Consider the following 72,089-nt stretch of genomic DNA (forward strand, 5'->3'; position numbering starts at 1 on the left):
TACACCTGTACAAACGAAACTAATAATTTCCAGACATAGTGTATATAGCAATCGTATGATGCCTACATCTCAAAACACAGAAAGGGATGATGCTATACAGATTGTATACTTGTTTGAGCACATACTATTTTCTGTTCATGTTCAATGAATGTCACATTTTGCAACACCTGAGTCTGCGAAAATGTGTCAGTTAAGTTAAGTCAGCCTTTATTTATCCCCTTAGGGAAATTCCTCAGAGTTTTGTTTTAGTCATTGTCTTATCTTCTGTTTAACTGATGATGTGATGTCTGGCTCCTACTGTAGATATGCAAATTAGCCGTGAATCATCTAGTCTCCTTGCGATGATGAAGATATCAGATATCAGATATGGCTGTTGATATGCATCCCAACCTTACATTTGCATTCCGTAGGCTATTTATTGCAGCATTAACTCCCTTATCTAAAATTACCTACAGCATTTCTGTTAAACGGGGTCACACGTTCTGTCAGAGAGGACTGCAGTTTCATTCACATCCCCTCGGGTTTTAGAGGGTGGATTATCAGTAACCTTATCTCCGTTGTCTCTTTGAAACAACTCCCACTGGTATTCCCACCAGCCGTTTTGTGTGTGTGTGTGTGTGTGTGTGTGTGTGTGTGTGTGTGCTCGCGCGTGCATGCGTGTGTGTGTGTGTGTATATATGCCCTATAATCGTGCTCAGTGAAAGTGGGGCACAAAAATGGCCGGATATGTGCTGCACAATATATAGCATGTGGAACTCGTCACTTTAACAAGACCCAGTCCCTCATTATGTGGGGCCTTGTAGGTTTGTAGCACTCTACAACTCATCCAGCCCTGCGACCTGTGATAACCTAAACAATATTAATTTCCATGTCATTCATAAAACTCTCAATACATCTTCCCCTATTTAAGTGTATGAACTTTCTACCATATACAGTATCAGGCAAATTTTCAAAGACAATAGCCAGGTTTCCTCTTTAACGCTGTAAAAAATGTTACTATCATCCGACAATATAAACCACATGGTTACTGTAACTGGTGTCAATTGTATGAACTTGATCTTTGACACTGTGAGAAATATTACTACCATTACCATCCAATACTATACACTAGACATCGTTACTGTAAATGGTGTTTTTCACATGGCTCATTACTGGGATGGAGCTTAAATGTTAAAAAGATGGGAGTTAATGGTGTGAAGTGGCTCTCTGAGTTTTTAAGTCTAGCACTTCCCAGAATTCCAGGGAGTGTTTCCACTTAGGCAGTTGAGATGGACACTCAAGTCCAGCAGGCTGTTTTCCAGACATGAACTGGGACCGGGAGAGATTTCTGTCCCCCCCCACCCCTCTTTTTTTTTCCTCTCTTGCTTCATCTGTCAGAGCTACCATAGGAACCAGGCAGTCAGTATAGCAGCACCTACAAACAGCTTGCTCTTGTACAGCTGAGTGAAGCCAGCTGATCAGGAACAACAACATAATATCAGTAGACTCAGTAATGAGGATCGGATGAAATGCGTGCGTTTACGCAATCGTAGACGTACACACTGCATGTATACACAGACGCTAACATGCACGCACGCGCGCACACATACACACACACACACACACACACACACACATTTCATCAAATAGAAAGATAGGATGACCCAATTCTTTCATGAATGAAGTGTCGTGACCCCTGCCCCCTCTCCTCTCTCCAGCCAAGCCTTTCCCTTCCAGACTGCCTCATCAAGTCTTCACACAAAGGGGTCACTTCAGTCCAGGCTTCACCTCTTGGAAACCAAACAATACTCCTTTTTACAAAGCTCCATGGCTAAATATTGTCTATGAAGTTGTCGTTAAAAAGACAGATATTTTGCACGTAGACCGATGAAGTGTATATACCAGTGGCTTACGCAAACATTCAAATCTTCTATCAACCTGATTTGGTCATGCAATGCTTTCTTTATATGATGAAATCACATAAGCGGTTCTTTGTTTTGCTGTGTTAAAGTGTGGCACACATTAGTGCATTGGGGAGTGGTCTCTATTGAAAGAGAAAGGGCTGTTTCTCCCAGAGATGTCAGAGTCTCTGAGGAGTTTCCCTTTTGATTACATTACTTTTACTCTCATAATTGCAGATATACAGTTTATGATTATTATTTTTTGCTCCTCTTCTGTGATTCATGATTAAATCGCATTACTTCATTAAACTAAAGGTTGTATAATACCGACTGACAGTCCAGGCCAGTGTCAAACTTTTCAGGAAAGGAAACTAGACTATTATAATTTAATAGTCAATACTTTTCCGAGGCACTTGTTAAATCTTGGCCCATAAATGCAATGGGGGGGGGGGGGATCCACAAGCATCACCAAAGGTATTCCATTCTGATCAGCAACTTAAGGAGGGTAGGATTGGCACAGTGCGATGTGGAAGGTAGTTCAATAATGTCTGTACGTAGCCTAATAAGCCTTTTCCTTTGCTGTCTGTAAACTTCCTTGATTGATCATGCCTGCTCCACATCGCTGCATAAGCATAACCATAACTCACTTTATGAGTCTATATTCCTCTTTGCTCACACACATTTTCCAGTCTCCTAACTGCCCCCTGACCCAAAATGACTTGTGGTGTTTTGTCTATTTTAATGGTCTCCATAAAAAAAACCGAGGCAGTAGCCTATAATATATTATGGTTAGCGTAAGACTGTTGTCTTACACTCACTTTGGAGTAATGCATCGTATGACCACAGTACTAGTAGGCATCGGGATACTTTTGACAGCGGCGCTACTCGTGGTGCCGTGGCGGCGACGAAAGGCACATCTGGACAACGTAAGCGTTGGGATATCATGTTTGAAAATACTGCCAGAACGCCCATCAACATCCCCAGGAACTCTCGCTGGGTGTACCCCATATTGAGAAACATCAACAATGATTGATCACTAATTATATCACAGAGCGAGAACACAACGACTCTGCGCTGATTTAGAGCATGACAAACATAAACATTGTAATAAGCAATGCAAAAAGTTGAGCGAACAATAAAAATGTTTCCAATTAGTCTACAAGCGTGTTTTCGTTTGTTGGCACTTTGCATTTGTACGCACACGGGTTCAGTTTACAGTACGTGTTCCCTGGCACCGCCGGCGGATGGCAACACCACTGACGCAACAACAGTGACATTACAAGAGGTCCCAAACAGACCGTATTCACGCTCAATTGACTGCAGGGTTTGGTGCAGTGAAAAGGAAATAACCGTTCTGTTGATGCTCTTGGTCATCTATCTGTAGAGCCATTGTGAAAACTTACACCCCGCAAATCGCCCCCGATTTCACTTTGAAAACACTTCTCAGTGGAGTTCGCTCTGTCAAACATGACACATAGCCGTGTCTTCTGCTTCTCTCTTCAGAATTGCTCTTTTTGGGCGTGACAATATTTGTGGAGTTGAAGATGGCCATCCATCTTCAACTGCTTATCCGGGCTCCGTTCCCGGAGGTAGCAGGACTAGCAGGGGACACCAAACGTCCCTTTCCCTGGCCACATTAGCCAGCTCTGACTGGAGGATCCCGAGGTGTTCCCAGGCCAGCGTGGAGATAAAATCTCTCCACCTAGCCCTCGGTCTGCCCCCTGGCCTCCTCCCAGCTGGACGTGCCTGGAACACCTCCCTAGGGAGGTGACCAGGTGGCACGCTTAGCAGATGTCTGAACTACCTCAACTGGCTCCTTTCTAGATGAAGGAGCAGCAGCTCTACTCCGAGTCACGGATGACTGAGCTTCTCACCTTATCCCTAAGGGAGATGCCAGCCACCCTCCTGAGAAAACCCATTTCGGCTGCTTGTATCCGTGATCTTGTTCTTTCGGTCATGACCCATCCTTCATGACCATAGGGTATGAACAAAGATCAACGGGTAGATCGAGAACTTTGCCTTCTGGCTCAGCTCTCTTTTTGTCACAACCGTGCGGTAAAGCAAACGCAATACCGCTCCCGCTGTTCCGATTCTCCCGCCCAACTCGCCATCCATTGTCCCCTCACTCGAGAACAAGACCCCGAGATACTTGAACTCCTTCACTTGGGGTATAAGCCAAGTACTCATTCCCAACCTGGAGTAGACACTCCACCGGTTTTCCTGCTGAGAACCATGGCCTCATATTTTAGAGGTGCTGATCCTGATTTATGCCTGGCAATCAAATATTAATCAGTTTATATATTTTAGTGATAGTATTGGGCAGGGCCGTATCTTGCCCAGGACAAAATTATGCAATAGGGCTCCGCCTCCAATCCTCATCCATCCAATCACATTAGACAATTAAAGCCCCCACCCCACCACCCACCCCCAGGGCCCGGGACAACTGACCCTGTTGCCTCCCCCTCCCTGTCTGCTGCCCTGGTATTGTGCGTGTGTGTGTGTGTGTGTGTGTGTGTGTGTGTGTGTGTGTGTGTGTGTGTGTGTGTGTGTGTGTGTGTGTGTGTGTGTGTGTGTGTGTGTGTGTGTGTGTGTGTGTGTGTGTGTGTGTGTGTGTGTGTGTGTGTGTGTGTGCGTGCGTGCGTGCGTGCATGCGAGCGTGCGAGCGTGCGTGTGTGTCTCTGTGATGGTTACCTGTCCTCAAGACTTGATGGGATCTTCCTTCATACACAAAAACTGACTTTTCACCTCCACACACACAGAAATAATACTCATAGTAAGACGTTTATGTTTTCTTGTGTTCAGACATAGGTTTATAGATGTTATTTATTTACCTTGACAGTTTCGATGAGTCACTCTCATCTTCTTCAGAAGCAGTCGCACTGACAGCTGGGTATGACGTGTCAACCAGTTGCTTTTCAGCAACTGGCGGTGTGCCCAGCTGAGCTGCCCAGGTCTGCCAGGCCGGCCACGCCCACTATGACGTGTTACTGTCAAGGTAAATAAAAAACATCTATAAACCTATGTCTGAACACAAGAAAACATAAACATCTAATTATAAATGAAGACATGATGAACATCAATGAACTAATACTCATAGTATAATGACTTTTTCATACCCGGATCAGTGCCATCGTTGTGTTCATTAAGTGGCACAAATAACGTGTTTTTCTGGTGAATTGATGAAAGGTTCTCCAAGTTTCTACAGTATTATTGGTCAGACAATAAGTCCAGTTTGAGTATACAGTATTGTGATGTGATCGTGACATTTGGCTGATATCAGATCAGTGCTATCTGAAGTTTAGATTAATGGAATATCACGATGCCTTTAGAGTCCTCCCTCTGCTCAGCTGAATTAAGCCCTTTGGAGATTATTCATGACATAAAAAAACACACAAAGAGAGCTCCTAGTGTGAGTGATGATGAAAGTAGGCAGAAACCGCTGAAGCCCAGAGTGATGATATGACTTAACTTCTTCTTCTTCTTCTTCTTCTTCTTCTTCTTCTTCTTCTTCTTCTTCTTCTTCTTCTTCTTCTTCTTCATCTTCTTCTTCTTCTTCTTCTTCTTCTTCTTCTTCTTCTTGCTCTCACTCTTGGGTTCAAAATAATGAAAACATATGCGTGATTTTACAGGGCACAGTTGTCATATAAAAACAAAAATGTCAGTGGAGCATAACGCCTTACTGAAAAGTAGCTGAAGCCTCTCTCACCCAAAGGGAAGGGAAAAGGCGTGGCTGTCAGTGAAGCATCTTCAAAACTGCAATTTCTGTGAACAGAAATATAAAGAAAGATATTTTGTCCTAGCCTACAGTGTGGCTGAAATCATTCTACTGACTAAACACTTATTATTATTGTTATTAGTTTGGCTAAATTTTGGCGAGGGATTTTTTTTTTTTCAAAGGGGTCCTCTTTTTCACAGCCTAATGTTGGCAGGTGTGTGTGTGTGTGTGTGCGTGTGTGTGTGTGTGTGTGTGTGTGTTGTGTGTGTGTGTGAGTGTGTCCATTTTGAACCAGCCTTATATTATTATTTAGCCTTTCTGCTGCTATTGCATGGTTAAATCGGCAATTTTTATTTTATGGGGGTGGGGGGGGGGGGTATACGCAGTGGAAGTGGACCCTTGGAAATTTGGTTTGGTACGTAGTGGTACTTGGTCGGAAAATTTTGGGAACCCCTGATCTAGAGCTTGATTGAACACACCTGACACACCACATCTTCAAAACTGCTATTTCTGTGAACATAAATAATAAAGAATGATTTTTTCCCCTTGGCGTAGAGTGTGGCTAAAATTAATCTACTGACTAAGTAAACACTTATTATTATTATTATTATTATTAGGCAAGGCATTATTCAACCCCACTTATTCCTAATGACAAGATTGTGTTATATTTCTCAAGTGATCAGGTACAATATTATGCTAGAAATCCACTGCCTTACCACCATCCATACAAAAGGGGTTTCCCAACATCACTCACACTTTGACAGTTTTATTTCATTGTAGTGTTTATGCAGAAAAATTACCCACAGAATGAATCACGCCCTGCCTGACCTTTCAACACACACGGCACGCCTGTCTGCTGATCGCAGCAAGAGGATAAGTTATTGGCCAAATTGTTGTTGTTTTTTTGTTTTTTTTTGTTTTTTTTGCTATGAGCAGCAGCTTGCTCTGTTGAGCGGTCGGTTGGTTATCCAAGCATGTATGCATGCACGTACACCACGTATTAATACGTGCATGCATACACGCACAGCTATTGCCAATTAGCCTTTGTTCAATAACTTGATACTCCCGCCACCACCAGGGAGGCTGACCTCTCTTCACTTCACAAACAAACCTGACGCTCTCCATTAACCCGACAGGTTGGAAGTTGGAAGTCAAAGGTCAAATCAATACGGGGGTCGTGCCACACATGGTTATATATTTGTCTTGAGCATCAAGCAAGATGCGCACAGGCCACTAGCTCCTCAGTCTCAGCTGTGTACTGCGTGTTCACACACTGAGGAGAGTGGGCCCAGACTGAGCAAGCTAATGGAGCAGCGCGATGCAGCTGTTGATGAAGAAAAATGGTGTAAATGGAGAATAAGTCTGCTCCATTCATCCTAAGAGACAGTTTAAAGTGTAGCAGCAAGACAAATATTATTCTTATGAGTATTGAAGCCTATCGGCTTCAGTGGAAGACGTTTGGATAGTCCTCCTCTGGGGACTGATACATTAGCTTTCAAATTAAGAGAGGTGATTTAACTGCATTGCTCAGTCCAAATCTTTCTACGTGATAAACGACACTGCAAAGTTCATGATTGAGCACCGCAGAGTAACCTTGTGCAGGAATTATCGCAAGATAAGGATGTTAAGGAAGCCTGCCAGTTCCCAGCGGAGCGCCAATGAAATCTAAGCAGCTAATGCTTGTGACAAACCAAGTAAGAAAATAGCAGCGAGAGCAATATAAATCTTGGCCAAGGCTTGTTGTGTTCATAACTAGTGAGGGCTTTAAATAACTATGACATTATGGATACAGTTCAAGCTGTCACTCAGACACGTCACACAAACAACAAATGTGTTGCAATCATTTGGAAGTTATCTCACTGTGGGTTGATAAGCTTTTGTTTTGAGTTGATGTTTGTGATACAAACCATCTTCCACCAGCCCAATGCCATAGTTGCTTCAAGAGATGCAGCTCAATTCTGCACAGTTTCATTAGAATCAGAATCAGGTTTATTGCCATGTAAGCTTTCACATTACAAGGGATCTGCCTTGGTATGTAGGGGCATAATTACCTGGGTCCAGACCTTCAACTCCGCCCGCTCCCCGAGTTGAGTTCTGGCTGCTTCTTTAGAAGTTGGAAGTGGAGTGTAATGAATTAATAATTCAGTCTGATATCAGGCTACGTGCATACAATAAACATGGAGAAAAATAGTAAAATATAAGTAAAAAGAAAGTCAAGAAGTCAAGAACCTAAAATATAAAAAGCAGATAGAAATATTTACAGAAATAGACATTTGAAAAAATCCTTATATAACGAGTTTTAAGGCTGGAGCCAAGCCAACCTGTGTGTGACCTACTGAATCGAGAGTGACCATAAAACATTTCACTTAAACATTTCACTCAAAAACAAAAAATAAAGACGGGGTGTAAAGTGTAAAGTGCACCTGTGCGGGTGACCTGACGGAGCCAGATTTTTATAGGTGATTGCCCTAATTACCTAATGATGTGATGTCATCAGTGATTATGTCATCGGTGATGTCATTCTTCCTGGCTGTCTACTATTCACCTTATTCTTTGCCCATACAAGGACGCTTCTGCATGACGTCATTTCGTAATCGTCTTTCCGGTTTTAAACACGGAAGTAGAGTACGCCTACCGCAGTCATTTAGACTTGCCAAAAAGCCGTTTTCAAGCAAAAAAAACCCCAAACTGTTTTAAAGTTTTAATATTTGTCGGGTGAGCACGTAACATATATGTGACCAGTTTATCAGAATAACGCCTATTGGAAATCCTTAACGAGCAGCGAGGACCGGGAGCGCTGACTGTGCTGACACGTGACACCGGTTGGACTAGCTATCTGTCAAACCCTACTACTGGCAATGAGAAAACACTGTCAACGTTAAATGCTGACCGGGTACAGCCATCGGCTCCTCGCAGCAGTAACGTTATGAACATGTAACTGAAGTTGGCCGCAGTGTTTATTTTGAAAATGGCCGCCAACTAGCGCTGAACCGGAAGAACAAATACGTTGCGTCGAACGCGGAAGAGAGAAAAAGTGGGCGTGGTGAATAAGGAAAATAAGAATGAGAAGTGTCCGAGTGATGATGTCATCAGTGATGTCATCAGTGATGATGTCATCAGTGATGATGTCATCAGTGATGTCAACTCGAGCAATTGTGATGTCATTAGTGAGTGATGTCATCAGTGATGCAAAGTTGGGCAATTGTTCTTGCACATGCCAATAGAGCAGGCGAGGCCACACAGCAGCTGAGTTGCGGGCGAGGCTGCGCAGCGGCAGTGCAGCGTATGCGAGCCCGCATAGCGGCCGAGCTGTAGGGCCGGGCTAGCCTATGAATCGAGAGATTGCTAGTATGAAAAATAAAAAATACATACAATACATCTGTTTTTAAAAGCTGCACAGTTTGTGCAGGGATATGCAAAATATTGACCAGAGAATGTACAACGGGTAACAGTATGAGTATAGAGAATGTGTTCACTGGACAGAGATCAAAAGATATGTGTTAATATGGCATTGAGTCAGATATAGAGTGTACATGAATGTAACGTGTGTAGTGTCTATGGGGAGGATAAGGGTCTGTGTCAGTGGGGATCCCGGCCCGGGCCTTGTTGATGAGACCAGCTGCAGACGGGAAGGAGCTGGTCTTGTGGGCTAAAATGTTTTTGTGTTTCATCCTAATTACTCTGTTGAATCTCTCAACCACCATTAATTTCCTTCTGTCCATGGGTGTAACTGGTATGTGATGTGATGACGAAGAAGCGGTTCACGAAGAATTTCTGATTTAGGAGGGAAATCCCCAGCGAAATAGTTGATAACATGGTCTCAGTCAGCGGCGGTTGCCTAACACCGCATGCGACGTAGGTCCACATGGGGACGTCAGAGACAAGTACAAGCAATTTCCTGTCAATGGGATTGAATACAGAACCCCTTATCTTTCATGTCCTCTCGATTTGAGAAAGCCAACACCATTTAGATTTTTTCTATCAAGTGTCCCCCCCCCCCCCACACACATTTTCTCCCCAATTGTACTTGGTCAATTCCCTCTGCTGTTTCGGGCGTGGCTCCACCCCCTCTGACAGTCTGGCGAGAGTTGTAGACTAGCACAATGCTTCCTCCGATAGATGTGCAGTGGCAAGCCGCTTCTTTTCACCTGACAGCGAGAACTGCCGGGAATTGAACCCGGGTCTCTGCGGTGGAGTGCTTTTGCCTCTACATTATTCCACACACCAAACCTAATTGATATCACCCGGCTGATGTGTGTATGAATGAATCGAAAACTATTCCTCCCAATTTTGGTCAGATCTGAGTCATACGACGATGTTTGACAGATGTTGGCGACTGAGAGAGCAATAAAGACTCCTCTGTCCTCTCCTAGTCTGTCAGACATGATGACTCAGGCCGAAGAGAGGGAGATGTCCGTCTCTGCTTTGGGCTGTGCCGCTACCACAGACAGCTACAACCACACAAGAGACAATCTGTCTTCACCTGAGTTACTCACAACACCTCTCATCCTCCTCTTATCTGTTTGTAGATATGAACCTTTCTGCATTTGTTTCACTTGGTATTGTAGAATCTGTAAAACAAAAATTATCTACAGTTTCTGAATGTGTCTGACTCATACTTCACAACTTGTGTTCACTTACATACTGGTCAGCTAACTTTCTTGCCATTCATATTTTATAAATCAATTAAAGGCGTAAGAAATCAAGCACACATTAGTAATTTTATACGTACACTCCCTCGGGTGGCAATCACAAGCTTTGCTTTTCCACAATTCCCAACTTCTGGAAATAAATTGAAAGGCAGGTAAGAGCAGCATAAATAAAATACACCCATGTCGTCATTTGTCACTTGTGGAAGTGTTGCTTGACAGCGTGAAATAAACAGCGCCCCATGCAGATGTATTATTCCCTCTCTAAACAGCTCACACTCTTTCAACTCTGCACTCGTGATAACTGGCGAAAATAATCACTTCTGGTTTACAGAAAGCTCAGGGAATCGTTTGTGTTCGGTCCAAACACTCGCAGAGGGATGTCGAAATAGTTTCCTTTTCCTTTTGTTTGCTGGAGTCATGAGAATGTTTAGGTTCCCATTCACAAGTTGTTCCATTAGTGCTTCCACTTAGAGAGCGCTGTCATCTTCACCTTCGGCCCGCTGCTGTCAAAAGATCTGCAGGTTCGAGAAGAGAAAACTGCCTCGTCTCACAGTGCGTTTTCAGTGTATTTATACTACAGCCTTCTCATTCAAGCTCATCATTGATATCATCATACTCATCAGTGATAAGTCATCCCGTCTAGGCCTTGACATGTCCCGCTATGGAAGGAGGAAACTACAACTTAAACTGAGACACCAAAAAACATCAACCTTTGATACTTTGAACATCAAGTATAGCCTGTGGTCACACAGTTACAGTGTTGCAAACCTATGATGTGATTTGAGTCGGCAGTAGGCCTAGTAGTTGTCCAACTGGATTATAGGCATTTGTAGACTGTGTATCCCCCCTCCCTCCCTCCCCCTGTGACATGAAGTGTGCATCAAGCCCGTGGGACAGTAATAAGGTCCATATGTGGTTACTTCCTCCCTCTGATGCCCCCGACATGAGGGGGGTGGTATTAACAGGATGGCAGTGTCGGGGAAACCTTTTGATTTGCTCTCGAAATGAGGTAGAAAGGCACAGAGAGAGAAAGGGAGATTCTTCCTATACTCACTTTGACCGCGTGGGATCAGCATGAAGCAATAGACCTGAGATTGTTTGCTTCCCATCGATACAATAACCGCTCATTGTGAAGTAGTTAGGGTGGGCCCAGATGAAGACTTTAAAAACTATCCAAAAAGAACAGAGAAACTCAATATTGGCCGTAAGCACTGTGATGTTACAGGTTCATTCGAGGCTGATGGGAATCAAGAAAATCCCCTCGAACTTGTTCGACAGATTGGAACCTTGCTTCATATCGGATCTCATGACCTCTTCGAGATATTCAATTAGATTTGTCATAGTTGTGAAGCAACTCGTGATTTCTGGCGGGACAGTGCTTTGCTGCACAGACTGCGGTCACGTCCCGCGTGCTGGATGGGTGCAGTCGGCCTCCCACAAGTCAAGTCAGTCAAATCAAAGCAGCATTTATTATGACGAGGAAATGAAAGTTAGGCTACTTCGCATGCTTTTTGCCACAAAGGCTCACACAGGTTGCTTCCTGGGTGCCAAGTGATCTGTCAGTTTAATGGTTTTGTGAGTTTTAGCTTCCGATGGAGATATGCCTCCCCAAACATCCAGACATCAAGTTACTGATGTTAGATATTCTCCTTATACAAAGAAAAATAAGGTCCGCACATTGTAGCTCCCCTTTATTTATTTATTAGCCATCCACAGACAGTGACGTTTCGAGCAACTGCTCTTCTTCAGAGATAAAATACTACAGATAAACGCCATCTTTAAACACACCTGTGAACTGGTCACGTGATATGTCACATGATGCTAATAATACAAGAAATATAGACCGGATCCCTAGAGCACATAAGCAAACAACATCAGGCTGAGTGGCCGTCATACCTTAAAAATGGCTAGGTCTAAACAGGCACCTCTATATTTAAGAAGGGATGACCCTAAAACATTATTATGTTCTCCTTATACATTTTCCATCATACAATTCTTAAACAGGGACAAAAGCAACCACAGTTTATTTAGTTGATTGCTCAATTTACCCACACATGATGCTTTGGTGATTATGTGATGTTGTGATGCAGGACCAAGAGGAGAGAAAAATGACTGCACCAGATGCATTTATTTTTTCTGTTTATTTGCAGGCTGATAAAGCATAGCACCCAAAGTGATAAAAGAAAATACAGTAGAAACACAGAACAAAAAGATGCTACCTATACATAAAAGGGCTTTTTGGAAAGTGTGTGAACTTTAAAAACAAACAGGCAGTGTCTGTGGATTTAGAAACACTTCTCCCATAGCCTCAGCATTGCCCTGTTTACAGTGGTTGGTAAATAAGGTCTGAAAATGATCCTCAGATGAGTCAGCACCAACACATTGTGGATCTTCCATGTGACAAAGTCACAAACAACTAAATGAATGCATTGTTTAGTTACTCGTCGCACTAATAAATAACAGTGTACTTTTCCATTGGGATGTAATTAAAGGCAACATGTAAACAGTTCTTGTAATTTGGGTGACTGGTACACAAACAGACGCAACAGATGATTTATTGTTAATAAAATCACAGCAGGATATTTGACAAGATGAAATAAGTCAGTGATCGGCAACTGCCCCACACAAGAGATTCGCATTTTCAAACCAACAGCAGTCTTCAGTTTCCCATAAATGTATACAAAGGATACTATGAATTATTGACACTGGAGGATCAATGACTACAGACATTTTATTCGTTTATTGCTGTCTGTGAACTGTTCCGGTCAGCCTGAATTCTCCTCTGTATGTAGCAGACAAATAAAACACTTTTGCACAATTCCCGAGTGTGTTATATTCTGTGCTCTTTGATGATGTGTTGTGGGAATCTGTTTGGTCTTGTGTCCCACAATATTGGATTCCCACAATATATATTTCATAGAAGAAGATAAACGACCAAAAACACAATAAAAGACTCCTGCACAGGGAGACATTTGACAAGGAACAAAAGTGATCCATTCCCATGTAGTTCATAATTCAGTTGGGAAGTCAACTGGGAAGTTAATATTAAACTGTTTCCCTCACTGGAGTCTGGAGACAGACTTTTCTATGTCCTTTTGATAGGATCAGTGTCTGTTAAGACAATGTGATGTCCATGTTAACGGGCATGTTATGTTGTGTGTGTGTGTGTGGGGGGGGGCTGGATATTAAAAAAATAAACACCAAAATGATTGATCTCCTTTGTCAAACATAACCCTTCAAAGAAATCCGTTCAACTTTCAAAAACTAAAACGATCATGTGAAAGCAAAGATCCACAAAATGTATACATGGTCTGATCAATATTTGTGAGCATAAACAATGGTGCCCCAAAGTCAAAAACCAGATATCCAAGACTGATATCTGTCATGGCAACAACAGAAGAAGGGTGAAGCTGCAATGATTGGAGATAAAACATTGTGGACTCTCACTCTCTCTTTTTTTAAATCAGTTCTGCACCACACGCGTGCGCACACACACACACACACACACACACACACACACACACACACACACTCACCCCTCTCTCTCTGGTCCAGACCTTGCTGTTTGGCACCAGCTGTTTGGAGCTTTATTCTTCTGCAGGGATAATAAAAAGGATGAGAGGTCGATTCCAAGTTGGCTCAAAGCCAGCTGAGATGTGTTAACATTTGTAATGGCAATTTAATTGCCCATAATCTTCCAGCAATTCTCTTTTCATTAAACAGTGTTTACACATGCTGACAGAGAGCACTTCAGGACACAAACCGGTTCCTAGATGCAACACAGTGTTTGACATTTTGGAATATTCACATTTATTCTGTTGTGTATTTATCCTACTTTCTTGGATCAGCGACATTGTAGTCCTTTCTCTCAGTATAAACAATTTGTGCCTTTCACTGTGGAACCCTGGAAAGTAAGTGAAACCTAAAAATGAACGAGAACCCTGCAGAATGAATTTTGTGGCTAAAAACAATGAATTACTGCCATGATCGTCCGTCAGCCCTCGTCCAGCACACATGAATGAGGAACACAGTCTGATGTGATAGAACCACCTCAAACTGTGTGCGTGCGTGTCTGTGTGCGTGCGTGTCTGTGTGTGTGTGTGTGTGTGTGTGTGATAGAATCTCTCTCTCTCTCACACACACACACACACACACACTGAAATTATTATATGCACTGCTCCAAGTTTGAGCACAAAGCTCATTACAATTATGAACTCCCTCCTCCATCTGTATAATTGCCACAAAGTAATGAGCCCCTGTCCAGCCTGTATTCTACTGCCATCTAGTGGTTCAATTTGGAAAAACACAACGGTGGTGGGGGGGGGGGGTTTATGCAGTGGTTCTCAAACCTTTTCACGTCAAGCCAAGGACCCCTAAACTGACACGAATTAGACCGGGGGCCCCCACTTGATAAGATTTTGTCCCAGAGAGCAACTTGACATTTACATAATAAAGCAATAAAAAAATACGGTAATCAAGTCTCATGCAACACGTTTCACTAAAACAAGCTAGCTAGATTGGTAAGGTTTCATCTGTCATATTTTTTCCTTTCCTATCTCGCTACAGTAGATTACTGTATCAAGTGGGGAGAGTCATTCATTCATTGTAACTTGCATCTTTGTATCTTGTTTTGTATCATTTTCTAGCTGGACATAATATCAATTTGGACGTGTTGTATCGGTTTTCTTCTGCCACTGGCTGGCTACTTTCTTTCAGGCTGTCCCGGAGAATAGGAAGAGAGCCATCAGTGCATTTATAGCCTACAATGTTTTGATTGGCTGTTGCATGAAACAGTTTCACAAAGTTGGGAGTTTTGTAACTATGTTGCAGCTGACTGAGTTTCAGGCAAGTTTCAAGTGCTTTTCAGAGGGCTAGACCATGCAAATCATTTCCAACTTGTTTCACCTCCATTTCAACCAACTAAAGTTGCGTGTAAAGCCAGCCTTGCTGATTGGGCTTAAGAAGACCTTCAGACAATTCCGTCTCTTTCTCCAGATGCACCTTTTAAGGTGTTCTGTTCTTTTTCTTGAATGTAGTTTGTGTTGTCTAGTTATTTTCCCTTACTTGGAATTCTAGTGAAAATAAATGATTACCCTTTTTGCTGGAGACCCTCTGGAACCCCCGCAAAGAAACCCTGGGGGTCCACTAGAACCACTGGCCTATTACATTTCTATCCAGCTTATAGGAAAGTTAGTAGGTTAATGTTTTTTGCATAATGTTTTGATCCAATTTTATTTATTTATTTGCTAGTGTATAGATTTATTTTTATGGGGAAGTTCCATCCAAGTCAGATACATATCTGCAGTCGTTGTTTTGGGTAATTATACCAACATATCATATACTTCATTTGACAGTGATGTATTGATTTTTAAAAATGCTGAAAAGAATGTGACTGCCTAAGAGTAAAGACACACAATGAAAGGTTAAGGCCATGTCTGCTGGTGCTGTAGGCCCAATAACAGCCCAAATTCCTGATGAGTAGGCATTTCTCTCCAGCCACCACAAGAGGGCGGTGTGTCACTGTCGGCTACAGGGACAGGGTAGGCCAGGTGAATGTTTTTCAAGGTCAAGATTACACCTCAGAATGGTTGTTTGAGCAGGTGACTGGGTTCTCAGGGTATACAGTAAGATAGAGAATATAGTCTGATTCCAGAAAAATGCCACTTTTATGACAGAGAACTTGAAGGAAAGGTTATGCAAACAGTTTGGACAGTTACTATGTAATGATGACCCAAGAACAAAGTGCAGCTGTTCTGATAACGCATGAGTTTACTTGAATATTCTGTTTCGTAGGTAATTGGTCCAAATCTTGTTTAAATTAGTTACTCTGAGACTCGCTGACAAATCACCGTGTCATTTATTTGTCCTCTCAATTCCAATCACATCAGGCAGAAATCACTAAAAAGACGCTAACAATCATATCGAATTAACATCCTAACTGCATGTCTAAAGCAATTAATCCGCTAAATCTAACTTTGCTGTTCAGGAGCATGAAAATGACCTCCCTCCCCATCAGGGAACACTGGCCTGTACTTGCCAGCAGAGAAAAACAGAGTCCTGAGAGAGAAGGGTTGGTCTGTCTTCAGCAGGGGCTGCAGTGGTTGCACCATTCGCTCACATGCTGGCAGATGCACACACACACACACACACACACACACACATACTGTACGAGTATGTATGTACACACAAACGGGAATCATCTCTGAACCTATCCATGAGGGAAGCATCTGAGCAGTGCAGAAGCTGAGTTAGCCGCACAGGCACACACACACACACACACACACCCCACACACACAGAACGCCTGAGCCCCCATTGGTCGGCGTCTCTCCACCCCACCGCGGGAGTCTCTGAGGGGTCTGCTGCAGTACTCTGCTCCAGGGGCCTGGAAACGCTGGAGTGAGCCATTTTTTTCCCTTACTTCTATTTTTGGGCTGGATATCTTTAAGCACAAGAGGACCACAGCCTCCCTCATTTTCCACTGTTTTCCAGCATACTGGTTCCCAGTGTGTACAGTGTGCTATACAGCCTCAGTCCCTTCTCCTCTGCAGATAAAAACAGCAGTGCGGCCTCCAGCTCAGAGAGGCAATATGATACTAGTGAGACAACAAGAATCTGTGCAATAAGCTCGTGAGGAAGGACACATAAATCGTGCCTCCGCTGCAGGGCCCAGGGGCAGCAACCCAGTACGCAGCCAGCCATGTAGGCTCTCAGGCCGCAGCGAAAAGAATTTGGAAGGACCCTTTCCTGCAGCCCATCCCCCATAGCAGAAGACATGATTTAACTAGCCTCCTCCCAAGTGAGCAAGGAATCCATGACCAGGGTGTTTTTTGTTTTTTCCCCAAGTCAAACACAAAGACCAGAGGGACATTTCTGCCAGCCTTCAGCCTTCTCCTGTGTGATTTATAACATACTGTAATAACACTATAGGCTATATTGTTTTAGTGTACACTTACCCAGTGACTGTTGTGTTAAATGTAGGCTATAATAACATTGTGATGACAGGGAAATATGAAATGAATAATACCTATCCTAGGCCTTAGCCTACTTAAAAGGACTATCCACTTTCGACCCGTGTCACATCAAATAATACAAAGGCTATTTAGAGCTCCCTCTACTCATCACTGAGGTGTTATACCTGAGGGAGATTATATCCCGCAAGATTAATCTTGGCTGGCATGAAATAAGTATAGGTTTATTTTGTGATTAATAAACAACATATCTATTCCTACTGGTCTACTGCCTAGTATGTCCTGAGCAGAAATATATATTATATACCCAATATATTGGAATGTTAATGGATCTCTTAATTAATAATTAATGCTTTAAAAATGTGGCTCATGTATATAGGGGGCATGTTCAAAATTGTAGCACATCATAAGTGGCTACATTGTTACATAATCTCCAGATGATCATATCAATCTCATCAGCAGAGCACCTCAGCTTCAGTCCTGGAGTAAAACATAAGAGTATCTGCCCACATTCATAGAATAGAGGGAGGTCCCTAATTCCACAATAGCCTATGGGGCTTCAGATTCATGTAGGAACCTGTCAGAGGAAAGAAGCATGTTTATGAATGAACAAGCTGCTACTCTGCCGGAGTTCACTCTGTAGTCTGTTTAGGAAACGAATGAATGGGGAGTCTTATGTGATATGGGAGCATCCATGATTGTATTTGAATCATTCTGTGCACAAGTGGCTGTTTGTGTAACCTTTTAGATAAAAGCCATAATATTGGCAACATAGATCAGGGTTGAAAGGAGATCATTTTGCCGTTTAGGATCTGTATGTATCGGCTATTAAAAAGTTTTCACACTGCCAAATGTGAGGTCAAACAGTGGAATGACACTATTATTATTAAGAGGAGGTGATCATATTAGGATTTTACGCAGTGGTTTGTGTCTCCTCGCGGCCTCGGAGATGGGTATCCGGCTTATTGATAGTGGTGAATGCCAGCGGGCATTAGAACAGCAAGCGGCCATCTGCCAGCCTAGCGAACTAGCAACCCCACCAGCTGCAGTCGCAAAACGCCCTACAAAGCAGGACATGCATGCAGCTTCTGACGTCTGCGGCCACACTGCGCTACAAAGCCTAGAAAACCCAGGAGCGGAAACAATGAGAATCAAGCTTATAGAAACCGCATAGGTTCACGACCAGCAAGTTTTGGAGAAGAAGGGGGCCGTAAGTGCACGTCGGTTCATTTCGAATGACCGGTTTCTGCGAATATTTTTCCACGTTGAAAAAATATACATAAAAAGACTCATGCAGGGACACTTTAATACCCCGACATGGCGACGGCAAGAAAAAGGGGAGAGCTTTTTACTATTTTGGAAACTAGCGCGGACACAGAAACTACCACGGTGTGTGACAACAGTCAAGAGGCTCCGCTTAATCTTTCGGCCGATGTGAAGTGGTTTGAGATTCCTTTCAGAAAGCCAGAGGACTCGGACGACGAGGAGGAGGAAGACTGTGTGCGGGAGGAGCACGACGGCTGTGGCGGCGAGGGGGAGAATGGACTCCCCAGCAGCACAGCAGCCGCCGCGGAGCCTGCAGACGCGGCCAGCTTCATCGCGGGAGGAGGCTGCAACATTATTTTGGTCACTGGTAATGGGATCAAGCACGACGAGGAGGAGTACGCAGAGGACTGCTATTATTCTGCCTCCAATAACTGCTCCGACACCACCTCAAACGACTCGGATATTGATTTCTCCGATTTGGAGGAGGAGGAGCGCACGAGTTTTTTCAGCTTTGAAGACGACCTGGACGACGACTGCACTTCTGCCGACTTCTGGGGCGAGCCTGACCAGGTAATCTCAATCGAGCCATTCTCCGCTGTCAGCGGCCCTCAGCATTCGCTGGGGGACGATGCTGACACCCGTGACTATTTCCGGATACTCTTCCCAGATTCTCTTTTTGAACACATGGTAGAACAAACAAACAATTACGCCCTCTATCGGCAAAGGAGGAGTGGGAAATCAGACCCCCACTGGCACCCTACTGATCTCAGAGAGATGAAAGCTTATGTGGGACTGAACATTCTTATGGGCATCAACCAGCTTCCAGACGCTGGCATGTACTGGGCCAGTGACATTTTCATCGGCAACGCGGGCTTTAAAAAAACAATGACAGCCAGGCGCTTTGAGAAGCTCACCCAGTACCACCAGCTGTGTGACCGTGACTCTGAGCCCGTGAGAGGAGAGCGTGGCTACGACGGCCTCTTCAAAATCCGCCCGCTTCTCGACGTGGTGGAGAACACCATGTGGGACGCGTACGTGCCCAACCGCTGTCTGACCGTCGACAAGTGTGCCATCGCCGCCAAGGGTCGTTTCTCCCCCACGCAGTACATGCCCTCCAAACCCCTGAAGAAGGGCCTGACGGTGTGGATGCTGTGCGACTCGCGCTCGGGCTACTGCCACCGGGCCAGGATCCACGTGGGCAAGCCGGGCGAGGACGAGGCGGCTTCCTCCCTGGGCTACAGGGTGGTGACCTCTCTGGTGCGAGGCCTGGAGGCTCAGTACCACCACCTCTTCATGGACAGCTTCTTCACCTCAGTGCCCCTCCTGCAGAGGCTGCTGAGAGACGGGCTGTACGCCTGCGGCCCCACGCAGCCCAGCCGCAGAGGTTACCCGGAGGTCCTCCGCCCGCGCAACGTGGGCAAGCTGTCCCCGGGCGAGTTCTACCAGTGCCAGAGAGGCAACCTGGTGGCCACCGTGACACGGGACGCCAAGGTGGTCAGCTGCCTGTCCACCAATTCGGCGCCGGGGATCGTGGGCATCAGCCCGGGCCGCCAGGAGCACGACACAGAAGCGGAGGGGGACAGCGACAGCGCGGACAGCTCGGGGGGCAGCGCCGCCGGCTTGTCGTTCGGTGTGCCGCGGCCGCTGCCCCTGCTGCTGTACCAGGAGAACATGAGGGGCGTGGACCTGTGCGACCAGCTGAGGGAGTGCTACCAGGTGGGCCGGCCGTGCAAGAAGTGGTGGCGCTACTTCCTGTGGTTCTACGTCAACCTGTGCATCGTCAACGCCTACGTCATCCTGAGGGAGAGCCGAGGGGGCTCGCCGCCGGCCGGCTTCAGCGGCAAGCAGTTCACCCAGCGGCACTTCCGGGTGCGCCTGGCGCAGCAGCTGATCGGGGACTACCAGGGGGCGAGGGGCATGGAGCGGGCGGCACGCAAGAGACACGCAGATTCACCCATAGAGTACGGACACCGCCTGGAGCGCATGTCGGAGCGCTCCCGCCGCTGCAGGAACTGCACCAACAAGGGACTACGACACGAAAGCGTGTTTGGCTGCAAGATATGCAATGTCCACCTATGCAGGGGAGGGTGCTTCTCTGAGTTTCATAAATAAAACTGGACTGGTTTTTGTTTTTATACCTTTGTGTAATCAAACAATTTGTGTCAAAGGATGTTTTTTAACAGTTAAAAGATTTGTAAATCCAAAGGTTGCCACTACAAGTGCACAATATAGTCACACACTTTATGTAGAGCTAGTTTTAGGATAGAATAAATATTATTGCACGATTACTAGAGAAAATGAACTGAGAAACTGTAGATCATTTGAATTAGTATAGAATGTTTTTTGGCAAATTGCCTTCCTTCCATAACACTGACAGAATTGCCTTGTGTCACACTTTTTTATACGTTGAAAATATGATAAGGATTTTATATGAAAAAGAAAAAAAACAAAGACTTTTCTGCACTTACAATAGATCAGCAAATGTTGTTTACTATGGGAAGTTTATCTCTCTCCTTTTCCAAAAATAAATACTTCATTATGATGTACTGAACTGGATCACCTCTTTCTTGATGTGGAGTTAAAGCAATGTAGGGGTATGAGAGTATAGGCAATGTTGTTGAAATATTAACGGTAAATGAATTTAACACTGATTTGAAAGTGGTTGGGCTTGGATCCCTCCTGAATCCTCGCGCACATGCAAATGTGTGTGTGTCTCTCTGGGCCTTCAAGGGGACACAGCTTGGAGCAATTAGAGAGTAGAAAAAGCCCCTCAGTACTCTCCAGCCAGCGGACCCAGTCAGTGATGCCATTTCGTTCTCCAACCGCACTACAGACACACAGCCATCTGTGGCCCTATTACACCGGCTCCAAACCCAAAAAGTGCTCGGCTACTCGTCACTGAAATGCTTAGAAGAGGGAGGGAAAGCTGACAAGAAACATACTTATTTTTTCAAAGACATCATGAGCCTAATTCCCGGAATGGTTCGAGTGAGCCTAAAGGGTACGGACATTCATTTGGATGGTGTAAAATAATTCAACAGCAGGATTTTACACATCTAGTTAAAAATCAGAACCGTTTTTACTATTGTAAGAGATGAGAACAATTACAAGAAATCAATACTTTAGACTTGTATCTAACACTGACACTAGTTTCTCACAGAATTAATTATTACAAGTACAATCATAGGCTAGTAAGCTAAAGCCTGTGTGCAAGCAGCCAGTGATGGGCCTGTTTTTGTAGTTCACACTGCCTGTCTCCTGTGTCTTCTTTCTGGGGTTTCTCTCTCTCTCTCTCTCTCTCTCTCTCTCTCTCTCTCTTAAGGCTACTGTATACTGTATCTCTCTCACTCTCTGTCTCTTCTTAGCACTCAACTGTGCCGTCTAGCACACTCTGCTGTGTTCTGGGTTGCTGCGTCTCCCTCTCCAGGCTCTGCTGTGCCATCCTACACACTCTCACTCACACACACACACACACACACACACACACACACACACACACACACACACACACACACACACACACACACACACACACACACACCACATTACACACACACCACATTACACACACACCACATTACACACACCCTCCCCCTTCCACTCCCCCCCTCTCTCTCTCTGCCTCCCTCAGCCGTTCCCCAGCTGGGAGAGGGTTAGTCAACTGGACGCCCCTCCCGCTGATCTGCGGGAGCCCCGTGGGGAGTTACCATGGCAACCGCGGCCGATGAAGACAGGGAGTCGCCAGCAGGCCCGCATGGTTGTCATGGTACTGGCTCTGGCTACGGGGGTGGGAGGTGCCACAGGCCACACCTCCTACCCCTTCTCCAAAATCAGCCAAGGCTGTGGCGTGTGTGTGTGTGTGTGCGTGTGTGTGTGTGTGTGTGTGTGTGTGTGTGTGTGTGTGTGTGTGTGTGTGTGTGTGTGTGTGTGTGTGTGTGTGTGTGTGTGTGTGTGTGTGTGTGTGTGTGTGTAGGCCTACACACTTTACATGGATCCAGGCTGGTTATACCAGGCAGGCAGGCTGTGCTTCAAAGCCACACTGCCGGGCTGGCGACACCTCCATGCAGGTGTAGGAGGCGAGGATTAGGGAAATCTGTCATAGTGTGCAAGCCATAGTCTACTGCAAACTTCTGTTCTGTCATAGTGTGTACTGTACCACAGCATAGTCTACTGCAAACTTCTGTTCTATCATAGTGTGTACTGTACCACAGCAAGCCATAGTCTACTGCAAACTTCTGTTCTGTTATAGTGTGTACTGTACCACAGCAAGCCATAGTCTACTGCAAACTTCTGTTCTGTCATAGTGTGTACTGTACCACAGCAAGCCATAGTCTACTGCAAACTTCTGTTCTGTCATAGTGTACTGTACCACAACAAGCCATAGTCTACTGCAAACTTCTGTTCTGTCATAGTGTGTACTGTACCACAGCAAGCCATAGTCTACTGCAAACTTCTGTTCTGTCATAGTGTACTGTACCACAGCATAGTCTACTGCGAACTTCTGTTCTGTCATAGTGTGTACTGTACCACAGCATAGTCTACTGCGAACTTCTGTTCTGTCATAGTGTGTACTGTACCACAGCAAGCCATAGTCTACTGCAAACTTCTGTTCTGTCATAGTGTGTACTGTACCACAGCATAGTCTACTGCAAACTTCTGTTCTGTCATAGTGTACTGTACCACAGCAAGCCATAGTCTACTACAAACTTCTGTTCTGTCATAGTGTGTACTGTACCACAGCAAGCCATAGTCTACTGCAAACTTCTGTTCTGTTATAGTGTGTACTGTACCACAGCAAGCCATAGTCTACTGCAAACTTCTGTTCTGTTATAGTGTGTACTGTACCACAGCAAGCCATAGTCTACTGCAAACTTCTGTTCTGTTATAGTGTGTACTGTACCACAACATAGTCTACTGCAAACTTCTGTTCTGTCATAGTGTACTGTACCACAGCAAGCCATAGTCTACTGCAAACTTCTGTTCTGTCATAGTGTGTACTGTACCACAGCATAGTCTACTGCGAACTTCTGTTCTGTTATAGTGTGTACTGTACCACAGCAAGCCATAGTCTACTACAAACTTCTGTTCTGTCATAGTGTGTACTGTACCACAGCAAGCCATAGTCTACTGCAAACTTCTGTTCTGTCATAGTGTGTACTGTACCACAGCATAGTCTACTGCAAACTTCTGTTCTGTCATAGTGTACTGTACCACAGCAAGCCATAGTCTACTACAAACTTCTGTTCTGTCATAGTGTGTACTGTACCACAGCAAGCCATATCCTACTGCAAACTTCTGTTCTGTCATAGTGTGTACTGTACCACAGCAAGCCATAGTCTACTGCAAACTTCTGTTCTGTCATAGTGTGTACTGTATCACAGCATAGCGCACTGCAAACTTCTGTTCTGTCATAGTGTGTACCGTACCACAGCATAGCCTACTGCAAATGTCTGTTCTGTTCTATAGTGAGTACCATACCACAGCAAGCCATAGCCCACTGCTTCTGCTTCAACTTCTGTTCTGTTGAAGAATTACGCTTAACATGAACCACACTGCTCATCTGCAGAGGTCTTCATGCAGGTGTAGGAGGCAAGGAGTAGGGAGGGAAATCTGTCATACTGTTTACTGTATCACACCAAACCATACTGCAAATTTCTATTCTATTCTATAATCTAATCATGAAGTACACTGCTGATCTGCAGATGCCTTATTCCTGCATGTGTATGAGGCAAGGATGCAGGAGAGCTGTCATGCTGTGTACTGTATCACACCACCAAAACATACTGTCATGCTGTGTGTACTGTATCACACCACCCAAACATACTGTCATGCTGTGTGTACTGTATCACACCACCAAAACATACTATCATGCTGTGTGTACTGTATCATACCACCAAAACATACTGTCATGCTGTGTGTACTGTATCACACCACCAAAACATACTGTCATGCTGTGTACTGTATCACACCACCAAAACATACTGTCATGCTGTGTGTACTGTATCACACCACCCAAACATACTGTCATGCTGTGTGTACTGTATCACACCACCCAAACATACTATCATGCTGTGTGTACTGTATCATACCACCAAAACATACTGTCATGCTGTGTGTACTGTATCACACCACCCAAACATACTGTCATGCTGTGTGTACTGTATCACACCACCAAAACATACTATCATGCTGTGTGTACTGTATCATACCACCAAAACATACTGTCATGCTGTGTACTGTATCACACCACCAAAACATACTGTCATGCTGTGTACTGTATCACACCACCAAAACATACTGTCATGCTGTGTGTACTGTATCACACCACCAAAACATACTGTCATGCTGTGTGTACTGTATCACACCACCAAAACATACTGTCATGCTGTGTACTGTATCACACCAACAAAACATACTGTCATGCTGTGTACTGTATCACACCACCAAAACATACTGTCATGCTGTGTACTGTATCATACCACCAAAACATACTGTCATGCTGTGTACTGTATCACACCACCAAAACATACTGTCATGCTGTGTACTGTATCACACCACCAAAACATACTGTCATGCTGTGTGTACTGTATCACACCACCCAAACATACTGTCATGCTGTGTGTACTGTATCACACCACCAAAACATACTATCATGCTGTGTGTACTGTATCATACCACCAAAACATACTGTCATGCTGTGTGTACTGTATCACACCACCAAAACATACTGTCATGCTGTGTACTGTATCACACCACCAAAACATACTGTCATGCTGTGTGTACTGTATCACACCACCCAAACATACTGTCATGCTGTGTGTACTGTATCACACCACCCAAACATACTATCATGCTGTGTGTACTGTATCATACCACCAAAACATACTGTCATGCTGTGTGTACTGTATCACACCACCCAAACATACTGTCATGCTGTGTGTACTGTATCACACCACCAAAACATACTATCATGCTGTGTGTACTGTATCATACCACCAAAACATACTGTCATGCTGTGTACTGTATCACACCACCAAAACATACTGTCATGCTGTGTACTGTATCACACCACCAAAACATACTGTCATGCTGTGTGTACTGTATCACACCACCAAAACATACTGTCATGCTGTGTACTGTATCACACCAACAAAACATACTGTCATGCTGTGTGTACTGTATCACACCACCAAAACATACTGTCATGCTGTGTACTGTATCACACCACCAAAACATACTGTCATGCTGTGTGTACTGTATCATACCACCAAAACATACCGTCATGCTGTGTGTACTGTATCACACCACCAAAACATACTGTCATGCTGTGTGTACTGTATCACACCACCAAAACATACTGTCATGCTGTGTGTACTGTATCATACCACCAAAACATACTGTCATGCTGTGTACTGTATCACACCACCAACACATACTGTCATGCTGTGTACTGTATCACACCACCAAAACATACTGTCATGCTGTGTACTGTATCATACCACCAAAACATAATGTCATGCTGTGTGTACTGTATCACACCACCAAAACATACTGTCATGCTGTGTGTACTGTATCATACCACCAAAACATACTGTCATGCTGTGTGTACTGTATCACACCACCAAAACATACTGTCATGCTGTGTACTGTATCACACCACCAAAACATACTGTCATGCTGTGTGTACTGTATCATACCACCAAAACATAATGTCATGCTGTGTGTACTGTATCACACCACCAAAACATACTGTCATGCTGTGTACTGTATCACACCACCAAAACATACTGTCATGCTGTGTGTACTGTATCATACCACCAAAACATACTGTCATGCTGTGTAGCCTACTGTATCACACCACCAAAACATAATGTCATGCTGTGTACTGTATCATACCACCAAAACATACTGTCATGCTGTGTACTGTATCACACCACCAAAACATACTGTCATGCTGTGTGTACTGTATCATACCACCAAAACATACTGTCATGCTGTGTACTGTATCACACCACCAAAACATACTGTCATGCTGTGTACTGTATCATACCACCAAAACATACTGTCATGCTGTGTGTACTGTATCATACCACCAAAACATACTGTCATGCTGTGTGTACTGTATCATACCACCAAAACATACTGTCATGCTGTGTACTGTATCACACCACCAAAACATACTATCATGCTGTGTGTACTGTATCATACCACCAAAACATACTGTCATGCTGTGTACTGTATCACACCACCAAAACATACTGTCATGCTGTGTGTACTGTATCACACCACCAAAACATACTGTCATGCTGTGTACTGTATCACACCACCAAAACATACTATCATGCTGTGTGTACTGTATCATACCACCAAAACATACTGTCATGCTGTGTGTACTGTATCACACCACCAAAACATACTGTCATGCTGTGTACTGTATCACACCACCAAAACATACTATCATGCTGTGTGTACTGTATCATACCACCAAAACATACTGTCATGCTGTGTGTACTGTATCACACCACCAAAACATACTGTCATGCTGTGTGTACTGTATCATACCACCAAAACATACTGTCATGCTGTGTGTACTGTATCATACCACCAAAACATAATGTCATGCTGTGTGTACTGTATCACACCACCAAAACATACTGTCATGCTGTGTACTGTATCACACCACCAAAACATACTGTCATGCTGTGTGTACTGTATCACACCACCAAAACATAATGTCATGCTGTGTGTACTGTATCATACCACCAAAACATACTGTCATGCTGTGTACTGTATCATACCACCAAAACATACTGTCATGCTGTGTGTACTGTATCACACCACCAAAACATACTGTCATGCTGTGTGTACTGTATCACACCACCAAAACATACTGCACATTTCTATTCTATCGTACAGTGTTTTCTCATTGTATTTTCAATGTCTTTCCTTTGCTGTTATGTCCATAACAGTTTGCTGCATGAGTATTCCCAGTCTTCTCTCTCCAGTGTCTCTCTGCCCACCTGGTTATTATACTTCCAATGTTATTTCAGTTACCTGCAATAGCAGATGCAGTAAACACATAAAACCCTATTCAAGGGCCATTTTATGTATTACTGGAATGACATTATATGTGTAGCCAGTTTAATATTAATATACTGTCTTATAGAGACTCATGTGACACATGTGACAACAAGGTCAGTTGCAACTGTCTGAGAGATGTGAGCTGAAATATGAGTTTAATTATTTAACTCTCACCATGGCAGTGCTGTGACAGTGCAGTATTTAACTTACATTAGAACAGTGGAATCTGAAGCCAATGTTGTTTGAACTTGTTCATTTGCATTACTGATGTTTTGATAAGGCCGTTCACATGATTTTGTTACCAGTTCTCTCCGTTTTGTGGGGGTTCAACCTGAAACTGAGGGTATGTGAGGCTCTCTTTCTGCTGAGTCAGAACAAAACATCTCTCTCTCTCACACACTCACTCACTCGCTCTTAAATTCCAATTGAAATGCAAATCTGCTTTATTGGCATGTCAGAGAAAGGGTCTATGTTACTAAAGTATTGCAAAGGATAAAGTCAAATACATTGTGCATAATAGACAATCCAACAACAAATTCTGCACATGCAAACAATAGTGTGCATAGTAGCATACTCAAGCAATTCAGTATAATTGAAGTCAACCTCTCGGTCTCTCTGTGTCTCTGTCTCTGTCTCTGTCTCTCTCTCTCTCTCTCTCTCTCTCTCTCTGTGTGTGTCTCTGTCTCTCTCTCTCTCTGGGCGGGTGGATGGTAGGTGGTGTGTTCTATGTGGTGTCACGATAGCTAGATCTAATGGCTCCAGTATGGATCTCAACCATAAAATGCTGGTCTCTCAACATGCACTCTCCTTCTGGGCAGGGAAGGATCCCTGAGTCTCTGTCAAGAACATGGGCCTGCTTTCACTTAAGGCCCTTTGGTTGGGCAACACATGTCCTGCTCATCTGAATCATGAATGTGCCTTTGTTTTACACTTTCCTCTCTTGCTAAAGGAATCAATAGACAAGGATAAGGATGAGAAAATCCCCAAACAACCAAAACATGTCTCTTACTGATTCATTGTTTGACTCTGCCACAGTATTCTCATTTCTCACAGCCATAACGAGACTGGCTTGTGAGGGGGTGAGGATGGAGGCACTTCCTATTTGGAAATTGTTTACATCTGTTCGCTAATTTCTCATATAGAAGAAGCCTTTCCTATTATACTGTGTATCTTATTACAGGAATAGCTCACCGCTAACTGAAAATTCACTCTTCTACTCACCCAATGTCAGTCTAAACTTGAAAATGGCAATTTGTGGGAGCACGGAACGACACACAATGAGGTAAATATTGGTATTTTGGACCCGCTGGGAAATCATTTGACTACAAAACATTTGGCTCTTTGGAGACATTTGATGGACATTTTATATTTGTGGGGATGTAAAAAGACATCCCTGTTGAATTCCATAGTATGGGAGAAGGCTGAAAGTCCTGGGAACTTAAATGGAGTTTTAAGTGACATGGCGGTGAGTAGATAATGACTGAATTCTCCTTTTGTGTTGTCATTTTTTGTCATTGTGGTCAGGCTGAAAAAAGGAAAAGACATAGTTGGATTGAGCTGGTTTGTGTGAGGAGTATACGTTATGTCATTATGTCAGCTGCCTGTCACTCATTACTTTATAACACTGGTACAATCAATGATCCATCAGGCTTGTTAACGCTGATCAAAAACAGTCAAATCAATGTACTGTTCAACTACTTTGTGGCTCACATCTCCATCTAGTGGACAACAGGACACACAGTGGGACACAGACACAGGATAAAACATTGTATGCATCTATCAATCAAACCAGCAGACAAATCATTCTGTGCTGTTGTTTTGCTTTCTGACCTGTAACCTAACCTGTCATTCATGTGTTCACCTCGAGTATGGACCAATGTCTGTTGAACTAAAATGTTTTTCTAAACAAGGTCAATCTCTTTGGTTTCTGCTTTGGTGGTTTGGGTTGACCCAACAGAATGACCAGAGGAAGTTTGATCTCAGGGTTTTTGGCCAGTGGGACATCAAGAGTGACCTATAAATACAGATAAACAATATTTTAATATAGTTTGTCAAATAGAGTAGAAAATGCATGCATAATACTCCTTGGCAGACACAATTCATATACATTTTAAAGGCATGCTGATGCTGAGACTATAAGTATTAAATGTAATGTCAATGTGATACAACAAATAGACATTTTATTGATATCTAATTTTCATGTACATTTTTCATTGTGCAAAATGAAATGGTCTGTCCCTTGTTTTACTCAAAGCATTGACCTGAACCTAATTTGAGTTGGTGACACGACAAAACCGGTTAGTCTGTAATTTGATACCTTCTACCTTGATAGCTTCTACACGTGCCCTCATTAGTGTGTGGGCAAGCCATGAGAAGTCCTCATATCACCCCACCACCTCTCCCATCTCTCTCTCCCTCCCATCCTCTCTCTCTCTCACTCTCTCGTATAGCCGGCAGGTGGTGCTGTTGTCATTTCCCATACTCTGGGAGATTCATACACTGTCTATATATTTATATACTGTATCCAAGCCAAAGCTGTTAACCTCAAGTGACCTTTATGTCAAAAGTATTTTGCATTGACTTTCCTCAGTTTCTTTGATTCATGAACAACTACAACTTATCCATACCAAATATGGATGTGGGTCATGTCATTTGCATTGTTTTTATATTAAAGTCTAAGACATAATACACTAATGGAGAGGGGGCTATATAGTCATCTGGTATTTCCACTGAATTAGGCCCATTATATTTGTCAAAACATAAACGTACCTTGAGTCTGTACTCCAACTTCATCATGGAACAGTTGAAGAAGGTGGGAGGCAGCTGTGGAGGGACGTTCAGGACTGAGATGATAGTCTGGCTGCACGCAGCTGAGATAGAGTCTCCTGTCCCAAACAGGATGTCATTGGTGTGCACTATCCGCTTTGACTGAGCAACAAAGGTCTGCTTCTCACAGAGGTAGAATTTAGGCGTTACTGTGCATGTTGAGCTGTTGATGACTTCTGCACTGACTTTCATCGCTTCACCTATAATAAAAAAAAATAAGAAAGAGAATTTCGACTCACACTCAAGTTTATTTAGGCAGTTTCGTTATACGCTCATCAAAAGATGGTCATAAGATGTAGCCTATTTACCTTGCTTTAGTCCCATTTTTTCTGAGGTAACATTCATAGTGACCTTTCCAGAGCCATAGAATGAAATCCTGGTCGCATATTGTGGCTCCTGCAAGGTACAGAGTACAAGTGTCTAGGTGACAAATACCCCCATGTCTGTTTAAACTGCATTGCAGAGAGATTATAAAGCTTGATTACTAACATTAAATTGGAAGGTCTATGAAGATAAACAATCTTCTTGCACAAGTACAGTAAAGTAGCCTAGTGAAGGGAAAGTAACAGAAACACTTTTTTCACAAGTTTAACCAAATGACTTCCATACCTTCAGGCCGATGATGATCATTTCTGACTTGGAGACGAAGGGGAACTCTGCCTTGGTTAGGAAAGGGAACTCCACCTTGGCTTTGTGGACAAGCCAAATGGACTGGGTCAGCTGTGCTCGCAGACTGTATGTAACCTTGCCCCATCTCCCCTCGTAAGATGAAGGCATATCTCTGCCAGGAAATAAGCCAAGTCAATGGGGGGAAGTATTTTAGTTCAGCAGTCAGCTGTTTAGGAATGTTGAAAAATGGAAATGGAAATATATCAAATGTGAATGGAAAACACACCTATTTGGAATCTCAAAGGTGAATGGATACACATTTTTCCCAGGGGCAATGATTACAGAACCTAATAAAAAAAAGAGGCATCAATAATGTATGTTGTCTATTTGGTGATATTTATATATATCATATATATATATTATATATTTATATTTTCTTGACACAAAAGACAGGCTATACAAACCATCTCCTTTTTTATCCTGAAGAATGATCTCTTCAAAATAAAAGTATCTCTTCTTGTTGCTGTGGACCAGTGAAGTGTCTCCATCCTCTTCAGACCACTTCACCTCCGCTTTTCCTTTGGCTCTCACCCAAAAGCTCTGCACTTTGCTTTCCTTGCTGGCCTCTACTGTGACCCTCCCAGAGAGGGTGTCCCCAGGAGAGAGGGTGCCCCGCTCGTTCAGCCTGTCGTACTCCACATACAGGTGCTTTACAGTCATGGTAAGATGACTCTCTCACAGGTAGTGTCATTCATGAGCTACATCAAATAACCTTGCCGACAGTGGTGAGGACTAAGTCTCGACCTGTGTAAATCCGCTGAATCCTCTGGAAGAAGATTTGAATCCATCCATGGCAGTCTATAGTGGAGTGGAGCCTTTCCTCTATGAACAGTGATGCCGATGAGGCCGGCCTACACACTTCTCCAGAGCGTGTATCTGTGTCACACATGATCATGTGATCAAGCCTGCAGGTGTCACGTTCACATCGGTAACCCTAGCCAGCAGTCTCTTTGTGGGCTAACTTGGCTGACATTAACCCCAAAGGACACAAACACAATAGCTCATAGCCTGGGAGATTATACTGTTTATTGGTATTCCAGAAGAAGAAAAAACATAGGAAATGATGTCAAATCTACAATAATGACCATTATCATTGCATTACACACATGTAATACTATATTTTGTAAAATAATACTGGACATTGACTCTGATCCTTTGTTCACACATCAGTTGCAATCAGAGGGGTAGTGGTAAATACAGAGGTGGGTAAACTATCTGAGGCGAGTAGTTTACCCACCTTGTTTCCCCCCATTGATTTGTACAGCTGATCTGAAATTAGGTGAGTAAGCGCTCAGCCTTATTTAAGTGGTGGGTAACTTGGGTTTACCCTCCACTACACCCCCGGTTGCAATACAATATGTCAAGGTAGAAACAAATGTGAAGTTGATTTTTATGAACAAAGTGTTTTACTTGTGCACATTTGAGCAAAGTGTTTATACTTACCGGTATGCACATTAGAATTGTATACAGTTTTTAGGAAATTAAAACAAAAACAACATGAATTACACAAACAAAAACAAAAGAAACAAAGAAACAAAAACATTTTAAAGCTAAAGTTCACAGTTCGGGCAAACATATACAAAAATTATAAATCATGTGCATCCACACAGAGAGGAGTGTCTCCATATAAAATAAAATTAAAACACTGTACCTTAAAAGAAACCATCCGAGCCCATCCGACCATCGAAAACATGTCTGTCTTTACATGGAGTTTTGCTGTTATCCCCCCCGCCCTCCCACACACACCGTTCAGTACCCTGTCTTGTTATTGATGTAGGTATGTGACAGTGGTTTGAGCCAAGATAAAGTTATTTTTATGTTTCTTTTTTTGCCACCAAAGGATAGAAGTAGATACGTTTACAAATACAAGTGTTATATTAATTGCATACCTGTATAGCATGATATACAGAATGTGAAAAAAGGTGAATGATATATGTCCACCTGGCAGAATTAATCCATCATAAAATGCTGCATATAAATTGATGAATCGTATGAGGCCTGCATTACTTTGTCCTGTATTACTTGCATGTATGCAAACAGGTCTGTATTACCAAGTGTTCAGAGGCTTGCAGTATTCCTCATGCTCCATAGAAGCAGCTTCAGAAGATGGAAGAACCACAATTGGCAGTTTTATCTCTGGATTTTTGGTCATGGAAACATCAAGAACCACCTGGAGACAAAAAAATAAAAAGCTTTAATTTAATTTCTATACTAAGGAGGAGTCTGAACTATGCTCTACTAACTGCCAACAGAGTCATATTACAAATTGACATAGAACATAATCTAGCTCACCTTCAGCCTGTACTCCAGCTTGATGATGGAGCAGTTCAAGATGGAGGGAGGCAGTTCTCTGGGGATGGTGATCACCTTGATCACACTCTGTTTGTTAGAGGGCTCTACAGGGTCAATCTTCTCCTTCAGGATGTTATTGGTGGAAAGTCTCCTGCGGCCCTGTGCAAAGAAACTCGTCTTTTGATACAGGACGAATTTTGGCTTCACTGAGCGAGTTGACTGGTTGCTGATTTCGGCTTTGACTTTCAGAGCTTCACCTGTAAGATGAGGAAAATCTATTTACCGTAAATTTCGGACTATAAGCCGCGGCTTTTCCCCCGTTTTTTGGCCCTGCGGCTTATATAACGGTGCGGCTTATCTATGGATTTTTTCAAAAAAAAAAAAAAAAAAAAATCTCTCTTTTTTAGCACTCTTTCTAACTATAAATCCACTTCTGTTTTAATTTCCTCTCTTGCCCTCTTTTCACCACACCGCGGACACTGTGTGCACTGTAAAAAAAAACACAGGTGGTGTTGTGTTATGTTGTTTTGTTGAAATGTTAATAAATGGGAGCTTCCTCAAACAGCCATCTCTTTCCCGACAATCCCCTCTGTGCATGAACCCTTACATATGGTAATTAAACATTAAAACACAATTAAAAAAAAAAAAAAAAAAACATTAAAACACCTGCGGCTTATAGTCCGGTGCGGCTTATTATGTAACAAACAGGCAATTTTGCTGCTGCGGCTTATACTCCGGTGCGGCTTATAGTGCGGAAATTACGGTAGTTACTTTCTGATCCTAGAATCACATCAGGTGTTGATACTGGCAACAGGAAAAGGGTGTCAAATTGATACCAAATGCACAAAAGGAAACAAATTAATGAACATAAAGGAAGATCTTAATGAACAAATGCATCTACATTCAATTATATAATTGATTGACTAATAAAACCTCCCTAACGCTAGTGCAGAGGTTTACAAAGTGCATGGGAGGCGGGCCTCCGCTCCAAACAGTTTCAGGAAAGGCTCAGTGAATGGAAGTGAAAAAAAATTACATTATTTAATAAAAGGATATCACATAGAATAGCTAAAAATATATCTGTGTGTGTGTGTGTGTGTGTGTGTGTGTGTGTGTGTGTGTGTGTGTGTGTGTGTGTGTGTGTGTGTGTGTGTGTGTGCGCGCGTGCGTGTGCGTGCGTGTGTGCATACGTGCACACACGTGCATGCATGCATGTACCCTGTGTGCATGCGCGCACACAGTGCATGCATGGCTGCATGTGTGTGTGTGTATGTGTGTGTGTGAGAGAGAGAGAGAGAGAAATTCATAAGCAAATAAATGCCTTCAGACCAACCTTTGTTATGCATTTGGTGTAGTCTGAAGTATGTCAAACAGCATTGCAGGCTATCTGGTTTAATTGTTCAAATAATAATAATAATAATAATAAATGCATCCAAGAATTTAGTAAAACTGAGTAGAAACTAAGGAGCTTTGTCTGCTGGGAGGCTCACAGACAGTCCCAGACTTTGAAAACCCCTGCCTAGTGGATTGAAAGGGAGAGAGAGAGAGTCTCTACAGGGACAACTCTCAGTAAACTCCCAGACACATGATCAAGAATGTGCCTGTAGTCAACATGAGATATGTGACTGTGTGGGGGGCAGTGACAGTTGAGGGTGGATGACAGAACAGTTCACAAACCTTTGGCCATTACAGATAAGAGGGATTGTAATAACCCACCACCACCACCACCAATATTAGTTACAGTCTATTTTACCAGCTATCTTTCTTCTTAAGGCATGTGGAAGGGAAAGGCAAGCAACCTGCTTGCCAAAATAAATCCAATCCAACTTTATTTATAAAGCGCTTTAAAACGACCAGAGGAGGACCAAAGTGCTGTACAGGGTACTGAAGAGCAATCAGCTAAAAACAATAAATCAATTAAATCAGATCAAATCAATAAAATGATAAAATGAATAAAAAGAATAAAATTAGTAAAATGAAATAAAATGAATCAAATTACTAAAATGAATCAAATGAATCCAATTCAAAATGGTGGGTATGGCATTGTTAAGAAAACCAAAACGCATACAGAAAAAAAAATTATTAGCTCAAGTAGATTATTACCTTGCTGATATCCCATCCGCTTGGTGTGAACATCCAGTGAAATGTTTCCAGAGCCAAAGAATGTAACAGATTTATCCTTGCACCCATATTGAGGGTCCTAAAAGAAAAGTTAGTGTGATCAGATAACTGTCTCTTGTGATAAGATAATTTTACTTCAAAATATTAACTCAGCAATTTCCTACCATAAGTCCAGGAGTATCCATGTCTGGTTTGGACACAAACGTGAATTTCGTTTTAGCTTTCTTTGTCACCCTCATTGATTGTTTCAGCTCTGCCCTCAACCGATGGACAACTTTGCCTATGTGGGACTTGAACGACGATGGCATTTTCCTAAGAAGTACCACAATGAAAAATGGAAATGAAATGACAAGCGAGTAAAACATCAAATCAAAAATAGAAATGTAGTAAGCACTGTGACTAATATGCACCTGTCAGGGATCTTGAAGGAAAAGGGAAACACATGTCGTCCTCGCCCAATGACTTCAGTGCCTGAAAAAGACCATTACTGTAAGGATCCTCTCAAAGAATCTACACATAGAACTGCCGTAAGCAGTCATTCTAGATTCCAAATTCTATCATCTCTCTCTAAAAATAAATAAATAAAATAAAATAATAAAATTATATATATATATATATATATATATTATTTTATTATTTTATTTTATATATATATATATATATATATATATATATATATATATATATATATATATATATATATATATATATATATTACATGTTGATTTAATACATTACCATCTTGTCTTGCCTGCCTCAAGATGTGATGCTTGATTTCATAATATTCCTCATTGGACCAGATCACAACATGCCTATTTTGTTCATAATGTTCGGTCCAGCAAACCCTAGCTTTTCCCTTTCCGATGAAAAGGAGCGACTGGATGCAAGTTTCCTTTGAAACCTCCACGATGACTCTGCCATTAATAGTATCTCCATTCGTGAAGGTGTTTTTACTGTTGATGGCATCATATTCAATTGCAAAGTTTTTGATGGTCATTTTCCTTGGAGATATACAGTATACTGGTCAAAAGCAAACTCTCTTTTGAAGCAAACTCCCAGCAGCTCTTTAGCAGATGTTCTTTCGACAGACAAGAAGTTACAGCTCATTAGAAAATCTTGTTTCACCTGTTTGTTTTGTTCCCTGTGTAGGACATAATTCAAACTTGGTCCACCCGTCACACACAGCACCTTGAAAAGCTATTCAGCCCCAACACATTTTTCACATGCTGCAGATTTTGACCCTGAAATAGTAGGCACAACTCTTTGGCACTGATCCACAAAGTAAAAAGGACCATGTTGTGTGAAAGTCTGTGCGTGTCATGTGCAATGTCTATTATAAATGACTGTGTTGATTTAATACATTACCATCTTGTCTTGCCTCTCTCAAGATGTGATGCTTGATTTCATAATATTCCTCATTGGACCAGATCACAACATGCACATTTTGTCCATAATGCTCGGTCCAGCAAACCCTAGCTTTTCCCTTTCCGATGAAAAGGAGCGACTGGATGCAAGTTTCTTTTGAAACCTCCACGATGACTCTGCCATTAACAGTATCTCCATTCGTGAAGGTGTTTTTACTGTTGATAGCATCATATTCAATTGCAAAGTTTTTGATGGTCATTTTCCTTGGAGATATATTCTGTTCAAAAGCAAACTCTCTTTTAAAGCGAACGCCCCACAGCTCTTCAGCAGACGTTCTTTCAACAGACAAGTTACAGCTCATCAGCAAATCTTGTTTAACCTGTTTGTTTTGATCATAACATTCCATTTGTGCCAGCAGCCACCCACATATGAGATGTTTATAGGACATAATTCAAACTTGGTCCACCAGTCACATTCAGCCCCAAATCCAACACATTTTTCACATGCTGTGCTGCAGATTTTGAATCTGAAAGAACTCGTTGGCACCAAGCTTGGCAAATCGGCAAATATTGCTGCTCCATCTTGGTGTACAATTTCTCTTAATGACCAACTTTTTATTGTTTTTTTTATGATTTTCCCCATGAGGGGCAGGAAACAAAAGTGAAAAGCAAACACAGTTAATACAGAACATTTACATTCCATACAATTGACACTCCTCCAGTCCCACCCCCCATCCACCCACATGTGGCTGCAACCAATCTCCTCCCCTCCCACCCTACATCCTTTCCAGTCTTAAACAAAACACACATTTCCAGTGCTCACTCTGAAATTCCTGTCTCCCCAGCATCAATGGAGAGATAAGTAATAAAACAAACAAAACACAAACATCATAAGGAATCCCCATACATACTCAAACAAGATTGTCTATAAGACAATTTGGTGTGCAAATTAAATAGACATAATATAAAAGTTGGAAGAGATGGTTAAACTAAGTACTGACCCACACACAATATACACAATATGCACACATGTAGCTATTATTCATGAACTTATGGTGATCTATAGGTCTAGGATTATTAAAATTAAAATCATCAACAACATTCAAAAAAACTTAGATATACTTCATGCTGTTGCACAATTCACAGTAATTGACACATTAAATAAGTTACCGTATTTAAACCAGCATCTGTTCCTTTTCATGATAAAATCACATTTTATTCATGAATATTAGACCAAAAAAAATCCATCACATTTTGCATTCATGATGACGATAATCAACAACAAGAAGTAACTAAACAAGCTGATAGGCTCCTCGCTAACACACACACACAGTGTGCAGAGGAGATGGTGCTGTACTGTGTGCATATTAATCAAATCAAATCAATCAGTTGAAAAAGCTCTCTCTCTGCTGCTGCTCCTGCAGCAGCTTCTCTGAGGCCGAGCCGTCAGTGTCTGCCAGCACAACAATAGGAAGCCTAACCTCCGGGGATTTGGCGAGGCGGGCCACGTAAAGAACAACCTGGAAACCATGAAACATAAGTTAATCACAAGAGAGCAAGAATGTGGTCATTCTGAGCTTGCATATGTCCAGAGGTGGACTCGGGTCACATGACTCAAGTCACAATTTGAGTGTTTGAAACTTTGACTTGATGCATGAAGAGAACATGAGATTTGGCTTGGGTGCAGGTGACTTGGGACTTGACTTAATGATTGAAAGTGATGAGATTTCCATTAGACAGCTACATTAAAATGTTGTCTTGTGAATTTTCTATGGAATAATTGAACTGATTGAAACTGATGATAGAAATCAAAATCATTACCAAGTTTTTATACTATTACAACAATATTGCATTGGAAATTCATAGATATTTATTTTTATTTAAAATATTGAATTGAATATAAACTTAAATCATTTTCTGTCATCATCAGACACAAGCATTTAGAGGAGAGTGTTACAGTGAGAAAACTGAGTCAAACCTTGACTCTGTATTCCAGCTTCAGTATGGGACAGTTGAAGATGGTTCCTGGGAGCAGTTCAGGGATCTTCAACACTTTGGTCACATTCTGTTGGGTTCTAGCAGGCACAGGTTCACCCTTCTCCTTCAAGATGTTTTTGGTGTAGACTTTCCTCCTTTTCATGGCATAGAAGCACTGCTTTTCATACAAGCAGTATTTGGGAGTTACACTGCGAGATGAGTTGTTGACAATTTCAGCTGTGACTTTAAGAGCTTCTCCTAACAGAAACAGGTGAGAAACAGATCATAGATTGGCTGTAAATTTGGGTCATGTAAATCTATCACTGGATAGGTTCTCCTCCTATGGTCTTTGAATATTTAGAAATTGTAGAGTAATAGACAGTGACTATATGTTGAATGATGAAAGGGTTAACATTCCCATCAAATTAGATTTTGTTAAAGTTTTCTTCAGCGTCAGCCACTCTGAAAGTTGAGAAATTTTATGCTCAAGTCCATGTATCTCAGACATCCTCACCTTGCAGGTATCCCATCCTTGCAGTGCGAACATTCAAAGTGACATTTCCAGATCCAAACGGGAACGATACATTCTTCTCAACGTTCCTGTTCTGAGGTTTCTGTAAGGCGTGAGACACATTAATTCACATCTGTAAGCTCTGTTGATCATTCATTCTAGTAGTTGAAGCTGTGAGTTCATGCATTTAATTACATTTATTGATTCAGTATGGAAGTCAAAACAGAAGTGGAGTTTGCACCAGAAATGTACAAAGATGTTACCATTAAATCAGGAATGGACATGTCTGCCTTTGAAGCCACAGTGAAATGTGTCTTGGCTTTGCTGGCCAATTTCATGGACCTGCTCACTTTGGCTTTTAGTGAATAGCTGATTTTACCATGTTTCCCCTTGAAGGATGGTGGCAGATCCCTGAAGCAGATGATAGGGTAGAGAAATATATACAATATCAGGCAAAGTAGAAACAGATTAATTACATAGAAGTGAATACACACAAAAAGATGGTACATGTTTTGCTTTGTATGTTGTGATGTAGGTTTCTATTTCACTTACATATCAGGTATTTCAAAAGCAAAGGGATGCTCATGGCTTCCAGGTGTCAGAATTAGAGGCCCTAATGTACATCAAAGGAGAGACAAGAAATACTTAATCACCTTCCTTTTTGTTGAATACATCTTGAGAAAATAAATGGGAACACATTTCACACACACACACACACACACAGGCTATATTCGATGCCCCTGAAAGGCAACCGCAAATCTTTTTCCCCCGTTGCTGCTTAGCGCTTCTAACATTTCTGAATCCTAAAGACAGAGAGAGAGAGAAAGTACGGCCTACCCTGTCCTTGTCCTTCTTGCAGGATGATCTTTTCAAGGGAGAAGAACTTCTCTTTGGCATGATATGTGACAACAACGTTGTTCCCATAATGTTCAGTCCAACTCACATTGGCTTTCCCTTTGGCCTTCACAGACAGGCACTGGATCTTCGTTTCTTGGGAAACCACCAACACAATTCTTCCGGTTATTGAATCTCCACTGGAAAAGAAGTTTTCCTGTTTTGCGTCATATGCAATAGAAAAACTTTGGATGGTCATTCCGTAGTCAAAGCGATATGAACAGCGGTGTTGTCAAGTCAAATGTTGATGAGTTCTCCTTTACACGTTTTATCTCTGTGGGCGGAGAGTGCAATCAGGCCTCTTATATTACTCCAGGTTTATGACAGCCACTATCTATAACCTACTTACACAACCATGACGTATCTCTTCAATCACATGGTTCAAACAATATTCCATGACAATATTCAATTTTTTCACAACTTTTATTATCAGGATAAGCATTTAAGGGACCTCTTTCTGTCCATTTGAAATAAGTAATGGAAAAATTTAACTGCAATACTTTCATTTAGCCTATATACTTTTCTTTCATGAATCACTATACTACACTAGAGTGAAAGGAACATGTAAGAGAGAGACAACTATAGCCTACGTTTTGTCAACCTTTTCCTTCAACACTCTGCTCTGAGTGTCTGCGAGGAACTGCACTCTCTATGGATATGCAATAACCAGGAACATGTTGACCAGGTGGGTCACCTGATGTTTGACAATTTCACTACCTGCTTATCCACTGCAATCAGAAATTGAGATATTGTAGTGCAGTACAGAATAACACACCAGGAACCAGTAGGATATTCCAATACAGTAGACATTTGTGTTTTACAGGGAACATATATTTTTTCACTATTAACCCATGCTAAATATAAAATGCGAGGACACACATGCAAATGTAAAAAAAAAATGAGACCACACCACTGGGATCACACAGTAGGCTACATGTATCGACTATGTTCTTTCCCCCCCAGCCCGTTTTCACTGCGTAATATATCACCGCTCTGTCACGCACCGCTGTGCGCACATATGATCTGCCCAGGGACGCCCCGTTAATTAATCCATCACACCTCGGGCGTATTATGGAACCAACATGGACGCACCTGGTCAGGGTGATGTAAAGGTCAAGTTACGCCGTGGGGTTGGAGGCTGGAGCTGGTCTTCCAAAGGAAAAAGACCCCCGACTGACCCCCTTTGAGACCTCCGACGCCCTGCTCAAAGCCTAAGCCTTCCCCTGCAGACCCTAACCCTAACCCATATCCTAACCCTAACCAAGTGCTATACCAGTGCCTAAACCGAACCCCCCTCCACCCTGTGCCTAACCCCAAGAGACCCCTCCCCAATGCCTAAACCTAACCTGTGCCTCCCAAGGGATAACTTGACCTTTGCCTCGCCCCAACAGGTGCACAGTGCTTGTTTAACGGCGTATCATATTTGCGCACAAGGGTACCGGCACGTTCCATCCAGTGCCCAAGGTGCGGGACAGGTATATACTGTATATACGCAGCCAGAATGAGAAGGTGTTGTAATAATCAGCCGGCTGTAATCTCTTTATAGCTCTTTAATTGTGTAATGGGAATACACACACCTGCCAGCATCAGCCTGTGAAAAAGAGGGAGCTTTTCTAGGGTATCTAATGCACCCCCACCCCCACCCCAGTTTTGGATCCGTCAGGTCCATTGAAACTCCCTGCAGTGATGTTATCATGTTCTGTCGATTTATGCGTCCTTGTCTTTCCCCATGGGAAAACTCATGGGTACCCATAGAGTCCATTCTGATTCAGATATCTTGAGGTGAGAGGTCAAGGGACCCCCTTGGCCATGCCAGTTTTTCGCCTGGACAAAATTTTGCCTACATTTGGAGCGTAATTTAACCCCCTTCCCGACAGGCTAGTGTGACTTCATGGTTGGTACCAACGGATGCCTTATTGTCATCTAGTTTCATGTGATATACCAGTATCTTGACTCTAGCTTTATACCTGAGCCCGCGACAGCCATTTGAAGTATCACTACAAAATCGGGAGAACAGGAGAAATTAATCTGAAGCACAGCAGGAGAGAAGGTTAAAAATAGGGAGACTCCCGCAAAAATCGGGAGTGTTGGCAGGTATGGATACACAAAGTATCTGCAGGATCCCATCACTAAAACTTTTTGTCAAAATCAGATGCGGGCTTGTACATTCCATACGTTCCGTAGGTAGGTGGCCGTTCTACAGGTTGGGGTGCCATTGGGTGTTCCACAGGTCTGGGTGCCATTGGGTGTTCCACAGGTCGGGGTGCCATTGGGTGTTCCATAGGTTCAGATGAAAATAGGTAATGTGGTACAGCATTCGAGGCCGAGTGGTATACAGTAGGTAGGGTCCTAAATGCTGCTAGTCCAGTGGCAGCATAAGGAGGTGGTATTTGCTCCAGGGCAGCAACCAGAGGAACCTGAGAGGCAGGTAAGATGACTATTGGGAATTTGATCTGCGGGTCTGAAGCATACTTGACATCCAAATAGACCTGTGGAACACACAGTGATGTTTATTATTTTTTCTGCATGTCTCAAGATACAGTAGATGTCTATAGACACCCATTTGCTGTAACAAGTTGGTGGCTACTTCAGGGACATCATGCATAGTGTGTGTCCCTTCCCTTACGATGTTCCCACTAATCTAATTCATGGATCCGTCTTTTTGTCTAAAGGGACATTTATTCTTTTTTGACAAAAGGGCTAAGACAGGATTCAATTCCCAGACCTTTCTTTGCAGAGTTTGCATGTTCTCCCCATGTTCACGACACGTAGGTTTCCTCTGATTTCATGACTCATTCAAAAAAACATTAAAGTCAGGTTGTTTTTGTTGGATTTCTTTGTCAATAAGAAAAGGGCCGATTATGTGCCCTCGATTGATTAAAGGAACACTCCACCGATTTTCAACCAGCTTTGTATCATTACGAAATCAGTAGTACTGTTTATCGGAAAATTATAAACAGTTTTGCAGCCATTCATTTAGTTTGACAGTTATTGAGAGTTGATTTGAGTTAAGTTGTGGACCAATGATATCATTTGTGCATGAATGATATCACTGGTACTTCACTCAAATGAACTCTCAATATCTGTCAAACTAAATGAATGAGCTTATGAGCAAAATAAACCATCATTAAAAAAACAGCAGTGTCCCTTTAAGAATATCAAAGCCTGAGTTTTCTTTTTCTTTTTCTTTGAGATAGCAGTGAATAATAGATGGCCATTCTGTGGTCTTTGCGCTTACACTGATAACCTATGGACCGTGGACCGTGGACATGAAGGTTTTTATATTGGTCTGACACTATCCACATTTGTTTAACCAACTCCTTTTGCAAATATTGAAAAGACTGAGAGAATAGAGTTCATGAATAGACATGATCTGCTGAGTGTAGACAGAAGGGTTTCTCAACAAAAGTGCATCAAATGTGGTTAGAAGGTACAGCATCGACACACCATTAGACACTGTGCTAACTGTGGCTCAAATTTATTGATATGAAAGTGATCAAGCCTGCTATCACAAGTGAAGCAGGAATTGAGTGTTGATCGGGAGGCAGGTAGAGCCTAGTCTCGCTTGCCAGACTTCCCTCCCTTCCGGGAGAGAAGTCTGGCTGCATGGAAACAGGCTGCTGGTAGAAGCTCTGCCATTGGTGGTGACCATTTCAGTCGCCAGCGGAAGACAATCCCTTTCCGCTCCCTGCAAGCTCTGCCATTGGCTCCGACCCGCTCTGACTGACCGGCGCGACCATATATGGATTTCCTTTCCGCTCCCTCCATGACAAATGCGTGTCGAATCTGTCGATCTCAAATGCCTGCGCCACTGTGAAACAACGTCAACAATGCTAGCTCGTTGCTATACGCTGAAAACGATTGGATCCCCCGTAGGGAGAGAGTCTATGTTAAACCAAACAGAGCATTCCCCCCCCTCCGCAAGTCCAGAGTGGAGATCTACACTGCCAGACTCCTCTCCCGGAAGGGAGGGAAGTCTGGCAAGCGAGACTAGGTAGAGCCAGGAGCAACCCATCTGGACGAAGAGGTACACCCATGGCCAATTAATGTGCCTTTTTTCATTTGCAATTAATTTGCAACTTTGATTCACTGATTAAATGTTTACATCACAGAGAGCAAACAAAAAGATTGAGGAACAACAACACCACTCGGTTTCATGCATAAAACCCACATGAAGAATTATTATGGCATTCAACTGATACAATAAAGAAGTAGAGTTGTTTGACCACAATGCTGCCGGGGTTTCTCTCTCTTTCTCTCTCCCTGTCAGTGCTTCACACAGATAAACACACAGCACATCCCCTCCCTTCTCCACTCCGCTGAGCGCAGCAGGATAGGATAGCACTTATCATAACGGCTACGCCACGGCGTGCATATATTGATATGCAAATTAGCGTGTGACGTCATCTAGCGACTTCTAGCGACTTTCTGAGCAGCCAACAGCTACTTTGCTTGGAAAAGAGTTGGCAACACCGATTGCATTATATTTCCACAGATTTTTGTTCAACTCATTATTGCGGAGTATAATTTTTCAGAGAAAATGTTGACTTAGATTACCTTTTCAAGTCCTGTGTTAGTGTTGAGTAGTTTGGAAATGAAGATTAAATATAGAATGCATAAAATATAAAAACTTTCTCAGGGAACAACAATAATCTCTTGGTCCGTTAGATGCTTACCCTGAGCCTGTGCTCCGCACTGATGATATTGCAGTTGAGGATGGATGTGTCTGTATCCGGGGGGATGGTAATGACCCTGGTGACCGTCCGCTTAGCAGACGGAGGGATGGGCTCTCCAACCTCTTTCAAGATGTCTTTGGTCCAGACTTTCCTGTCGCCCTTGGCAAAGAAGACGTGCTTTTTGTACACACAGTACTTAGGCTTGATTACACGAGTCGAGTTGTTGTGAATGGAGGCCACAACCTTTATTCCCTCTCCTGTAAAAGACACAAGCAATGCCTCTTAATAACTTAATAACTTCACTTCACTTAACGTAATGCCTCTGTCACAAGCACCTTTGGTATGAGACTAATAGAGTATCCATAGCCCCTTTCGTATAAAGGCTCCCACCTTGGCAGTAGCCCGTCTTCTCAATATGTACATCCATGCCTACTGTTCCTGAGTTAAAAAATGACATTTTCTTCTCCTTGGAGCCATCCTGTGGTTGCTGAAAGGAAGCACAGATCAATTAATGTAATAGAACACTGCTTTAACAACAAACAAGACAAAAGATACTAGTTTCTTTCATTCTGACAAATATTATCACTTCTTCTTTCCATCTTAAATACCAAGTCCAAAGTCCAGTGCCTGCCAGCAAAATTAAAGGCTATGCTAGTAATTGAGCAATTTCAAATGTGCATTCCTCAAAGGAAACAATTGTAAAAAAAAAAAAAAAAAAAAAAGTCTCACTCAACGATACAAACAATTTTCAGTATATGACATAAGTGGTAACCCCACATACAGTGAGAGTGAGTGTGTGCATGTGTGTACAAAGGGGTAAAAGTGTGTTTGAATCAGGGTGGGAATTTCGTCATTTTAGGGGCAAGGCCATCTGTTGGCATCGCTAATTTTCTAGGGCACAAGGCCACATGCCCGGGCACAAAGGCAATTGCTCCATTGACATCGTGAAGAGTGATTTTTTTCTGAAATGTGTGTTAAAATGAGCCAATTACACATCCTTTGCATAGGGCAGGCTACATTAAACTGAGACCACTGACGTTTTTAAAGCAACTGACAGTAGCAGGCTGGTAGCAGGGCACTGCCAAGTTGGCCTTAGGGATCTCAGGGTATCATGGCCAGAGGGAGGGGCAACACAGGCCATGGCCTGATGGCCTCCGTGTAATTCCCACCCTGGTTTGAATGCCTACGTTATTAGCCTAGTCAAAACATACCATAAGCATAGGGATACGGTTCGGGTCTGTTCTCGAGACAAACTTGATCTTAGTCGAGGCGTCGCTGTCAATCCTCATTGATCGACTCAGATTGGCCTCCAATGAGTACACAATTTTACCAATAGTACCCTTGAAGGAGGAAGGCAGATCCCTAAAGCAAAGAGTCAGCAGGTCAAACATTTGATGATACAAGTGCACTCCTCTTATAGTGATGATGATCACTATAACCGTGATCACTATAAGCGGATTCCACTGTAACATACTTAAGGCCTGCCTATAAACCTTATCAAATCTTCACTACTGAGAAGAGTTAGATCATTACAGCTGAGATACATCATATGCACAGTAGACCCTTTGTTTTTTTTTATGCCCGTACTGCATGAAAACAAATGAACATCAGCATTGTTTGGGGCATTTTTGAATACATTGTAAATACAAGCAAAATCCACATGAATGTATGTCTAGTCTAGACAATAGTCAAATCTCAAATTCTCATGATTTACTTGGATCTCTTGCATCAAAATGAACAACAGCTGTAAAACCTGTGGCGAGATCAAGATAAGGTGGTTCAGAAGATTATGAATGAGTACACACACACGCACACTGACAATTTCAAACAATCTAGCTGGGGACAGTTCTATTATATCAAAAAGAAGAGAAGATAGAGAAGATAAAGGGGAAATACATTTCTACTCTAATTCATTAATGATTGCTCATATATTAGCCATAAAAGGAATGCCAACACTTACTGGTAAGGGATCTGAAAGGTGAATGGGTAGACATGGCAACCTGCGGTGGCATAATGGCTGTCTGAAAAGCAACAAGATTTGCCATCATAAGGTTGCTATTGTATTTGTCAAAAGAATAGTGTCTTAATGCACAGCTATTACTGCATTCATCTATCCATCCATCCATCCATCCATTCATTCATTATTCATTCCCAAGTCATTATTGATAGTTTTCACAGAATGGTGTATAGGGAACCGTTTGGAACCTTATGATCTGTCAGTTATTGTAGGCTACTAGCAAACACTGACATTGGGTTGGTGTATCTGGGGCTTTAGCCCTGGCATCATGTCTGTATCTCATAATGTTGGCTCACTTTCTTTCAGGCATCCATATTGTTCCAACCTTAGCTACTTGAACGGTCCGAGGTGGGAAGTTTCTCAGTTTCCAGTTGTCTTGAACACAGAATAATGGTGCAAACACACCAGCTCAGAAAGTACCGCAGAGCGTAAATTCAGCTTGAGCAGGAGCCTGGCTGTTCACACCAGACGCGCTTTGCTTTGCTCCGCGCCGGTCACAACTTGTACCGACTTCCTGCCTGGCTTGACACAATTGCTGACGCAAAAAATAGACAAGACGCCGAAACTGCCGCAGCAGGGCGTGGCTGGTCTGAACGCTCTTAACGAGGAAAAAAAGGAAACTAGCTGCGCTTCCAGGCCCTTCACAGCTATTCATAGCACTTCATCATCTGGTGTGTTTGCACTAGTCTCGGCTCTCGGCTCCCCCAAGGCTGACTATAGAGCAAGCCAAGAGACAAATGTAGTAACAAATTAGATGAACCATGAAAAACGATTTAAAATAAATAAATAAATAAACAAACAAACAAACAAACAAACAAACAAACAAACAAACAGGCGTCGATTCAGGGCTATGACTACCTCCACTGGCGGAACGAAAGGCGTAACGCAATTATCCACCACTCCCCATTAGTGACTTGATCTGATCGGAGGCGAGGCTTAGTAATTCCGCAACATTTACTGCTTACACACAAACAGTCTATGTGTGTGAATGGGGCTAGAGAGAGAGAGGGAGCTCAAGATAGGTCCCCTAGGCCAGTGATTCTCAACCCCCCCACCAGCATGGAAACAAATCTCACTCCAAGCTGAAATGTACAGTATACCCACTAGGCCTACAATAAACTAGACTACACCACTGGTGTTTACTCACTTACATTCTCTGCCATATGGATCTCTCAATAGTGTTTGTGAGTCATCTGCAGAAAAAAACAGTATACAACATTGTATTAACAATTATCCTACAGCTGCATGTATGTGCCAATATACTATAGCAGTGATACTCAACTTGCGGCCCGGGGGCCAGATGCGGCCCGCGACAGGGTGCAGAGTGGCCCCCCGACCATTTTCTAATAATTTCACGTTAGTTTTCATTGTGAATTAGAATCTAATTCACAATAAAAACTAACGTGAAATAAAGTTTGACTGAGCTCCAGCTAAATTGTCAACTACCACTGTCTGCTCGCTGCCGAGGCACTTAGGTATGTACTTAACCTAACTAACTTAACCTAATGGTGTGCATAACATTGGTGTGCACAACATTGTCAGACTAAACTCCAGCTTACACCCCAAAAACCTACAATCTGCTACAGAAAAATGTATATTGTTTGTTTATTAACTGGCCCGGTGGTAGCCTGGGTAAACCCATCCCCCACGTGACCTGCTCTCAGACCTGTTCTCAGTCACTATATAGTGACTGGGAACTGAGAGAGCAGGTCACGTGGTGGCTGGGTTTACCTAGGCTAGCCCGGTGGCCCCTGGCCTCCTATCATTTCACGAAAGTGGCCCCTGGGCAAAGCAAGTTGAGTACCCCTGTACTATAGGATCTATTATGAAACATATCTGGGTATCCAAAGTTGTTTTTCCTTCCTACATTAGAATGTTTTACTCCCACAGTATGAGTGTGTTTACATGCACACAATAAACAGATAACTGAGAATAATCAGGTAACTCTAGAAATCCGATAATAAACGGTTTATTAGTGTGCATGTAAATGCACTCAATGACTTCTTGCAAATTCAAATCTCAATTTAAGATTTATGCTATGGTTTAGGACAGCCTTTATTTTGAAGCTGTTAGATCCATGTGTGTGCTCTCATGCAAGCTGCAAATTCCTCCAATGCTTTCTTTATAATTAACCACATGTGTATAAATGTTTATTCATATTTAATTCCCGCGGGAGGTGACAACACTGGTCACTGGAATGTAACCAGTGGTGTAGTGGAGGGTAGACGCAGGTAGATGACGTCTAACTACTTATTTTTCAGACTGCTTTGCTTCTACTCACTTGTAAATCTCCTCTGATGCGCATCTATTCAAGTTTTTTCTCTTTTCTGCCTAAAGTCTCTGCCGGGCAGCCGGGCAGATTGAGATTACACCAGGAAACGTTGCATTACGACCACGAGGCGGACACTGGAGCTGGTCGCAGCTAGCCTGGGTAAACCCAGCCTCCACGTGACCTCTATATATGTGCTATCAGCACGTGACCTCTATGTGCTATCAGCACATAGATAGAGGTCACGTGGAGGCTGGGTTTACCCAGGCTAGGTCGCAGCCTGTCTAGTGAACGCCAGAGTCCACCAGAGGTGCCCCCGAAGCGGCTCTCCGCTCTGCTCCACTAAACAAATCGGCCTGTGTATTTTCGCTTCTCTCTTTGCGTCAAGCAGCACAGAGCAGATCGAGCTGGGCAGGAATTCACGAGAATAATAAAATAAAACATCCTGTCGATTTTCGAAATAAAACCTGTTACCGTCAAGAGAGAAACAGTCACACATTGGGGGGGGGGGGGGGGGGGGGGGGGGGCAATTTAGCCTGCTTTCTATATTTTGGCAGCTACTTGGGTTCAAATTAACTTAGTGAGTTGGTTTGAAATTTGTGTATCAACAAACTAAATTCAGAAATGTTCAGGTTATGGTAGCCTAATTGTTCCCATTGTTACATTGTACTGTAGCCTATAGCCTAATTCAATCAAAATGTTGTTTTGACACCAATAATGGCTGGCGAGCAAAGGTAGTGTAAACATCTATATCTATCTATATATATATACCGGTATATATATATATATATATATATATATATATATATATATATATATATATATATATAGTATATATATGTATGTATGTATATATCTATCTATATATATATGTATATATATTGTATATATATGTATGTATGTATCTATCTATCTATCTATATATGTATATATATATATATATATATATATATATGTATATATGTATATATGTGTATATATGTATATATGTATATATATATATATATATATATATATATATATATATATATATATATATATATATATATATATATATATATATATATATATATATATATATATATATATATATATATATATATATATATATATTGTATGGCCAGTCAGTCAGTGGTGCTGTGTGAATGGCAGTGTTGCATATAAAGGCGGGACGAACAGGAACAGGTGTTAAACCAGAGAAATGTGGGTCGGACCGCCTCGGACGGCAGAGGGCGCTTGTTGTTGCTGACTACGACTACAGCTTACAGTGTGGCGTGGCCACATATTTTGACGGCTGCTGTCAGAAATGGTGACCTCAAAATGCAAACATGCAAAAATCACTTATACATGCATGCACATTATAGCCTACACATTTTTAGAAAATGGTTCAAAAAAGGATCGTTTCTAAAAACTTCATTTGAAATAGTGTTATTTAGCCTACATGAGGCATTATGACAAAAACAACCGAGTTTGAGCATGCACCGAGGGGGCGAGAGGAAAGATCCACCACCCATTGCTTTATTTCCCTATAAGAATTCGGTCACACAATTCGGTGTGGTCATAGATTTCAACTGCATGACATGTGAACAACACAAACTAGCCTACTAGTCGTCAAACTCGGTTCTACTTTGGGTGTCATGACTCATGTGTGAAGGGAAGGGGGCTATAAAAAGATAACTACTTTGACTGGAGACATTTTGATCATTCGGAATATGTCCGACCGCTTACCTTGGCCGTTATGATCTCGAATAAAATACTGTTTAATGCTAAAGTACTTTTCCTTGGCGTCATAGACCGACACAGAGTTGCCGTGCTTTTCGGTCCAAAAGACTTCGGCTTTCGCCTTGAATTTGATGGAGAGGGAATCTATCGTGCAGTGCTTGGCCAGCACCACTGTTATTTGACCTGAGACGAAGTCGCCGTCTGAAAATGTGTTTTTCTCACAGCTCACACTGACGTTCTTTACGGTGCCCGGCATGGTGCACGCAAATGTAGCCTATAGATACTTTGTTTGCAAAGAAAAGAAAAGAAAACACAAGTGTCGGACTCGGTCGGCAGCAGCACTGTGAGGTCCTCCGCTGCTCCGCTGTGTGTGTGTGTGTGTGTGTGTGTGTGTGTGTGTGTGTGGGGGGGGGGGGGGGTATTTTTGTCCCCATGATGGCGAAGGCTAGGCGAAGACATGACCCGCCCCCTATCTGCCTCTGATTGGCTTAGCGTTAAACGTTCATCCAATCACATTCGCTTGGCTATCCTGCATCTCGTCTGTGGTCAGACGAGGTCAGACTCAGTGGATCTGACAGACAGCAGTTTTGCTTTCTAGCCTGCATGAAATACACCACTGTATCACGATGGTCAGTGCACGTATGTAGCCTATACGAGGGATCAGCCGAGCAGCATTTTGGTAAACAAACCGCTTCACTGGGAGTGGCAACGGCAATGGAAACCTATGGAGCACAAGTGGCGCGAGGCGTGAGTGTCTGACTCTAGCCAGTTAACTCTGTTTACATTTTTAAAACAGCGACAGTTCACACAACTTTAACACGACATGCATATATTATACATCAAACTCTTCAGCTACTTCTGCTCTCACTCAGAATGTCAAAATATAAGTGATGTGATGTATAGTTTTTGAGGTATTAACGTTTGTTTGACACAACTCATAGTATGAGTCATACTATTAACTGCTGGGTTCCGCATTTCTGGGTGGCAAGTGACGTCACGCTGATCCCTCGTATAGAGAAAAAAAAAGAAAAAGAAAGAAGATAAAAGACTCATGAGAATTGATCAATAGAGAGGCAAAGTGACCGCCTACTTCCTGCTTCAGCACTGTACCAGAGATTTTCATCCGCCATTTATTTTCCCATAGACATTTTGTAAAATGCTTCTAAAAATAGTTTTACTTCGTAAAACAGGAGAGACCACATAACATTTCATTCGGACCAAAAATTGTATGTACTTGGTATGTATTAAATTCTTAAAAAGATAAAATTACTAATAAAAAACTAATTCCTATAGCTATCAAAATAGAACTATCATATATTATATAAAGATGAATCAGAAAAACATTAGGTTATGATTTTTCCCACTTCAAAAGACCCTAGATCAATTTGATACTTATAATTATGTATTGTGTGGGATTTACATCATAAAGATTTGTCATCCTCTAAAGATGAGTTAATATATTCCAAAAGTGGGTCAAATTAAGTTCAGGTAGATTTATTTTGCTGCAATGCATCCCTTATTTCCTCCCCTCAACTGTCTTTCCAAAGAGTCACCTGACCCTGGAAAAACAGATACACCCTCCAGGCCACTTTGGCATTCAGGCATTCACCTCATTAGCTCCATCCCCCTCAAACAAAATCATGTGACTTTTCCTGACTTTTCCTCAATGGACTGCAGAACATTCTGCTGATTACAACATTCTGAGCTGGTCGGGATGAGAGGGACTAAAAGATATTGTGAAATATTACATGACATTAATTTATAACTTAGACTGCATTCACACAGAATCCGGAGATGTGGCAAAAATTCCAATCTTCCCATTCATTTTAAATGGGGCAGTAGAGGGGGCCTCAGGAGATGCCAGAAAGAAAAGAAAAGAAAAAAAGTAAACCGGTGAAAAGTTGAAACATAATCAGCTTTTGGAGAAACGCAACCTGACGTCATGCTGCGGTGGCTCCCACACAGCCGCATAACCCTCCGCTAATCGCCGCATCCTGTGTGAATGCAGCCTTAGACTCATACAGTATGCCATACTTTCAAGTAATTCTCAGTTAAAAACGACTTGTGATAGATAGCAAGGGGAAAGTGTCAGGTTGCTTGTTCTAATACTATGATAATAATATGAAGTCCACATTGATCTTTTTCTATTAATCGTCTCCAAATGTCTATTTGAACTACTAGGATTTTCCACCAAAATCGGACAAGGAGGGGTACATCTCATATGTCCCATAGGGTGGCGGGGGAGCAGAGGGTCCTGTGGAGACTGTGGGGTTTTGTGGGAAGCTGGTCCATCTTAGCTGGTCAGGGTTGCCAAACGCACCAGTGCTAAAGCCAGGATTAGCAGGTGGTTGCTCCCAATCAGCTGCCTGCAAGGCAGGCAGGACGACTATCGGGAACTTGATCTCAGGGTCTGAGGCGTACTTGACATCCAGATAGACCTGTGATGAAACAAGAGATATCTCAAAAAATATACTGGTGATGAGTAACGGTCAGAGCTGGGCAGACATGTTAGAAAAACCTCTCAGAGGGACAGAGAGACACACCCTGAGCCTGTACTCTGCTTTGATGATGTTGCAGTTTTCGATGGACAAACCCATGGCGGGAGGGATGGTGATGATCCTGGTGACAGTCTGGCCTGCGGATGGTGGGATGGGTTCGCCCGTCTCTTTCAGGATGTCTTTGGTTTGGACTCTTCTCTTGAATCCCTTGAATCCCGTCGCAAAAAAACTGTGCTTGCTGTAAATGCAGTACTTGGGCTTAATCTCACGGGATGAGCGGTTCTGAATGGCAGCCACAACTTTTATCCCCTCTCCTGCAAAACAGAACACCAATAAATATAGTAGTGAGCATGAAACACATACAAAATTATAATACTATATTATAAAACTAATATACCAACCAACACACTTGAATGATAGTTATCAGATACATGCATTTTTGTTTTTGCATGGCCACATTATATGACTGGGATATACTGTTTGCTAAGAGATACCTGCGGAACTAAGGACATGATAAATTATAGGCAACTGATTTATAGTTAAGGCATAAAGGCAAAATATGACGATGCTGTCAACAAGTTCTGCTTTAAACAATAGCATCAAGGTAGCAAACTGATGTATTGAGTCATGCAGCCCAGTAGATGGCGCCCAATGTGCAACTCTGACGACTTAACCATTGGCTGAGCAGATGAACAAGCCACAGTGCCACACAGCTTGTGATTGGCTAAGTGAAGAGAAGTTGCCGTAGTTGGCAGCTTTGGAGCAAACAGCTGCCTTCCAGTTGACACTCGGAGAATAAAAGCCCCTTGTGCCCAGATGTGTGAATCAGCTAACTGAATTCCAATTGGAAAAACACATTTGAAATTACAGCCAAAAGTTAAATTCACCCAATTTCAGTTTTCCAATTTCTGTCTTCAGCAGGCAATGAAAGCAGTATTTTTTGTAACACCCAGCTTTGAGCACAGTTTGATTTGCTCTCACAACCCCTCACTCTCATTATTACGGTGGCTCAGTGGTAGAGCTGTCGCCTCACAGTCAGAAGGTCCTGAGTTCGATTCTCGCCTGGGACACTGTGGGCGCTGTGGTTGTGTTCCCCCCCATATCTTCAGTGCCTACTGCCCAGGTGGGGTATCTCGTCGTAAGGGCCTTTCTCTCTGTGTGGAGTTTGCATGTTCTCCCCGTGCTCCCCCAGGGGGTTCCTCCGTATATAACCCCCCCACTAAAAACATGCAGAAGATCAGATCGTCATCGTCATCCGACCAGTGACGACAACATCCGAAGTTGGTCCCCGGGCGCTGTACGAGAAAGCGACCACTGCTCCTGGCCTGCCCCTCGGAGGAAAGGACATGCCTGGATGGGTTAAATGCAGAGGACACTTTTCACCGGCCACCGTCAGCATGAGTGTGTTGTGGCCGCATGCATGTGTTGTGGTGTTCGTGTGACAATAAAAGACGGGGCTTGTCCCGTTACGAGAGAGTTATTACTGCCGACTGTATCTCATCACGTGTTGTCTTATCTTCAAACCATAAAACAGCCCCTTGTGCAAAAGGAACTTTGATCTGAGTTATGCAAAAAAATCATATGTTTTTTCTTTTCTTTCCCCCCACAACTCAGATAAATATGTAATACAACAGTGAAAAATAATTAATACTCTTTGGCAGTAAACAAAAAAACAAAAAATGGTAGCTCGTGAATCTTAATGACACAGATTTACCTTGGTAGAAGCCTATTCGATCAATATTTACATCCATGGCTACTGATCCTGAGGTAAAGAGCTTCATTTTCTCATCTTTGTTACCATGCTGTGGAGTCTGAAAGCAAAGACATAGGGTTACTCCTCAATATTACTGTAGTAGGACCGTAGTCAAATGGCAAACACCTGTGTGTGTGTGTGTGTGTGTGTGTGTGTGTGTGTGTGTGTGTGTGTGTGTGTGTGTTAGGGGTGTCAAAAATAACCGATTATAAGATGCACCGCGATGCAGACGTGCACGATTCTGCATCAATTCACAAATGTCAAAAATCGATTATAAAAACAAAAAAAAACAAAAAAAAAAAATCATCATCATCATCAAATAAAATATAATGGAAGTACATGCAGTTGTTTATTTTAATTATGGATCATAATACAATGCAATTCCAAATGCACTTTTATTTTAAAAGTAGCCACACAGTGAGAAAAAAGAAAGTGAGAAAAAATAAATCATGTATTGCGGAAAAAAGTGATGCATCGATTTAAGATGCATCGAGATGCATCGATAATCGTAATCGAATCGAATCATAGCCCTCTGAATCGTAATCGAATCGAATCGTGAGGCCAGTGAAGATTCACAGCCCTAGTGTGTGTGTGTGTGTGTGTGTGTATGTACAGTATGTGTGTGTGTGTGTGTGTGTGTGTGTGTACCATCAGCCGTGGAGAACTGTTTAAGTTTGTGTTGGAGACAAAGGTGAACTTAGCCTTGGCTTTGCTGTCTATTCTCATCGATCGGCTCAAGTTTGCCTGCAAAGTGTACTGGATTTTCCCCCAGGACCCTTTAAAGGAAGATGGCATATCTCTGAAAGACAAAGTCAAAGAGTCAAAGATTAAATACAGACTGGAAGATGAGGGACATTCCTTTGTCATACTCAAATTCTCACAACTATTGAGTAGAACTATTCATGTCAAATGTTCGTCACTTAAATTGCAGATGATTTTATTTATTTTTATGATATACACTTAAATATGATCACATCCAATAAACAAGAATGTACTGTATGTGTCCAGAAAGGGTAGTAAAGTGTGATAGATTGATATGTATTTGTCAGAAATCATGACAGGTATAATTAATTTATAAACTCACTGTGCAGGGATCTGAAAAGTGAATGGATAGACATGGCAACCCGGGCCAACATTACTGTTGCCTGAAAGCAAGAAGTCACCCAGTTACACAATGCTGTGGCTACCATCGCTCCTTTCAACAAGGGTTGTCAATATGACTACAGTCAGTAAATGCCTATGCTAGTATGATGTGTCGCATAAGAGTGAGGAAGACAAATGTAGAGGTATTTTAGAGGGAAAACTGAATTTATAGCTGAATAGATTTCCATATGCTATTTCTATCATTTTGGACAGTATATGTTTTATAAACACAACCAGCTCTTTGCAACACAAAGTACTTTCAACACAAATAAGCCAAAACTGTAATTGGATCATTAAGTAAGTGACAACAGAGGTGGGAATGGAATGGATGTTATTTTAAATCACTTTAAATAAAAGAGACCACAGTCTGAACAAGAGATTCTGATTCCAGCAGGTTGAGATTAATAATAAGCAGTTCACTCACCCTGGCTCTCCTGAATGACAAGCTGCTTCATACTGAAGTACTTGTCCTTGGCATGGTAAGTTACAGTAGTTTTGTTATATGTCTCCGTCCATCTGACTTCTGCTTTTCCCTTCATCTTCACACACAGTGAATTGATTTTGCACTCTTTAGCCAGCTCCAATGTAATTGTCCCTGTAAGGTAATCGCCGCTGGTGAACGTGTTGCTTTTGTTAATGGGGTTGTATCCCACTGAAAAGCTCTTCACAGTGTTTGACATGGTCGATCACTGTTAAGCAATTGACACCTGGCATGCAGCATTCCACAAGTGCTATAGGTGACATCATGAGCAGAGGAAGGCCTACAGGTTGCAAGGTGTGTCCTTGGCAATCATTAAACCACAAGATTTTCACCCACCCACAGAAATTTGATGACTCCAAAAATTTACTTATTACAATGAATTAATGTATGAATGGTCAACGGACATTTGGATTTACAGTCAGGGGACGCACACATGGATAGTTATATCTTATAGCCTGCATCATTAATCATCTTTAATCCTAATCATTGTTTATCTTTAAGTTATCTGCTCTAAGAATATGAACTGATGCCTTGTGAAAATGCAGTATAGACAGAATATGTTATACATGGTTTCTGCGATACATCATGCAGTGTAGTTAAAAAGAAAAATCTAATCAGCTGCACAGTGTTATCTTCTCAACCTCCTTCAAATTCACAAAGAGATTATTCATTTTTGGTATCTTTTACTATATACATTACATTACATTACATTACGTCATTTGGCAGACGCTTTTATCCAAAGCGACTTACAATAACACATTTTTTGTCAGCAATAGAACAATCAACTATGGAGCACAGTCTATGACAACTACAACTTCTGAAGGAACAGTGGTACAAGTTTAGGTTAGTGGTACAAGGTTGGTTAGGTTTTTTTTTTTTTTTTAATAAGGAAAGAGAGAGACGAAGTTAGATCAAGAAGGGCCCAGATGGAGCCTGAAAAGGTGTGTCTTTAGTCTTATATATATACATTGTATGTAATTTCCCCAAAACATTTACAAAACCACCACTTATAAAGGTGTTCTTTTTTTTGGGGGGGGGGGGGGGGTATTTTGCCTTTATTTGATAGGACAGTAGGCAGACAGGAAAGGTGGGGAGAGAGAGAGAGGGGATGACATGCGGCAAAGGACCACAGGTCAGATTTGAACCCGGGTCAGCCACACGAAGGACTAAGCCTTTGTGGTACACACTTTATACCAGGTGAGCCCCACTTAGTTATTTTGAGAGAAATGTTAAGATAAAAGTGGCCCTGTCAATAATCTTATAATATCATTCTGTTTTTAGTCCCTATTGTGCAAAAAAAGTATTTTTGTTTGCCTGTGAATTTATGACAATAGCACTGGGATGTGGCTAAGCAGCTGTCAAGGTAAAAATGTCACCTGACCAAGAGTCACCTTGAGCAACTGATAAGGGGATCATTAATTTTGCCACCCTTGGCTTCATTAAAATGTCAGTTATATGAGGTATAATGTATATCAGGTGCTTGCTAATACAACTGCAGGGTGGTAGTGGTGATCAGTTTTCAGCACACAAGAAACCCTTTCATTTGATCCCTGAAATGGGTAACCCTTCCTTTTACAGTCCGGTAATTACCAGGTATTTACCTGGTAACTACCAGGTAAGTACCTGGTAATTAAAAGTATTTACTGGGTAATTAGAAGTATTTACTGGGTAATTACCTGGTAGTTACTGGGTAAAAACCTGGTAATTACTAGATATTGTTCTGAAAACTACCAGGTATTTACTTGGTAATTACCTGGTATTTACCCAGTAATGATAGATTACAGATTGTAAATCTCCACTATCACCCATCAATTTGTCTAAATGTGACCGTGTTAGTGTGACAATAACTCAGATATTTACAAGGTAAATTACCAGGTATATAGTCGACAATTGACAGGTATTTTACCTGGTAATTAGAATTATCTCCTGGGTAATAACCTGGTAATTACCAGGTAAATACCCGGTAATGACTAGATGTTTTCTTGACAACTACCATGTATTTACCTGGTAATTCCCTGGCATTTACCCAGTAATTATAGATTACAGATTATAAACCTTCCACTATTACCCATCAATTCGTCTAAATGTGTTAGTGTGACAATAACTCAGATATGTACAAGGTAAATTACCAGTTATATACTAGACAATGGACTGGTATTTACCCGGTAACTACCAGGTAATTACCTGGTATTTACACAGCCTTTAATCGATGTTTACCCGGTAACTCGGTATTGACCTGGTAATTACCTAGTAATTAGAAACTTGTACCACGTACACTCCAAAACATTATCAAGTAAAACTTTGCAAGTTACCCTGTAATGTAAGGTGGAACTGTACTGTAAAAGGAAGCATGGTTTGTTTCCCTGGTATTACCATGTACTTTCCCGGTAATTGTAGATTACACTCCTCCACTATTACCCATCAGGTTGTGTAGTTTTGACCATATTACCTGCCAATAACTCAGATATTTCCCCTGTAATTACCAGGTATTTACCCAGTATTTACTAGGTACTTACCAGATAACTCCCAGGTATTTACCCGGTAATTACCTGGTATTTACCCATCATTTACTTGATATTTACCTGGTAACTCCCATGTATTTACCTGGTAATTACCCAGTAATTAGAAACTTGTACCACATACATTTCCAAAACTTTATCAAGTAAAACCTCACGAGTTACCCGGTATGTAAGGTGGAACTGTACTGTAAAAGGAAGCGTGGTTTGTTTCCCTGTTATTACCATGTACGTTCCCGGTAATTGTAGATTATAAACATCCACTAGAGTGATACATTCAAGGTTGGTTCCATACGGTACCATTCTTGTTTTCTCCCAGTGACGCAGTTTGTTTACAAAAATGCTGTTCGGCTGCCTCCAAACTATGTACGGTAAATGTCAGTGTAGCTCTTCACACTGTAACCTGGTGCGTTGCTGCCCCCTATAGGCTAGGAGATGGATTGCACCATACCTGCAAGCCAGAAGTCTGTACAGAAAAGGCACATTCAATTAGTTCTAATAACCCTGATACTTAGGGTTTATGTAAGAAAACAACACACAAAACAGTGATGTCACATGTTCTTGTTTAATATTTGATATATAAACACTATATGACATTACATATTTTGAACACAGTGCAATGGCCTGACAGAGTTGAAGAAATCAGTCCAGTTTACCTCTCCCATAGAAAAACTATACTGTCTAATGTAAAAGCGCACTTTTGAATAAACTCAACATGACATTCTATCATGTTAGCAGGCACAGGAATTCTGGGGTTTGACACCGGAGAGGAACCCTTCTACACAGAAGAATGACATGCTGCAGACAGGCCGAGTTGGCCCTAAATGATAACGTGTGCAAATTGACATAGACCAGCCTTCCAGGCAGACAGATGCCAAGAAATGATTTCACAGTCATCTAGACATGACTTAGAAACAGCTTCGGAGGTAGCTGGATTATGAAATTGTCTCACAGGCAGTTAAATTCCTTCACTTGCGATGAGCCATCTCATACTGAACGCTCCAAATTAGCATTAGAAGCGGTTGCACCATCAAGTTTGACACCCAGTTAAAGTGGGTGGGGTGGCACCGTGTGGTAGGCTGGCCTTATGGTTAGGGAGGCCGTCCCAGAACCAGAGGGACTCAGATTCAAGCCCAGTAAGTCAGTATGCTCACTCACTTTTGCTATCAAGGTGTGCTTGAGCATGACACTTCTCACTCACTTTAAATCTTTGAATAGGAGCGTTGGCTGAAAGTCTAAATTGTAAATTAGGGTTAAGACCTGCACACTAGACAAATGCACACCAAATCACCCTTTCATGCAATAATATGAAACAGCATAAAAGTATGTAACCTGAAACAGGTTGAACTTAATTTGCACACTGCTTGCCGTTCTCTTGCTGCTAAAGAGAGTAACAGCAGAATTCCAAGCTGAACGACACTGTGGCATCAGACTGGTTCACCACAGCACTCAGCTGCCTGGCTGGCCCTTGGCCTTGTCTTTATCATATCATCATCATTTAGAGCAAACTTTACCTTTCTGTCAATGGCAGACCAACCGCACCCAACTTATGGAAAAAAATAATTTCTTCAGTACACACACACACACACACACACACACACACACACACACACACACACACGTTATATACAGTATATACACACAAATACATACACACACGCTATATACTTGCTGTTCTATTCAGTTTGATTATAAACAATGTAAGATTGATATGCTGTTGATATGTTGACAGACATGATTAAAGTTCAGGCGAGAAAATGAAATGCTTACACACTGCTAAAGTACAGATTATGACTTACTTTTCCTATAACGATATGTATGTATAACGATATGTGTATATGTATATATATTAGGGATGCACCAATATGAAAATTTTGGCCGATGCCGATAACCGATATTAACATTGCTGTTACGGCCGATAACCGATATTTACCGATGTCGATATGATCTGTATAAAACCACATTTTTATTATCATCACATTTTGTACATATTGAAAAACACATGTTAACACTGAATTTGAAAAAGTTATGCATTTCTTTATTTGCAAAGCCTTTGGAAAAGCCCATCATCAATGTGAAGAATTTGGCTGATAATGATAACCGATATTAACATTGCAACATCTGACCGATACCGATATGACCGATATGTTAAAAAATGACTAACATCGGCCGATACCGATATGATTGCCGATATATCGTGCATCCCTAATATATATATATATATATATGTATATATATATATATATATATATATACATATATGACACTAAGGATGCATTATTAAAAAAGTGATATACACTTAATTTCTGAGTACGGATGATTTCATTTGTAATTTTCATATTGTAATGTATTTTTTCTCTTCCGGCCTACTACTCAGCCATACACTGAAACTGAATACTCCATACTGTACAGTAAAGTGACAATAACAGACACTGAAAATACTGTCATTGACAGTTCAAATACTAGCAGCATGTTGCTGTAAGGCAGTTTGGCCTTTGGCTTCAGCTGAACAACACACTGAGGTTCAGCTGTATAAAGTAAGCACTCTGGTGTTTATAGGAGTGTTAAAATTGGCATGTCATTCATAAAAACAAAAATAAATTACAATGGCATTGGCAGTATTGTGGCATATATGCAGTCTCTTATTCTATATGTCTATCAGCAAGTACAAATGATTGTTTTTGCAAGCCAATACAAACCGGGCGGTAACATCATTTTGCATATTTGGAGCATCGAGAACATGTATTAAAGAAAAGTTAAGCCAACAGTTTTAAAACATAGAGGAGACAAAGTGTTGCAGAATGACAAAACTAATAAGGAGTTACAGTATAATACTAAACTATAGTTCTATTCTTTATAACAGTAAACATATAACACCTCACTTAAAGGCAAGAGGGAGCTATACATACATTATTGAACACTAAACGACAGAGAGAATGGCAAAACATCAAGTAGTACACTATACAATACAATACACATTTATATTGGATGGATTGGAACTTCAGAAGACTAGTTGTCTTGTATTCCAAGTAGGGATTTAACGATAACCTGTTTTAATGATAACGTGATGAAAAATAATGGACACCCGCACACTGTCTTCACTTGCTCAAAATTGGAAAATTTAATACACAACGTTTCGGTACAAGACCTTTTTCAAGTATAGGTCTTGTACCGAAACGTTGTGTATTAAATTTTCAAATTTTGAGCAAGTGAAGACAGTGTGCGGGTGTCCATTTTTTTTCTAAGTGATTCTACTCCACCTACGCACCTGCCACAAGACTTCAACGGTGTGCAAGAGACTCTGGTTGAATGATAACGTGATAAAATTCCTTACGATAACCGTACCGTTTCAAATTTTAATTAAAACCGTGGTACCGTGATTACCATGGTACTGTGATTACAGTGCTTTGAAAAACTCGGTAAACACTGTCCATCTTCAACCAAAGTTGGCAACACTCTCCCAGATGCAAACGTGCAGCCTTGGAGAAATTATTTCCTTGAGTGTTATCAATCCTTTTTGGGTCTGAGTTTTCAATATAAAACGTTGTGAAATGATTTCAGTGATTCTCTCAGTACTTTTTGAACATTTTCAGCAATTTTTTATGAATACCGTGATAATACAATAATCGGGATAATTTTGGTCACGATAATCGTGATGTGAAATTTTCATCTCTAATTCCAAGTGTAGTGAGTACAACCTGATTGTGGGACTTTTAGTTTTTATTTTATAGCTTAGACCAGCCTGCTATTATTTACATTGACTCACTGTCGAATGTACTGTAGGTTGATGCCCGTGTTTCAATACTGCTTCATTGTTTTTGTTATCAGTTTTACTCCATTCATTGTGAGTGCAAAGGTGCCGCAAAATAAAGCACTAGGAGCAGAGAAGGCTACACCCTGACTCCGCTATTCATTCTGATGGAGTTTGGCTGGCTGTTTAGTTGTGTTTCCACTTTACACACAATGAGAGCAGTACACTAGTGGTAGCAGTTGAAGAGGCCTAAATCAACCATTGACTAAAGAAACCTCTTTAAAGTGGTTTTGCATGATATTCAAAAAATGTTACAATGATTTCTCAACATAAAGTGTGCGTTGGTTAGCAAACATCAGGTGCCGCTAAGTGACAAAAAGGCAAGCCTGATATGAAGACCCTGAGAAATACAGTTCCCCCAATAACAGAGCATGCCTTGAAATTAATGTAAAAGGTACATGACATCAAACTCTGGTGTGTCAAATCAACACAATCTAGACAATGTAAGGACAATTAATTTCCTTAAAATACCTTTTACTATCAAGTGAAATCAGTTTGGATTGTTTCAACAGACAAAAACCTTTACCAAACATCATGCTCCCTCAAAAAGGACCAAAAAAAGGGGGCGGGGGGTTACTGCCTTGAGGTACTCACAAATAAGACGGGGGAGCAGTGTATGCAGGGATATCACACAGGATGATGGGAAACAGCACTGTGAGGTCAGAGGAACCTGTCACACAAAGGCGCACCTATGAGGGGGAGGGAATAAGGAAGACAGATAGGAGATTATTAAAAACGTGTGAACTCAATCAAAGACCTAAACCTTAATCCCAATATGAAAAGGACAGATTGGCTCTCCGCTGAAAATCAAATCATTTGCAATTTTTCCCCGATACAAAGTCTAACAGTAGATTTGGACGTATTTTGAAGTAGCAAAAAGATTGTTTACATTTGTAATGTTCATAAACATTAAAGTAGACATTTTTTAATTTTGCTCCAGACCCAGGCTGGGGTGAATACTTATCTACACTTCAAACAAAGTACGGTAAATAATATTTTAAAGATCAAAGGTCTTTAATACAATGGAAAATATGACTGTGTTTGTTGCAATAAAGTTGATAAAAAAATACAATCCCTATCTTGATGGGATCGTATGGATAAAATTTGCAAGAACTCTTTATATTAAAGGTGAGAAACAGCTGCGACAAACACAGACTGCAACACTGAATCACTCAGCACAGGGTTGTCAAAAGTATCGATAAGAGTCAATACTAAAAATTTTAAACGGAGACGATACTCATTTGCAACTGAAAAATCAAACATACCACTGATTTCTCCCTCTCTGTCATTGGTGGGTATCTTTTGCTTCAACAAGTTCAAAGTATTCTGATAGGCTGATGACTAGTGCAGGTGTAATCTGCTGTGTTATGATAGGCTGATGACTAGTGCATCTGTAATCTGCTGTGTTATGATAGGCTGATGACTAGAGCATGTGTAATCTGCTGTGTTATGATAGGCTGATGACTAGTGCATCTGTAATCTGCTGTGTTATGATAGGCTGATGACTAGAGCAGGTGTAATCTGCTGCGTAAGGTCAAAGTTTTTTATCAGTTTTATCAGGCCTAGATTATGGAGAAGCGTGCATCTGTCCGTCCATCTGTCTTTGTTTATTTTTTATGCCTCTTGAAGTGTTGTTGTCATCCCGCCGCACGATATCGAAAATGGTATCGAGTATCGATATTTTCCTGGTTATCGGTATCGAAGTAGAAATTCTAGTATCGTGACATCCCTAAGCAGCACTATTGGGGCATCATTGTGTCATTGGCACCTACCTCGATAGTGTAAATGACTTCGAGGATGCTGCAGTTAGCGATGGTGAGCGGGACGGCGTTGGGGATAACGATGGTCATCTCGGTGAAGACGTCGGAGGTGTGAGGGCTGACAGGCCGGCCCGTGTTGGAGGCCAAGCTGTTGGTGTAGATCCTGCTGCTGACCCTGTTGTGGGTGTAGAACGCCTGCTTCTGAAGGAGGCGGGCCTTCGGAGTGGCTGTTCGCGATGAAGCGTTGCTGAACTCGCACGTTATTTTGGCTGTTTCACCTGTGGGGGTGGGGGATAGTGTGAGTGACTCGTGCCTGTTTAACTAGCCTATTAACTATTTTTCCCTGCTGCTAAACTCCATGCTTACACTACCAGTCAAAAGTTTGGTTATGTGTTTTTCTTTCTCTGTTTTTTCACATTCTATAATAATAGTAAAGACATCACTATAATAACACAATGGAATTGTGCAGTGACCCCCCCCCCCCCCTTCCCCCCCCAAAAATCTACCTTATATTTTAGATTATTTAAGGTAGCTGCCCTTTTGCTTGATGGAAAGGCAAAAGCTTTGGAAAGAAATTCATACATAGCCATCAAGTTCACAATTTATATTTGTCTTAAAAAAACAGATTTCAGAGTTTAGGCCATTTGCAATATTGCCGATATTAAAACTGGTCTGCGACTTTTTTTCGCATGTATCTACCAGTCCTTGGCACAAAAAAGGTTGGGAACCCCTGCTCTAGAGGACACTAGATGAGACTAATGTTAGAGAAAATATTTCTACCTTCTGAAAAGGCAATACCAGCCAAAATAAACATTGTGTTACATTGCTTTGAAACGTGTGGTCTCCCTTTTTGGTCAAGTCCATTGAGCCTGGCAGTGGCAATGTACTTAGTCTGGTGATTATGGATCTTTCCAGGAGGCTGAGCAGTTTGGAAAATAGCCTTATGGTTACACCTGCTCAGTCTGTTCATTTAAAATGAGATATTCCTCTAAATCTGGCTTCCAACCCCCCAAATTCGCCGCCGCCCATAGTTCGCCCCCTCAAATTGTTGGCTTGCATGACGCCCCTGACTTCAGTTACTCTGTGTTAGTTCTCAGTGTGTGGATTTACTACGAAAATGACCGTTTCACATAACTTTGGATCCTTATTTGATCGCGTGGTGAGTACACGAGTCACAACATGTACATGTGATCATTGTTTCTGGCGCTGTTGGATTTTGGGTTGACTGAATGGGGATAGGCAGCTCTTCCATAGACTGCCATTGTAGCGCTAAGCTAAGTAGCAGCGAGGGCTCTACCACTGTTTGTACTGCACGCAAAGTGAAAATAAAGGCATGTACATTCTAGTTTTAATATGGCAAATGGCCTAAACTCTCAAAATGTTGGCGTATCCCTTTAAGGATGATGAAAAACATTCAATCAGTTGTGTCTAAACTTTTGACTGGTAGTGTATACCACTAGACTAGACAAATGACAAGTGCAGATACACTCACAAGCACAGTAAGCAAATGATTCACATTGCCGTACCAGGGGTGAAGACTTTCTTGCCCAGGCTGACGTTCATTGAGACTGGACCTGAGGCGCACCACAGACAGCATAGTGTCATGCTGTTGGAGCCTGCTAGGGGGGCCTGCACAGAAACAGGCACACAAAGAGAAAGTGACACAGATCTGCAGCAGAGAACGTGGAATAAAGGTAGAATTCAGTTTAATTTAATCTATTTTGTCTTATCTTATCGTCAGGACTTTTGAGGATAATAATCCAAACTGATAAGGTCCGAAGAATGAGTCACACAAAAAACAGTGGGAGGAGACTGTCACTTACCAGCAGCTCTGGCTGGTTGACATCTATGTGGTTTGTAAAGTTCAATTCGGTCACAAAGTCCTTGGACAGATGCCACGGCCTGTCGATAGCCACAGTCAAGGAGTAGACGATTTGACCGGAAGTCCCTCGGAAGGAAGATGGGAAGTCTCTGCACCGGGGCACAGGAAATAAGTGAAGGCAGAAGATATTAGTGCTGATGCAATCTGGCACCAAGGCACAACAGTGTAACAAGTTTATACAACAAATGACTGAACATGAAGATTCAAGGGCATTTTATATATCATGTAAGAAAATGAATAATCTCCACCGTGAATAGCAACAAAAGAGACAAAATAACACCCAACATGAAAACACTTGATACATACACACCCCTGGGGGATTTGACATGAAAATGGGTACACATGCGTCCCAGGCTGAAGTTGTGTGCCTCCACTGGTAGCTGGAAGAGAGTGAGTGACAGACAGAGTAACTGAACAGAACAATGAATGGAGATGATTTGATTGATTGCAATGTGTTATTATCATGCACCCGGATAGTGTGGGCGCAGGCAGGCATACCTCTAGTTTCTGGCACGATGTCGCTTTTGAGTTTGAAGAACTCTATCTTTGCAGAGTAGTGTGTTGTGTGTTTATGCTTTCCTGATCCGCTACGTCTGGACCAGTGGACATTCACCTTGCCTTTCAGCGTCAGCGTTACTGAATTGATATTCGTTGGCTTCGTCAGGTCGAAGAAGATCTGGCCTGTCATCGCGTCCCCGCTCGAGAAAGTGCTCCTCTCGTTCAAGGCGTTGAAATTGATACGGAAGTTCTTGAACGTTTGCTCGAACATCGTTGCACCTCGAATGCTGCACAGCTGACCGTGGAAACTAACTTACACTACAAACTACTTCTTCTCCTCCTCTCGGTTTACTGCTGGATAAATCCTTGACACAGTCAGACCATGAATCAGACAGTCACAATCACAAAAATGCACAACAAAACAAACTGCGCAAGCGCAGAACATAGGGCGTGTTTTGTTTTGGAAACTGGGCCCCATGGCGTCACGTGCCTTGCTAAGAAGAAGATGATTAGATTAATGAATTTATTTATCTCAATGGAATCTGCTTGTTGGAGGAGGTCACTGATGCAGAATTAGCATCAGAGGTAAATAATTAATATGAAATAATGATGATTGATGTTGATGTGATGATTTTGCAACAGCAGAATGACAGAAAACAATAAGTAAAGCTAAAAACGTGCAGCAGAATTTTCAGAAAGAGTAGCTAAACATTAGCAGACCCACACTGCTATTTTTTTTATTGCTTCTTTCAAAGCTGCTTCTTAAACAGCTTTGTTGGGTTTTATGGATGCCAGTTTGTACGGAAGCCGAGAACGGACAACCTCTTGTGCAAAAGGAACTTTGATCTGAGTTATGCAAAAAAATCAGATGTTTTTTATTTTCTTTCCCCCCACAACTCAGATAAAATATGTAATACAACAGTGAAAAATAATTAAAACTTTGGCAGCAAAAAAAAAAAAAAAGCTAGCTCATGAATCTTACACAGATTTACCTTGGTAGAAGCCTATTCAATCAATATTTACATCCATGGCTACTGATCCTGAGGTAAAGAGCTTCATTTTCTCATCTTTGTTACCATGCTGTGGAGTCTGAAAGCAAAGACATAGGGTTACTCCTCAATATTACTGTAGTAGGACCATAGTCAAATGGCAAACACCTGTGTGTGTGTGTGTGTGTGTGTGTGTGTGTGTGTGTGTGTGTGTGTGTGTGTGTGTGTGTGTGTGTGTGTGTGTGTGTGTGTGTGTGTGTGTGTGTGTGTGTGTGTGTGTGTGTGTGTGTGTGTGTGTGTGTACCATCAGCCATAGAGAACTGTTTAAGTTTGTGTTGGAGACAAAGGTGAACTTAGCCTTGGCTTTGCTGTCTATCCTGGATTTTCCCCCAGGACCCTTTAAAGGAAGATGGCATATCTCTGAAAGACAAAGTCAAAGAGTCAAAGATTAAATACAGACTGGAAGATGAGGGACATTCCTTTGTCATACTCAAATTCTCACAACTATTGAGTAGAACTATTCATGTCAAATGTTTGTCACTTAAATTGCAGATGATTTTATTTATTTTTATGATATACACTTAAATATGATCACACCCAATAAACAAGAATGTACTGTATGTGTCCAGAAAGGGTAGTAAAGTGTGATAGATTGATATGTATTTGTCAGAAATCATGACAGGTATAATTAATGTATAAACTTACCGTGCAGGGATCTGAAAAGTGAATGGATAGACATGGCAACCCGGGCCAACATTACTGTTGCCTGAAAGCAAGAAGTCACCCAGTTACACAATGCTGTGGCTACCATCGCTCCTTTCAACAAGGGTTGTCAATATGACTACAGTCAGTAAATGCCTATGCTAGTGTAGCGAATCAGCAGTACACATACAGGGGTGAGCATTGGTAGTGTCTCGACTGCAGATAGGAACTGATGTGTGGGAGTGTTGTATTGGGGAACACTATGCTGTAGGGATACTTCCGGAGTGAACTGAGCATGCGCGTCAGGCTACACACACTACTTGGAGGGAAAGCTGCTAGCTTGGAGCGTGACAACCGCTGAGAGTTGTAATATAACTAACTGTGAATAAAGACCCTTGTACCATCAAGAAGCCTCTGCCTCCTGAGATAACGGATACGTTACACTGGCGTCAGAAGTTTAAACGGTGAATATTGCCTCCAGATTAGCGAAATGGTTAACAAGTTCCTGAAGAAAGAGCGCAAGCGGCTCAATCGAGAGGCGGGAGAGGCGAGAGCCGGGGCAGACTACCAGCCGGCCGAGGAGGATGATGTCTGGGTAGACGCAGATGCTACCACAGGGAACCAAGAAAGAAAAACAACAGAAAGCCTGGGGTTGGTGAAAATAAAATCCGAGCCAGACAGAGCTAGCACCGTAGCCACGGAAGCTAGCCCGCAGCCCAAGGGAGCTAGCAGGCAAGCTAGCGAGGCGGGAGAAGGAGCGGAAGAACCGGGACCGGTGAGAGTGAAGATCGAGCGGGTTGACACTGCCGCTGTAGCCATGGAGACTGTGCCACAGACCAGCGGAGCCAGCCTACGGCCCGAGGACAAAGACGAGACACGGGTCGAGGCGGCAAAGGACGGCGAGCGGCGGGGAAGAAAGGAAATCACCCCGCCAAAATTCAACGGTAAAGGCGAGTGGGAGCCATATTGCACAATGTTTAACGTAGCAGCGGACATGAATGGCTGGTCGAGGGAAGAGAGAGCCAGTCACTTGGTGATGTCGCTCGAGGGCGAAGCTATAACATGTGTGGCAGCAATGGCAGACACAAAAGACTTAGACATTGTGATGGCGGCCCTGCGGAGACGCTTCGGACGATGTGAAGAGCAGGCCATCGTAGCCGCGGAACTGTGTAACAGACGCAGACGGCAGGGTGAGTCGCTGCGTGCACTGGCAACAGACATTGAGACTCTCAGCCGGCGCGCATACAGCCAGCTACCGACGGAGGCGCTGGATGGGTTAGCCCTAAGCTACTTTGTCCAGGCCATCGAGCCACGGGGTCTAAGCCAGAAGGTAACGCTGGGACATCCAAAAACACTGGGAGCAGCGCTGGAGTTGGCGCTGGAGATAGAGACAGTAGAAGGCTGGGATAAGAGCAGCGGCATAATGGAGGCCGCCCCAGTGGTGAGAATGGCAGCGGAGAGCCAGCTACAAGAAGAGCCAGCGTGGAAGACGGCCTTGGCAGAGCAAGGCAACATGGTGAAAGAGCTATCTGAGTCGGTGCGCCAGTTAACAGAACAACTGCTCCAAAGAGCGACCCTGCAGCCCACCCCACGAGACAATACCGGGGCCAGGGGGCCCGGGGCCATGCGCTGCTGGACCTGTGGACGCCCCGGGCATCGGGCCAGAGAGTGCCGCGGAGGAGCGTGGAACCAGGGAAACGGCGCGGGGCCCGTCTAAGAGGGGCGAGACGGGCCCCCTACGTCATATTCCCTATGGCCACGTCACCGTTGGAGGGGGCCCAGCGGTACAGACGGGGAGGTGGGGCGTCGCCTTCCCCCGAAGCAGACGACATCGCCGGCGCTGTCAACATGCAGAACGGGCCGCACACGATGAACGGCTGCCATGTTCAGGTCCGCCTGCAAGGGAAGCCCTGTGTCGCCCTGGTGGACACGGGGTGTACGGCAACGCTGGTGAACTACAACATGATGCCAGAGGGAGCGCTTCTGGAGCAGCCAGCGGACCAGCTGCTGAGGACAGTATCCGGTGAGTTGATGCCGATGAGGGGAAGGGGGTCCGTGATGATAACTGTGGGGGGACAGACAGTGAACTTTCCGGTATGGGTAGTAGAGATGGCGGGGCCCTGTATCTTGGGGGAGGACTACTTGACGCTAAATCAATGCACAGTAGACCTAGGGAAGAGCACACTGACGTTTGCAGGGGGGCCGGTAGTCCAGATGGGTCACCCTCCCACCGCTCCAGGGGAGCAACCAAACATCAATAACATCACTGTATACCGCGTCACAGTTGAGCACGGGCCCCACGCGGAGCCGCAAAAGAGACTGTGTTGGACATGTGGAGAGCCGGGCCACGTGGCGAGGTGGTGCAGAAGCGGTCCCGGGAGACGGACCGGGTATGCGGGACAACGACATGGACAGCAGGGAGCCTGCTGGGCATGCGGCGAGATTGGACACCTGGCTAGAGAGTGTCAAAAGGCTGTCGGGGACCGGAGGGCAGCGGGAGAAGAGAGACGTGCAGGCGGCGGACAGGTGAGACTCTGCTGGACTTGCCGTTCGCCTGGGCACTTAGCCAGAAACTGCACTGCGCCCCCCACGGTTGCTGTGCGGAAAGCCGAGGTGGAGAGCGAGGCCGGTTGTGTTCCCCCTGTGGTCCTGAACACGCCGCCCCCTGGGGGAGGGGGACGGGAGGACGAGCGAGGGCAAGACGAGGGGGGCTGTGCAGATGTGGACCTGGAGGACGACGACATGACCATCATGGATGTCGACGCGGGGGAGTTTAAACGCAGGCAGGCGGAGGACGCGGAGATCGGTCCGGTGCTTGCGTGGGTGGCGGCCGGACGCCGCCCCCCCGTGGGGGAAACTCACATGTTTTCCGGTGCCAAGAAAGAACTGTGGAGCATGTTTTCCGACCTGCTGCTGGATGAAGATGGGCTGTTGGGGAGAACAGGGCAAGGGTTTGAGGGGAGGCAGACGATTGTGCCCAGATACTTGCAGGGGTTGGTTGTGCGGTGGGCGCACAGGGGCCGTACGGGACATGACGAGCCTGAGAAGATGCTCCGCAATGTTAGTGCACTTTTCTACTGGGCCGGATACGAGGAGGACGTGTGGAGATACCACAGGGAGTGTGAGGACTGTGTTTAATGGGACACTTGGGGGAC

General features: G+C 42.7%; 5 protein-coding genes across 6 annotated transcripts in view; all 5 read right to left on the reverse strand.

The window, feature by feature from the left end:
- Window positions 1–29,253: 29,253 nt before the first annotated feature.
- LOC310784348 (arrestin domain-containing protein 3-like) lies at window positions 29,254–31,718 on the reverse strand (the record flags this gene model as incomplete). The annotated part of the gene is made up of 7 exons (XM_083645364.1): window positions 29,254–29,281; window positions 29,471–29,577; window positions 30,333–30,589; window positions 30,698–30,785; window positions 30,999–31,170; window positions 31,285–31,345; window positions 31,463–31,718. The coding sequence occupies 7 exons, from the start codon at window positions 31,716–31,718 to the stop codon at window positions 29,254–29,256; spliced, it is 969 nt and encodes a 322-aa protein (XP_083501490.1).
- Window positions 31,719–32,806: 1,088 nt separating this feature from the next.
- On the reverse strand, window positions 32,807–37,113 carry LOC310783384 (arrestin domain-containing protein 3-like; the record flags this gene model as incomplete). Of its 2 annotated transcripts, none has more annotated exons than XM_083644235.1 (6): window positions 32,807–33,228; window positions 33,351–33,607; window positions 35,454–35,550; window positions 35,636–35,783; window positions 35,882–35,942; window positions 36,837–37,113. In XM_083644235.1, 6 exons carry the CDS (start codon window positions 37,093–37,095, stop codon window positions 33,106–33,108), a joined length of 945 nt encoding a protein of 314 aa, XP_083500361.1. In that variant the 3' UTR covers window positions 32,807–33,105. The 2 variants fall into 2 exon arrangements, with proteins under 2 accessions (XP_083500361.1, XP_083500362.1); XM_083644236.1 differs by lacking the exon at window positions 36,837–37,113 and adding an exon at window positions 36,210–36,468.
- A 15,965-nt stretch (window positions 37,114–53,078) lies between these two features.
- Window positions 53,079–55,878, reverse strand: LOC310784349 (arrestin domain-containing protein 3-like; the record flags this gene model as incomplete). Its single annotated transcript, XM_083645365.1, has 4 exons — window positions 53,079–53,339; window positions 53,445–53,713; window positions 55,114–55,201; window positions 55,801–55,878. 4 exons carry the CDS (start codon window positions 55,876–55,878, stop codon window positions 53,079–53,081), a joined length of 696 nt encoding a protein of 231 aa, XP_083501491.1.
- Window positions 55,879–62,548: 6,670 nt separating this feature from the next.
- Window positions 62,549–67,618, reverse strand: LOC310784239 (arrestin domain-containing protein 3-like). The gene is made up of 6 exons (XM_083645259.1): window positions 67,244–67,618; window positions 67,056–67,125; window positions 66,687–66,834; window positions 66,390–66,492; window positions 64,876–65,141; window positions 62,549–63,792 (listed from the first exon to the last, which is right to left on the reverse strand). The coding sequence occupies exons 1-6, from the start codon at window positions 67,512–67,514 to the stop codon at window positions 63,694–63,696; spliced, it is 957 nt and encodes a 318-aa protein (XP_083501385.1). The 5' UTR covers window positions 67,515–67,618; the 3' UTR covers window positions 62,549–63,693.
- Window positions 67,619–68,585: 967 nt separating this feature from the next.
- Window positions 68,586–72,089, reverse strand: part of LOC310784350 (arrestin domain-containing protein 3-like) — a gene marked incomplete at both ends in the record, with an annotated part of 5,017 nt that continues 1,513 nt past the window's right edge. The window contains 2 exons of the mRNA XM_083645366.1: window positions 68,586–68,652; window positions 68,938–68,998. Coding sequence (XP_083501492.1) covers window positions 68,586–68,652; window positions 68,938–68,998 — 128 coding nt within the window. The remainder of the gene's footprint in view (window positions 68,653–68,937; window positions 68,999–72,089) is intronic.

The sequence above is a fragment of the Poromitra crassiceps genome (genome assembly GCF_964638095.1).
Source record: "Poromitra crassiceps genome assembly, chromosome: 10".
Taxonomy (NCBI): domain Eukaryota; kingdom Metazoa; phylum Chordata; class Actinopteri; order Beryciformes; family Melamphaidae; genus Poromitra; species Poromitra crassiceps.

Excerpts from the sequence above, each read along its gene's own strand:
- LOC310784239 (XM_083645259.1), bottom strand. The coding sequence starts at position 67,514 with ATGTTCGAGCAAACGTTCAAGAACTTCCGTATCAATTTCAACGCCTTG. Across the intron at positions 67,126-67,243 it reads CATCGTGCCAGAAACTAGAG|CTACCAGTGGAGGCACACAA; the intron begins GTATGCCTGCCT and ends ACTCTCTTCCAG. Across the intron at positions 65,142-66,389 it reads CAAGAAAGTCTTCACCCCTG|GTGAAACAGCCAAAATAACG; the intron begins GTACGGCAATGT and ends CCACCCCCACAG.